Here is a 72,089-nt window from a genome sequence, read left to right as displayed (position 1 = left end):
ACATGTACTGCAATAATAACAAAACCAGATTCTGATTTGTTAATAAAAATGCATGGACAAATATGATTGTTCACATACCCTTCTTTGAGTAAGTAATCGCTAAGACAATTGTACTACATTCGTCCAGATTGCTTCAATCTGTATAAAGATCGTTGTAATTTGATCGAGTATATATTACGTGATTTTGTTTCAGGTATCTTAAATCCTTCTGGGATTTTCATATAAATATCACTATTTAGTAATCTATATAAATATGTTGTAACCACGTCTATTAGATGCATATGCAATCTTTTAGTGACTGCCAAATGTATTATTAATCTAAATGTGGGTGCATCGATCACAGGGGAGTATGTTTCCTCATAATCAATACCAGGTCTCTGTGAGAAACCTTGAGCCACCAGTCGGGCTTTGTATCTCACGATTTCATTTTTCTCATTACACTTTCGTACAAATACCCATTTGTACCCGACAGGATTAACACCCTCAGGTGTCTGGACTACATGTCTAAATACTTCACGTTTAGCTAATGAATTTAGCTTTGTTTATATTGCTTCTTTCCATTTTGGCCAATCATTTATTCGTCAACATTCTTCAACGTTTTGAGGTTCCGGATTCTCATTATTAATATCAAGAGCAATGACATATGAGAATATGTTGTCGACAACAATTTCATTTCCATTCCATCTCGTTTCATAATTTAGTGAGATCTCATCATTTTCAGGTACATTTGCCTCATCAAGAGCATGTGTCTCATCAAGGACCATATCATCATCTGTTGCATTTGCCTCATCAATATTTATTATTTCATCATTTTTAGGTACCTGAGATTCATCAAGAGTCTCTGCCTTATCAAAGGCTATTATTTCAGATTGATCAATAGTATCTATTGCTCTTTTTGTGGCCTTTTCAGGAGTGCCGGCTTTTCTTTGTGATTTCCTCTTACGAGTAATAAAATCTTTTGCACCGACTGGTCTACCACATTTCAGGCGTGTTTTAGATGCATTTGCTGCATTACTGACAGAAGATCCCTCGGGGACAGCAATTCGTGCTAGAACATTTGCAGCTGGTATATGTGATTTTATTACTTTCTTTATATCAGTAAATGCATCAGGTAATTGATTTGCAATGTTTTGCAAGTGAATGATCCTATAAACTTCTCGTTCACATTGATTTGTGCGAGGATCAAAATAAGACAATTTCAGGGCATTCTAAGTAATATCATGTTGCTGCTGTGCCTTTTCTCCCCCTAATGGTGGGAAAACAGCCTCATCAAAATGACAGTCAGCAAATCGTGCTTTAAAGACATCATCTGTCAAAGGCTCAAAATATCTAATAATAGATGGAGAATCAAAACCAACATAAATTTCAAGTCTATGTTGAGAACCCATTTTAGTGCGTTGGGGTGGTGCAATTGGAACATATACCGTACAACCAAAAACTCGTATGTGAGAGATATTTGGTTATTGACCAAAAACAAGTTGCAATGGTGAGTACTTATGATAAGCAGTTGGTCGTATACGAACTAATGATGCAGCATGTAATATTGCATATCCCCAGGCAGAAACAGGTAATTTTGTTTGCATAAGCAAATGACGACCAATTCACTGAAGTCTTTTAATAAAATATTTGGCCATACCATTTTGAGTATGAGTGTGTGTAATAGGATGTTCAACATTAATTTCAACTGACATGCAATAATCATCAAAAACTTGAAAAAAAAAATTCAGCGGCATTATCAAGATGGATTGTCTTAATTGGGTAATCAGGAAAGTGTGCCCGTAATTTGATGATTTGAGCAAGAAGTCTAGTAAATGCAACATTACGAGTAGAAAACAGACAAACATGTGACCATCGTGTTGAGGCATCAATTAAGACCATAAAATAGCGAAATGGTCCCCAGGGTGGATGAATTGGTCCACATATATCCCCGTGAATTCGTTGTAAAAATAAGGGGAGATTCAACAATGACTTTTGAAGGGGATGGTCTAATAATCAACTTACCTTGTGAGCAGGCGGTGCATAGATGATTATTTGATAAGATGATTTTTTGATCCTTTAGTGGGTGTCCATGTGAATTTTTAATAATTTGTCGCATCATTGTACTCCACGGGTGACCAAGTCGATCAAGCCAAAGCATAAAAAGTTTTAGGTCACAAGATTTTTTTATGTATCACTAGATTTGACTCAATTGTCCTAATGGTTGTATGGTATAGCCCGAAAGAGAAAATAGTGAATTTTTCTAGTATCAACTTCTTACATAAGGTAATGAAAGTAATGTAGAGATATTCCACATTTCTTTCATTTGCGTTCTCAATATGATACCCATTACGACGCAAGTCTTTAAAACTCAACAGATTTCTCCGAGATCTTATAGAATATAAGGCATTATTGATTTGCAATCTTATTCCATGTGGTAAAATGAGGTTGGCTCGTTCGGAGCCTTTAATCAAATCGGTGGGACTTGATATTGTACTGACACTAGCGTCTGTCAGAGTTAGCTGAGAAAAATATTTTTGATCTCGGAGGATTGTGTGTATCGTTCCACTATCTACAAGACATATATTTTCACCATTTATTTTGGAACTAGTCAGATCCATTCCTATTCATGTAAATTTCTTTATCAGAAAAGAAACTTTTATAACAAAATAAATTTTAATATAAACTAGAAAATAAAAACTTTATATAAGGAAAATAAAAACTTATTGAAGATAACACAATAGACAGAACATAAAATGAAAATAGGATTAATTGGTATGGACATTTCCATCACCAATCAGGAAGTCTATCTTTCCATCACGGTCCTCAAAAAAATCTGATACATCTAGATTTATGATGTCAACTGGCTCATCATGATCAATGAAATTCATTTCTTTTTGTTTCCTCTTTTCTTTCATTGAGTCTTGGTAAAGTTCAGCCAGATGCTTAGGTGTACGACAAATGCTTTGCCAATGCCCTGTCATTCCACATCGATAACAAGTATTATCATGCGCCTTAGGAGGTTGAGCTACATCCTTCCCTTTTACTTGTTTCATTTCATTATAATCTCGTCTTTGGGGATATGGTGTGGATTTCTGATTGCGAAAATTTGAGGATTGATATCCTTCACGGTAATAGGAGTGATTTCTACCACGACCATATTTATTATTATAACCATTTCTATAACCACGACCACGTCTATGACCACGGGATGAGGCAACATATGTTTCATGGATCGGTGTCGATCCAGTTGGACGAGACTGGTGATTTCTTAACAAAAGCTCGTTATTTTGCTCTGCCACAGGTAAACATGATATCAGCTCTGAATATTTTTCAAATCTACGCTCTCGATATTGTTGTTGTAAGAATACATTCGAGGCGTGAAATGTGGTGAATATTTTTTCCAACAAAAGTTCATTAGTGATGGTATCACCACACAATTTCAATATAGAGCTGATTTTAAATAAGATAGAATTATATTCAGCCACAGTTTTAAAATTTTGCAACTACAGTTGCTGCCAATCAACCCGAACCTTTGGGAGGATAACAATTTTTTGATGATCATATCTTTCTTTCAAATTTTTCCACAAACACAATAGATCTCTTTCAGTGAGGTATTCAGTTTTTAGCTCCTCACTAATATGGCGCCGAAGGAAAATCATGGTTTTCGCTTTATCTTGTAATGATGCATCATTCTTTTCTTTAATTGTGTTTCCGAGGCCCATCGCATCTAATTGGATCTGAGCATCTAGAATCCAAGATAAATAATTTTTACCAGAAATGTCCAAGGTCACGAATTCCAGCTTTGTCAAGTTTGACATTTTCATAATAACTAGATGTGACAACAATAAAAATATAATTTAGCATATAAATAAATAAAACGGCATTAAGTGAAACAGTAACATAATATGAATTATTTAAATAACAAAGGTGGTAAAGCCTGAATAAATTATTAAACAATAAAAGCAATAAAACCAGTCATAAATTATTAAATAATAAAGGTGGTAAAACCGACAATAATTAGTAGATCATTAAATAATAAAGGTGATAGAACCGACCATAGTGTGAGCACATATATCATTTAAGTGAACAAATTTATTTTATGAAAAATAATCAATAATTAAAATTTTCTTACATTTTGGAGTCAGAAATACAATGTTCTTTGATAAAGCAAACAAACCCAACAATCTATCAAAATTAATATTACAAAATCGATGTATAGTTGAGATAAAAAGAGAAAGAGATAGTTTTTTCTTCAAATCTGAGATAGATAAAGCTTGTGCTAATAACGCATAATAAATATATGTGTGTATGTGTGTGTATATATATATATAGTAATATTAAATGAGAGAAATAAAAATAACTTTCAGATAGAGAGAGAGAGTGTGAAAGAGAGATGAAAATGGCTTTTTATTCAAGTGTGTCCCAAAATAGTACATATACATGGCCTTATATAGACTCATATTTTAGCTTCCCTTATAAGCCACAAATGTGGCCTTGTTCTCCACGCAAAAAGGTGACATCATGGATTATCTAATTCATTTGGGGACTCCACACAATTTTATATATATAACAAAGTTCTCCAATTTTTTTATTTTTTTTTTCTTGGGTTAGTCAATAAATTCAACCAAAAAACTAGAACAGAAAAGCCGAAGCCCAAATAGCACAAGGCCCAGCAGCACATTCCGTGTAAGAGCTTACTCTTGTTTTAGTATAATGTCTATGAACAACTTTGTTGACTCTTATACTTGTATACTTATATTTGTATACTTATAGTTGTTTTCACAACACGTCACTGAACATACTTCTACTAATCCGAAATAAATAAATAAATAAATTTATTAAAAGATAAAAAATCTTTATCCTTCCGTTAATAATAAATTAATAACCGTTATCATTAAATGTATATTGTTTAACTAAAGGAGTCACCTCACAACTTACTTCCTTTTTTAAAAAAATCATTCTTTTTTAATTTTTGTGATCAGTCATTTTATTTATGTGCTTGCTAATGGAGATCACATCATTGCGACTTCCGTTTGATATAAGAAGACTAATTAAAACATGTAGTTTATAGTGTATTCCTATTACAATGAAAGAAGAGTAACAATTAATGAAGAGTAAAAATACTATGTGAATTGTTATTTATTTTCTTCATCCACTCCAGAGTTCATTTGACGATTAAGATTTTGGAGGAAACTAAATTGGTATGAATATATAGGGGATGTTGATGTCCAAACCTGTCAATTGATAATAGAATTTTTTTTGTAGGAAATCAATGGTATTTGTGGTGTAAGTTCCTTTGTATTCAAAATGTAAAAAATAAGAAATTTGTGTACCTACAAAAGAAAAATTCCAAATACACTACCAACTAAGTTATTATACACTTGTGAAATAACATAGTTTTAAAATAAATATACCCTTTCCGAGCTCGGGCTGGGCTTCGAACTTTATATAATATCAATCCAAGCCCAGCATGAATTTAATTCATGCTCAAAATATTTAGCCCAAGTCCAGACCTAGAGCAGAAAAACACTGCCCAAGCCCTGAAAATTTTGGGCTGGGCTCGGGTAAATTCGGGTTGGCCAGCCTGAGTTGCAGCCCTAGGTGTAACAGACTTGATAGGAGGGGCCAAACGGTAGATATGTTAAATTTTTTTATTTATTGCTAATTATTTTAAGTAAACATAAATTGTAATTCAAAATTTTATTTAAAAAATAAATTAGGCCAATTTTTTTTTTTGAAACACTTATTTGCATGTCAATAGTTTGGAAAATAAATTTAACTTGCATCCCCAACTGAAAAAAAATATATAAAACTAATTTTTTCAGCTATACTTTTTAAAAACTCAAATCTTATGAAACAAAAATGTATATTCATTATTATTGTAGTTCTTATAGCAATGAATCGATAATTTATTTACATATCCATTAAAATTCAAGAGAGAAAAATAAGAAAAATATACATCCCTCAAATCAGAATCTCTCTTTTAATTATCGAAGAAAAGAAAAGAAAAATATACTAATGTCTTCTCATATTTTCTAAATAAATGAACAATTTTTTTTCGAAGATGCAAGAACCTTTCTTTTAAGACATTTTAAAAAGACGATGTTTACTATAAAAATGTTTGAAAATATTAAAGTATGTAAATTTTATTTGTTGCCCATTAAATGTAAATCTTAAAGTTGATTTAATCGATTATATGAACTCAAATTTTAAAACAGTATTAGAACTTTTTATTGACATCAAAATATAAATAAATGATGTTTATTTTGAGAGGAATTCTTGTGATACGTTTAAAATCTACAAGTTCAGTCAGTAGTCTCTCCCAATTACAGAATGAAGGTGCTTACATATTACATTTGTCTTTGTGATAACCATTAAGATAAATGGAAAGATGGAAATTGTCTCAGAAGTTGGTTCTCTCTATTTGTTATCTCGTCATTCTCACTTATATTTTTGTTAGCCCTTGCTTGATTTGGCTTGATTCCTTACGTGGATTTTGTTGATTTGGTACCATGATCATCATCTTCTGCTTACCATTATTTAGAGACTAATTTTGGCCATTTTGTTTGTTGGTACATATCTTTTATAATATATGTCTTTTTCCTTCATTTTAAATAAAGTTATAAAAATCTAAATCGTTCTCGTACTACCTATTTTCGCTATCAGAAAATTTATAGAACCCCGTCTATTAACTGTTGGATCATTTATCAAGTAGATTCCACCATTATATATATTAACAGTTGGAAACTTCGGGAGTATCGTATCCCAGATGTTGTAGACTTTTACCTTTGTCACCTTTGTTTGATTCTATCGTATAGTCTTTTCTATTAACAAATCATTATAACCTAATGTTTAAATAAATTAACTCTCATCTTTCAACTTACCTAATGTTTATTGATTGAGAGAATTTATATAGTTTCAAGTTGGGATTTTGAACGTTGTTAGAATAAAATGATTTTACTTCAATTTTACATATATATGCAAAGGGAATTCATTTTTATCAACGAGATTACATAAGATGTTGCTCCTGTTGTGAGTTGTCAGTTTAGAGAAGAGGGGCAATGACCTTATAAAACAAAACTTTTGTGAGGGTTTCCTTATGGAAAATTTTCATTCTTCTAATATTTATCTTTAGCAGCTCGGTCAGACATCATCCTTAAGTAGAAGAGCATGAACATTGTGATCCGTCATGCTGTTCGTGCGTTTGGCAGATCACATAAATGTGATTTTCCATTCATATATATATATAAATTAAAAAAAAAAAAAATTGCAGTGTAACCTATACAAGAAAAAAATCAATTTTCACCTGAGCGAGTGCATATGATATTAAAAGATTTTGGAGGAAATCAATTATGAAAATTCTAAATCTATTCTCTATAATTGTTATCCCAATTAACTGAGGACAGTGCAGGATGATATGGATTCAATTTGGTTTTGTAAAATCGTGTAAAATGAAAGCATGGTGTTACATATTTTAGAAATAATAATAATAATTCACTACCTTTTACCTACAAAATATTTTTTTATCAATTTATTAAATACTACATGTAATCTGCATCACTAACAAATATATACATTATTTTATAATATAACCTCAAAACAAGTGAAAAATATTAAAAATGCATTTTTAGATTCATGAACCTCCTTCCTCCTTCTTCCTTCTCCTTCCTGCAGCCCGCCCCCTCCACTTTCGACAACTGATGCCACCTCTGATAACCCAATATATATCTCTCACACAGTCACCCATGTTGTCAACGTTTCATCCACCTCCAAACCACCCCTCAATTTCAACCCCATACAAATCCACCGAACAAGGTCACCAAGCTAATGATGAATATATATATATATATATATATATATATATATATATATTTTGAAATGTTAATGATGAACTTCTTGAAGAAGAAGGAAATCAAGAAGATGAATATATAATGCAATCATTCATTTGTGACCCAAAAAATAAGGTTCTCCAAATTTTATTTTTTATTTTATTTTTTTATTATTATTATTTTTTTTTCTCTTGGGTAAGTCAATATAATCTACTAAAAACCAATTGTAGAACAGAAAGGCCGAAGCCCAAATAGCGCAAGGCTCAGCAGCACATTCCGTGTAAGAGCTTACTCTTGTTTTAGTATAATGTCGAACAACTTTGTTGACTCTTATATTTGTATACTTATAGTTGTATTCACAACACTTCACTGAACATAATTCTACTAATCCAAAATAAATAAATAAATAAATTTGAAAAAAAAAACTTTATCCTTCCGTTCATAATAAGTTAATAACTGTTATCATTAAATATATATTGTTTAACTAAAGGAGTCACCTCACAACTTGCTTCCCCTTTGAAAAGAAATCATTCTTTTTTTTTTTTAATTTTTATATTTAGTAGCTCGGTCATACAATCTTCGAACCAAAAAGGCATAAACGTATTGTGATCAGTCATTTTATTTATGTGCTTGCTAATGGAGATCATGTCATTGTGATTTCCGTTTGATTTAAGAAAACTAATTAAAACATGTAATTTATAGTGTATTCCTATTATAATGAAAGAAGAGCAGTAATTAAAGAAGAGTAACAATACTATGTTGAATTGTTACTTATTTTCTTCATCCACTCCAGAGTTCTTAAGATCTTGGAGGAAATCAAATTGTTATGATTGGTGTATATTGATACCACACTCTCTCAATTGGTAATAAAATTTTTGGAGGAAATCAAGTTCCCGTAGATTGTGTATAGGGATGACACACTCCTGTTAAACCTCTTTACACGACGCATTTATTAACTTTAAAACATGATATTTGTAGGTGAAACGATGGATATTCAAAAATGTTAATTTTTGTATTTATCGCTAATTATTTTAGTAAACATAAATTGTAATCCAAAAATTTATTAAAAATTAAATTGCACCAATTTCTTTTTGAAACACTTATTTGTATGTCAATAATTTGGAAAATAAATTTAACTTATTCACTACTAAAAAAATATCAAACTTGAAATTTTTTAGTTATACTTTTTGAAAACTTAAATATTGTGAAACAAAAATGTATACTTATTATTATTGTAGTTCTTATAGCAATGAATCGATAATTTATTTACATATTCATTATTTGAATTCAAGATAGAAAAATAAGAAAAATATACATCCCTCAAATCAGTATCTCTCTTTTAATTACCCAAAAAAAACACAAGAAAAGTGTACTAATGTCCTCTCATATTTAATAAATGAATGAACAATTTTTTTTCCAAGATGCAAGAACCTTTCTTTTAAGACATTTTCAAAAGACGATGTTTACTATAAAAATGTTTTAAAATATTCTTAGATGCATGTAAAGTACGTAAATTTTATTTGTTATCCATTAAATGTAAATCCTAAAGTTTATTTAATTGATTATATGAACTCAATTTTAAAACAGTGTTGAACTTTATATTGACATCGATCAAAATCTAAATAAATGATGTTTATTTTGAGAGGAATTCTTGTGATAAATTTAAAATCTAGAAGTTCAGTCAGTAGTCTCTCTCTCCATTACAGAATGAAGGTGCTTACATATTACATTTGTCTTCTTCCTGATAACCATTAAGACGAATGGAGAGATGGAAATTGTCTCAGAAGTTGGTTCTCTGTGCTTATTATCTCGTCATTCTCACTTGTATTTTTGTTAACCCTTGCTTAATTTGGCTTGGTTCCTCACTAGGTGGATTTTGTTGATTTGGTACCATGATCATGATCTTGTGCTTACCATTATTTAGAGACTAATTTTGGCTATTTTGTTTGTTGATGCATATCTTTATAATATCCGTCTTTTTCCTTCATTTTCAATAAGGGTTCGTTTGGTTAGATAGAACTAGTAAGAAAGGAAAAGAATCGAAAAATATTTAAATTTTTTGTGCGTTTGTTTAAGATGAAACGGAAAGTTTTTAGGAAACTGGAATTCCCGAAAGTAACTAATTTTCTCTAAAACGATTCCGGTATAAAACACGCGAAAAATTTTGTTTCTCGGGAAAGTTGTGAAGTTATATTTTAAATTCCTATTATACCCCTAATTATCAATTGGGTTTCCTTTATCTTTTTCTCCTTTTTTAAGAGACTTTTTTTTTTTTTTTTTTTCCAAAAGTAAATGAACTCGTGAAATTGGGGAGATCTTATTTTAGCATTTTTTTTAATCTATTTTTATCCTCTCTTTTTTTTTTCAAATAGGTATATACATATAACATATTATGGTGGGTATTTTTTTTAAGTGCATTATACTAATTTACAATATGTATATATACATATCAACTAGATTTTAGAATTTGGATACTAAAGTTATTATAAGTTTTAGGAAATATATACATTTATTAAAAAGAAAAATACAAAATATTCTATAGTTATATAATTTTAGTTGAATTCAAAAAGAAAACACTCATAATCTTGGTTGTTATATGTAAAATTCTATTGGTATTGGTTATTCTAATATAAACAAACATATAGGGGAACAATTCTAATCTTATTCGATTTCATCAAAGTCCTTACAATTACTATATAAATTGTAATGTCTAAATCATATATATATATATATATATATTTGACTAAAGTAATTCAGATGACTTGGTGTCTCATACAAGTTCAAAATATTATTATCAACAACAAAATTTGATGCATGAATTAATTTTACTCAAATTTATTTATATTTTTAGTATTTAAAATTATAAGGGCAATTTTGTCAAGTACAATCATTTTCTTTTCTCTTTCATTCTATCCAAACTAACAACATAATATTTTCTCACAACTTTCTTAAAAAAATGTCACGCTAACCAAATGCACCATAAAAACTTAATTTTATTTTCCTTCACTTCACTTTCTTTCACTTTCACTTTCCACCATCTATTTCTGTCCAACCAAACAAACCCTAAGGTTATAAAAATCTAAATCGTTCTCATAATACCTATCTTCGCTATCAGAAAATTTACAATACTCAAGGTACAGAACCCCATCTATCAACTGTTGAATCATTTATCAAGTAGGTCCCATCATCATATATATTCAACAGTTGAGAACCTCGGGGGTACCGTCCTTCTCCTTCCTCTGCAACCCGCCCCTCCATTCTCGACAACTAATCCCACCTCTGATAACCCAATATATATCTCTCACACAGTCACCCATGTCACCAACGTTTCATTTGTAAGATATTAATTTATATTTTGACAATTATCGTAGACAAACCGGTCCAAGTTGAGTTGTAATTTAACATACTTGTTTTATAAGTCATCGAGATCGACAGGGACTACAGAATTGGGAAGTGTTTTAAACTTACCATATTTGAAGAGTTTATGAAGAAAATGATAAGAACACCATTATAGGAAGGAATATGAACAAGGTTGGACATTCTACACTTACCATAAGGCTGAAAGAATTCGAATATTCAAGTTTGCCAACCTTGAACCGGTTCAGCTTCCTTGAACCGGTTCAAGATCTCTTGTTTACAATACAACTACAGTTTCCTTATTCTGAAGTATTTCCCAGTTGGTCTAGAATTATACCAAATCCTATACACGAAATTTACCTTATTTTCAGAGGGATTAGGTCATTAGATACTCTATATAAACCATGTCATATACATTGGTTTATTCACGGCTTTTATATTATTATTCAGATATTATTCAAAGCCTTAGGAAGATTATTTTTGCAGAAAATCAGAGTTGATTTTTCTGATATCTTTCTAGAACACATACACATAAACACAAAGTTTAGAGTTGTGGTGTTCGAATCCTGATCGTGATCATACGGTTGTATTAACATCGATCAGGCAAAGCAGATCTTCTACATCATTCAGACGAATTGAAGAACAGAAGTAAACGCAGTCACACTTTGGAAGGGTTAGAGCATTCGCGGAATGCTGTCTGATTTACCTGCTACTCTTCTACAAATATCAAGTGTAAGCTTGAGATCAAGTTACTGTTGGACTGGGAGTCGCAAAGCCAGAGGATCGTTAACGGTTGGTGTGGTGTAGAACGATAGAGTGTGAGCCAAAGTCAAAGTTCGATATACTTTGTTCCAAGCATAGTAGATTTGTTTACTTTGGACTGTACAAGTCTACGAGGTTTTTTCCATTACAGTTGACGTATTTTATTAACTGGGGTTTCCTCGCTAAAATTCTAGTGTCATATCTAACTTTATACTTTGCTTTACTAGACTACATGCAATTAATTATCTAACTGCTAAAATAAGTAAAGTTGGTAATGACACAGATCTGTTTTAAACTTTCCTGTATACATTCCGCTGCGTACGACTCACAAATTAGTTGTAATACCCCTAATTTTAAAATGATAGACTCGGCATTTTAAGTATTATTTAATTGCATTTTTTTTTATTTAATTGTTTATTTGTTTGTTTATTTCAATTAATTGTGAATTATGTTATTTAAATGAATTGTTTTATTTAAGTATTTATTTAATTGTATTTGTTTTTCTTTTGAATTGAATTAATTATATTCTTTATTTTATTTAAATATTTTATTTAATTGTTTGTTTTAATTATTTGTTTTTCTTGTTATATGCTATGTGGATTAGTGAATTAAATGTTTTAATAGTTTTAGGGTTTTATTTTCTTCACGGATGTAGCCAACTTGGTTATGTAAGTGTAATACCCCTAATTTAAAAAGGATAGTCTCGGTATTATTTTAATAGTTTTAATTGCATTTAATTATTTAGTTGTTTTCTTGGCTAATTGTTTACTTGTTTAATTGATTTAATTATTTGTTTAAAGTGAATTGTATGTGATGATGTGTATTTATTTAGGAATTTAATTGTTTTATTTTTATTTTTATTTTATTTATTTTATTTTTATAATTTTATTTTATTTTATTTTTATTTTATTTTAATTTGTCTTGGAATGGGAAAAGGATTAGGGTTATTTTAGTTGCCTACAAATATATAACTACAGAGTTGTGAAAGATGTTAGAAAATATATCACGTACTATATTTTAGAGAGAGAAAGAAGGAAGAGGAATGAAGAGAAAAAGGAAGGAGGCTAGGATTTTTATCAAATCCCTAAAGGCAAGTTTTAATTCTTCTCTTCTCCTTTGATTCATACCCTATACATGCCAGATTAATTCTATGTTCTTTAAATAAATTAATTGGATCTAATTACATGGATTAATTTTATGTGGGTTAATAATGGATTTGTAATGAATTGTCATGTCTTGATAAATAGATGCATATATTTTGGTTATGATGTTTCAAGGTGTGTTGGTATAATGTCCAATTGCTAGTGGGATAATTCTAGAATATAAATTGATTCATAGGATAATTAAAAATATAAAAATATAAAAATAAAAATGGAATTTTTGATACATCAGTTTGTGTACCTTTGTGAGTGAAGTCAAAATTTGTAATTCTTTATAAAATTGGCACGCCGAACGAGGAAGCAACAATCTGATTGATAAGTTTGGTAGCCTAGGATTCTAAGAATTTAATTGGAAATAAGTGAGTTTGTTTCATTTAGGAATGGTGCACGCCGAACGAGGAAAGCAAATTGCTATGCACGCCACACATGCGACTAGTGCATCAGAATGTTGATTTTAATTTGTAATTAAAATTGAATTTATTTTATTGCTTTGTCTTCACAACGCACACGCCACACGAGGAGGGAGAAACAACATGGGACAAGCTGTTATGTGGCTCATGAATGAATATGTTATATAAGAAAATTTGGTTTTTGCTTTAAATAAATTCTTATGTTAATTCGATTGATTGATGGGTCTATATTAAATATTTAATTAATTTAATTAGATTCATTAAGAATTAAAATGCATGATTTAAGTTTACATGCTAAGTATGTAATTTAATTAATTTTAAAGGAGATAAATTAATTAAATACTATTGGATTAAATTATTTTAATCAATTAAATATTATTGGAGTAAATTATTTTAATCAATTGTTAGATTTAAATTAATTTAATTAGAATATGGAGATGTACAATTTAGTTGAGATGCATGTTAGTTTCTTGTGATGTAAATTAAATGCATGCTATTTGGAATTTATATTTTTGCTCAAGTAAATGCAAAGTATGTGCATATAATTTATATCATATTTATTTGGATTATTATATGTAAACATTATTGACATTATCCTTGGATTTGAAACTTTTCTTTGGTTATGATGTGGATTAATGCACCATTATGGGATGGGGGCATATTAGGGACGGATTAACTTAAAAGTTAAGTCCTACCTATTTTTAATAAGGGAACGGATTAACCATAGTATTAAGTCCTACTTATTCGTGTCAGGTCAACGGAATAGTTGGATGACATATTATTAAAATAATAACTGGATAGTTTATTTTTGATGGTTGGATAGGATGGATTTTAAATATATAATTATACACCATGATATGAGTTTGAGTCTCAGGATCAGTGGTTATGGTGCGTATATCGCCAGGGATGTGTAGCTAGATATAGCGTAGTTGTGTACCCTGGTAGGTCTAGGTACTCATGCCCACTATATGTGCGTTTTGCATGTTGCCTACTATTCAGGTTGAGACAATTCTATAGTCTAGTGAGGTTCCTTTAGTGTGTATATATCTACATATAGACTATTTAGTTATTGTTGAATTAATTAGGATGTGTACGTGTATCGGGTCTCTGTTTGGGATGTAGTAGATTAGAACTTGTTTGTGGGCCTGACCCACCATTATTTTTCAGTTGTTCGTCAGTTCCAGTCTTAGAGATTGTTGGTGCCGAGCAGAGACAGTCATTCACTCTTCCGACTCTACGTAGGACTCGTCTTCATTAGTTACTTATTATTTTTATTTCGGTTCTGTTATTTCAGTTAGGATATTATTAGGGGTCCACAGGATGGATTCCCGAGTTGTAGTTTAATTAATTACTAGTATCCGAAGATTGGAGGATTTTATTATTGGATTTTTAATTATTATTTATTTGAGAATTTTAAAATAGGGATTTATTATTTAGTTTCCTTCAGCTTATTATTTATTTATTCTTTATTATTCTTTTTGTATTCAAATGCTTGTTTAAATATTAATTGTTTGATATCCCTTGTATTCTGTGCTCGGACTTGATCATCCGTGACTCTAGAATTGAGGGGTATCATTGTTGGTATCAGAGCACTCCAGGTTCAAGTGTCTCTAGGGATCTATCGTTTTAAGACTTCCGCGTAGCGATTCTTTTATTTAGAGCCTAAGATTAGGATTCGTTGTATTCTTTATGGTTCGGTTAAATCGTACTAATGTCTGTCTTTCTATGTTAACAGAATGGTTAACGCTAGAAGAAGACGGGACAATCAGAGAAACAGGCAACGAAGGGAGGCGGCTCGTAGGCAGCGACAGGAGGATGAGGGTTAGTTCTATGAGGAACATGAGGAAGTTCAGCGGACTCGGGATCAGGGAGGAGATCTAGAGTTTCCTCCTCACATCAATGACCTTATTGCTCGGGCTATAGAAGCAGGGGTAACCGCTGCACTTCGGAATCAGCCTCAAGTACAGCCGGTACCGTTACCGGCACCGGTTGTTCGGATTGATACTTGGGAGAAGGTTAGGAGTTCTTTCACAAAGGGGAGCCCACCTGAGTTCACAGGCTCCACCGATGCGAGAGCAGCTCATCAGTGGAAATAGGACATCGAGCGACATCTTCGCTTGGTTCAGTGCACGGAGGTTCAAAAGCAGATGCTTGCTACCTTCAAGCTAGTTGGGGATGCACTACAGTGGTGGGAGTCAGTTACCACCGCAGCGGAGAGGATGGTATTGACTTACGATCAGTTCAGTGCACGCTTTGATGAAAAGTATTTCCCTTATGTAATCAGGGCAGCCATGAAGACTGAGTTTCTTAATCTGCAACAGGGGAACATGACAGTGGCAGAGTATGAGCAGCAGTTCATGCGCTTATCTCTTTTTGCACTGGAGGAGGTGGATACAGAGGAAAAGAAGCGCAACAGTTTCGTTAAGGGACTGATGTGGTCTATCAAGAGAGCTATTACAGGTAGTCCAGCTTATACTACATATGCTTAGGTGGTAGACGCCGCTCTACAGCAGTATCAGTTGACAGTGGACTTCAGACAGGCTAAGGGTGAGAAGCGGGGTGATCGAGACTCTGCTAATCAGTCAGCTGAGAAAGGGAATGGTAACGGACACCGACAGAATGACAGGGGCAAATTCCAGGGACATCAGCCTTGGAAGAAGCACAAGGGTGGTTCAGATGCTCAGCAGAATGGGGCACCTATTCAGAGGCAGCAGAATGGGGGACCACAGGCAGGACAGGGTCAGCCACAGGCTAACTGACAAAGGAGGCCATTTGGTACTTTTCAGGGTAGTTGCTATACTTGTGGAGAGTATGGTCACACTTCCAGGCAGTGTCCTACAATAAGACAGGGACAACATGTGCAGCAGGGGCAGAGGGCACCAGTGCCTTTACCAGCTCCACAAGTTCCACGGATTCAGGGACAGATATATCCGGCTTTACCAGCGCCGCCGCAGCCTCAGGGACAGGCACCGCAGCAGTTATATTATGGCAGGGTGTACAAACCCATGCCACAGAATATGCAGGCACCTCAGGCTGTTGAGGGTAAGTTTCCTATTCATGATTTACTTGGACGTGTTTTATTTGATATGGGTGCTACACACTCATTTGTAGCTAGGTCATTTGTTACTTTGTCTGGGATGATGACTAGGGTATGCAGTACACCACATGGAATTTCTACACCGTTAGGCAATACAGCCATTCTTCATGAGAGTGATGGGCCTGTGACACTAAATATTGGTAGACTCAGATTTCTAGCCAATCTTTTGGTCCTGGACATGCACACTTATGATGTGATACTTGGGATGGATTGGTTATCGCATTACCATGCCCAAGTTGATTGTTATGATAGGTCCGTAGTTTTCACCATACCTGGTCAGGACGTGTACGTCATTGCTATGCCGCGTTCTAGGGGGGTCACTAGCACCTATTTGTTTCATGTGAAGGAGGAAGCGGAGGAGGGGACTACTGTATTATTGGATAACATACCAATTGTACAGGATTACCCGGATGTATTTCAAGAGATTCCAGGGTTGCCGCCTAGTCGCGAGATCTACTTTGTGATAGACTTAGCTCCAGGCACTACGCCTATTGCTAGGGCACCATATAGGATGGCACCAGTGGAGATGCGCGAGCTGAGGGATCAGATTCAGCAGCTACTCAGCCAGGGTTTCATTCGCAGGAGTACTTCACCCTGGGGAGCACCGGTTTTATTTGTGAAGAAGAAGGATGGTTCGCTCCGCTTGTGTATAGATTACAGGGAGTTGAACAAGGTTATTATTCATAACAAGTATCCTTTGCCCAGGATTGATGACTTGTTTGATCAGTTGAAGGGAGCTACTTATTTCTCTAAGATTGATCTGCGGTCTGGATATCATCAACTTCGGGTTTGGGAGCAGGATGTCCCGAGGACAGCGTTTCTCACTAGATATGGATCTTATGAGTTTCGGGTGATGCCGTTCGGGTTGACTAATGCACCAGCGGTTTTCATGGATTTAATGAATAGAGTCTTCAGAGCTTACTTGGATCAATTTGTCATTGTCTTCATAGATGACATTTTGATTTACTCGAGGTCAAAGGACGATCATGCTAGACATCTTCGGATAGTCTTACAGATGCTTCGTGAGCATCAGTTGTATGCCAAGTTTGAGAAATGTGAATTTTGGCAGCGGGAAGTGAAATTTCTGGGTCACGTGGTGTCAGAAAGGGGAATAGCGTGGATCCAGCCAAGGTTTCAGCGGTGGTTGAGTGGGGACAGCCTACATCACCTACCGAGATTCGGAGTTTTCTCGGTTTCGCAGGATATTACAGGAGGTTCATCCAGGGGTTTTCAAAGATAGCAGGACCACTCACTCATTTAACTAAGAAGGGTGTACGGTTCGTGTGGGATGAATATTGTCAGAAAGCTTTTGATGAGCTGAAGACTAAGTTGACTTCTGCACCAGTTTTGTCTACCCCACAGAGCGGGATAGAGTATCTTGTGTATACAGATGCTTCGTTGCAGGGTCTTGGATGTGTTTTGATGTAGGAGGAGCGACCGATTTCGTATGGATCTCGGAAGCTTAAGCCTCACGAGCTTAATTATCCAACGCATGATTTGGAGTTGGCAGCTGTGGTTTTTGCCTTACGTATTTGGAGGCATTATCTGTTGGGTGAGTCCTTCAGATTATTCAGCGATCACAAGAATCTGCAGTATTTGTTCACTCAGCGGGAGCTGAATATGAGACAGCGCAGGTGGTTGGAGTTTGTGAAAGATTATCATTTTTCTATACAGTATCATCCAGGGAAAGTGAATGTGGTGGCGGATGCACTCAGTCGTCGACCTGTTGGTAGTCTTTCTGCTCTATTCACTATTGAATGGAATGCGTTGAAGAGGGTGGATGAATTGTCGGATGCTTTCCTGGCTTGCATGGTAGTTACACCTTCTATCATTCACAAAGTTTTGAAAGCACAACTCACGGATCAGCAGTGCATTGATAAAGTTGCAGAGATAGCTTCCGGAGAGGTTCCATTTTACTATGTTGGGGCTGATGGAGGTTTGAGGTACAAGGGACGGTTAGTGGTACCTTCTGCTGATGAGTTGAGGAAGGATGTGATGACTGAGACTCACCACTCTGAGTTTTTGGTTCATCCAGGAGGTTACAAAATGTATCAGGATATAAAGCGCAGTTTTGGTGGGCAGGTATGAAGAGGGACATTGCTCTATTTGTCTCACGATGTAGTACTTGTCAGATGGTCAAGATTGATCATCAGAGGCCGCCAAGAGCTCTACAGCCACTGCCGATACCAGAGTGGAAATGGGAGAGCATTTCTATGGATTTTGTGGAAGAATTACCTAATTCGTTCAAGAATTACAATTCCATTTGGGTCATCGTTGATAGGTTGACCAAATCAGCTCATTTTTTACCTATTCGCACTGATTACACTTCGGAACAGTTAGCGAGACTTTACATTACAGAGATTGTGAAGTTGCATGGCATTCCGTTATCTATTATATCGGATAGGGATTCGAGCTTTGTATCAGGGTTTTGGAAGAGTTTTCAGCAGGCTTTGGGTACAGAGTTGCATCCTAGCACTGCTTATCATCCTCAGACTGATGGATAGACCGAGAGGGTTAATCAGATAATGGAGGATATGCTTCGTTCTTGTGTCCTTGACTTTAAGGGCCATTGGGAGGAGTATTTGCCACTTGTGGAGTTCGCATATAACAATAGTTTTCAGAAGACTATTGGTATGGCACCGTTTGAGGCATTATATGGACGACCATGTAGATCTCCTGTTTGTTGGATGGAGGTTGGCGAGAGTCGATTTTTAGGTCCTGAGTTCATTAAGGATACTTCTGAGAAGATTGCTCTTATTAGGGATCGCATGCGCACTGCCCAGAGTAGGCAGGAGAGTTATGCGGATCGTCGTACTCGTGCATTAGAGTTTCAGGTTGGGGATCAGGTTCTACTCAAAGTATCTCCTATGAAAGGTGTAATGCGCTTTGGGAAGAAAGGGAAGTTATCACCACGGTTTGTTGGTCCATTTATGATTACCAATCGCGTTGGAGCTGTAGCTTATCGGTTGGCACTTCCAGATCATTTGGATCGAGTGCACAATGTGTTTCATGTTTCCATGTTACGGAAATTTTTGCGAGATGAAGATCGGTATTAGCATATCGATGTGGGAGAGATTGAGTTGCAGCCGGATGCAACATATGTGAAGCCACCGTGTCGCATTATTGACCGTAAGGATCATGTTCTTCGCAATAAAGTCATATCGTTAGTACGTGTCCAGTGGAATCACCATAATGAGGCTGAGTCTACTTGGGAACAAGAGGATGTCATTCGCTCACAGTTTCCAGATATAATGGAAGAAGGTAAGGGTGAATTCCGAGGACGGAATTCCTTTTATTAGGGGGAAAGAATGTAATACCCCTAATTTAAAAAGGATAGTCTCGGTATTATTTTAATAGTTTTAATTGCATTTAATTATTTAGTTATTTTCTTGGCTAATTGTTTACTTGTTTAATTGATTTAATTATTTGTTTAAAGTGAATTGTATGTGATGATGTATATTTATTTAGGAATTTAATTGTTTTATTTTTATTTTTATTTTATTTATTTTATTTTTATAATTTTATTTTATTTTATTTTAGTTTGTCTTGGAATAGGAAAATGATTAGGGTTATTTTAGTTGCCTATAAATATATAACTATAGAGTTGTGAAAGAGGTTAGAAAATATATCACGTACTATATTTTAGAGAGAGAAAGAAGGAAGAGGAAGGAAGAGAAAAAGGAAGAAGGAGGCTAGGGTTTTTATCAAATCCCTAAAGGCAAGTTTTAATTCTTCTCTTCTCCTTTGATTCATACCCTATACATGCCAGATTAATTCTAGGTTCTTTAAATAAATTAATTGGATCTAATTAAATGGATTAATTTTATGTGGGTTAATAATGGATTTGTAATGAATTTTCATGTCTTGATAAATAGATGCATATATTTTGGTTATGATGTTTCAAGGTGTGTTGGTATAATGTCCAATTGCTAGTGAGATAATTCTAGAATATAAATTGATTCATAGGATAATTAACAATGGTGAAAGGAAAAAAAATATAAAAATAAAAATATAAAAATAAAAATGGAATTTTTGATACATCAGTTTGTGTACCTTTGTGAGTGAAGTCAAAATTTGTAATTCTTTATAAAATTGGCACGCCGAACGAGGAAGCAACAATCTAATTGATAAGTTTGGTAGCCTATGATTCTAAGAATTTAATTGGAAATAAGTGAGTTTGTTTCATTTAGGAATGGTGCACGCCGAACGAGGAAAGCAAATTGCTATGCACGCCACACATGCAACTAGTGCATCAGAATGTTGATTTTAATTTGTAATTAAAATTAAATTTATTTTATTGCTTTGTCTTCACAATGCACACGCCACACGAGGAGGGAGAAACAACATGGGACAAGCTGTTATGTGGCTCATGAATGAATATGTTATATAAGAAAATTTGGTTTTTGCTTTAAATAAATTCTTATGTTAATTCGATTGATTGATGGGTCTATATTAAATATTTAATTAATTTAATTAGATTCATTAAGAATTAAAATGCATGATTTAAGTTAACATGCTAAGTATGTAATTTAATTAATTTTAAAGGAGATAAATTAATTAAATACTCTTGGATTAAATTATTTTAATCAATTAAATATTCTTGGAGTAAATTATTTTAATCAATTGTTAGATTTAAATTAATTTAATTAGAATATGGAGATGTACAATTTAGTTGAGATGCATGTTAGTTTCTTGTGATGTAAATTAAATGCATGCTATTTGGAATTTATATTTTTGCTCAAGTAAATGCAAAGGATGTGCATATAATTTATATCATATTTATTTGGATTGTTATATGTAAACATTATTGACATTATCCTTGGATTTGAAACTTTTCTTTGGTTATGATGTGGATTAATGCACCATTATGGGATGGGGGCATATTAGGGACAGATTAACTTAAAAGTTAAGTCCTACCTATTTTTAATAAGGGAACGGATTAACCATAATGTCAAGTCCTACTTATTCGTGTCAGGTCAACGGAATAGTTGGATGACATATTATTAAAATAATAACTGGATAGTTTATTTTTGATGGTTGTATAGGATGGATTTTAAATATATAATTATACACCATGATATGAGCTTGAGTCTCAGGATCAGTGGTTAGGGTGTGTATATCGCCAGGGATGTGTAGCTAGATATAGCGTAGTTGTGTACCCTGGTAGGTCTAGGTACTCATACCCACTATAAATGCTTTTTGCATGTTGCCTATTATTCAGGTTGAGACAACTCTATAGTCTAGTGAGGTTCCTTTAGTGTGTATATATCTACATATGGATTATTTAGTTATTGTTGAATTAATTAGGATATGTACGTGTATCGGGTCTCTGTTTGGGATGTAGTAGATTAGAACTTATTTGTGGGCCTGACCCACCATTATTTTTCAGGTGTTCGTCAGTTCCAGTCTTAGAGATTGTTCGTGCCGAGCAGAGGCAGTCATTCACTCTTCCGACTCTACGTAGGACTCGTCTTCATTAGTTATTTATTATTTTTATTTCGATTCAGTTATTTCAGTTAGGATATTATTAGGGGTCCACATGATGGATTCCCGAGTTGTAGTTTAATTAATTACTAGTATCCGAAGATTGGAGGATTTTATTATTGGATTTTTAATTATTATTTATTTGAGAATTTTAAAATAGGGATTTATTATTTAGTTTCCTTCAGCTTATTATTTATTTATTCTTTATTATTCTTTTTGTATTCAAATGCTTGTTTAAATATTAATTGTTTGATATCCCTTGTATTCTGTGCTCGGACTTGATCACCCGTAGCCCTAGAATTGAGGGGTATCACAGTAAGTATGCTAGTTTTCTTTTCCTTCTCTCAATGTATTTAGAATTAGGGTTGGTATTTGTATAAGCCTATATATATACCTTTATCCATATGCCAAGGGTTTGTAAACCCTGTTCACGCATATAGAGAGACAGAGAGAAATAGAGAGAGGAAGATTAGGGTTTGGCTTAGACTAAGACTGAGCCAAGGAGGGAAAACTGGCTTGCTCGTGGGTTGAATTAGGAGCACCAGTGGTCGGTGAAAGCAGTAAGGTCGCCAGAATTATTAAAGACGACGGTTTAAGGTTTTGAACGGAAACCTAAAGGCATGTTTCTATTCTAACTATTTCCAATAAACCTGTATTCTGTGCATACCTTGGTAGACTCCAGGGTTTTAATTAATGCTAAAACAAATCTTTTATGTATGTTTAAACTATATTTAAACTCGTTGAATTAAACTGGTTTGTAAATTCTTAAAGTTCTGTTAACTAGTTTTTGTTGTCTTTGAGTTTACGCTTTGTTTAATTGAGATTGTTGATGCATGTCGATATTTTATAATTAATCTGGGACATTGAATGAATACTAGAATAAGTATGTAAAACATTACAGAGGCCCTGAGTAGAGCAGGAGGCGAAGAAGACGAAGCAGAAACACATAACGGCTTCAGAGAGTGAGAGAGCAGGCTCCCAAAAGAAGGGAGCAAGCTCCCTCATTGATGGAGCCGGTTCCAAGGAGTATGGAGCCGGCTCCAAGGAGTATGGAGCCTGCTCCCAACTCCTTAGAGAAGGCTCCCAAGTTGATGGAGCAGGCTTTCAACTTGTGAGAGCCTGCTCTCGCCCGAAACACACAGTTTTGGTCTTTTTAGGGGCTGTTCGGGCTGTCCGGAGTATTTTTAATCCGTTTAAATTGCATTGAAGGATGTAATTAATTGTGATGGACCTATGAAAATATTAGGAAGCATTATCACATTAGCGTATTAAAGAATGAAGCAACATGAAGATAAAGAAAAGTCTACATGTTGAGCACTGTTTTGTTAAGTTGTTTGCTTACTGAAACTTACGAATCTTTCGCATATGATTTAATAATATTTAATCATATTTCAATATTGTTATAAGGGTGATGGAATACCATCAATTAACTAGGCTTAGTTTGGATTAAATTGATATTTAATTTATTAAAAACGGTATTAATTTCTGGGTTGTTTGGAGGATTTGCTTACTATAATTCTAGCATTTTGTGTATGTATGATTAAACAGTATTAATCATGTTTAAGCACTGAAATAAGCATAATTGACTAACAGAAACTGTAATATGCTTATATGGAGTTAATTGATGTTTTAACTGTTTATATTGCATCAATTGTTGGATTTATGGATTGGTATGAAATTTACGTTTAAGAATTTTACTATAATGTGTTTAGTAATGATTTTGATTATTATTATATTGTTCTGGATTATAATTGATAAACTGTTTGTACTATTTTGTCAATTGTTGGATTGGTTGTGCGTGTATGCACTGGTATGGGACGGTGGCACACTAGGGATGGATTAGTTCAAAATACTAAGTCCTACCTATTCTGGAATAAGTTGGATTAACTATAAAAGTTAAGTCCTACTTATATATATGTATATGCATCGATATGGGACGGTGGCATATTAGGGATGGTTTAGTTCAAAACACTAAGATCTACCTATTCTGGAGACGGTTTAGTTCAAAACACTAAGTCCTACTTATTTATGTAAGGTCAATAAACATTTGAATGACATATCTTGAACGGACTTTATATATATATCTTTATGGTTCCGTGATATGAGTTTGAGTCTTAGGATCATGGTTAGGGTGTGTATATCGTCTAAGATGGATAACTGGACATAGTTGTTATTCCCTGGTAGGTCTAGGTATACATGACCACGTTACGTGCAATTTGCATGTTACCTTCTATTCAAACTGAGACTACACTATAGTCTAGTGAACGTCTTATAGTGTGTATATATATATACATATATGGACTAATTTAGTTATTATTAAGCTATCTAGGATGTATCTGCGTATCGGGTTTCTGTATAGATTGTAGTAGGAAAGAATTTGCATGTGGGCCTGACCCACTCTTATTTTTCAGGTGTTCGCAAGTTCCAGGCTTAGAGCTTGATCGTGCCGAGCAGATACAGACACTCACTCCTCCGACTATGTAGGACTGCTTTCCATGTTTAGTTTTGTATTTTTATTTTAGTTGTTTTACTTTTCAGTTTGGGATTTAAATAGAGGTCCACTAGATGGATGCCCGAGTTGTACAGATATTGGGAAGTTGGGAATTTATTATTTAAATTTTAAGGATTTTTAATTTAGAATTCTTTCAACGTATTATTATTTTATTCTTGTTTCATATTAGTATTTTGTGCTTATTTACATATTAATTATTTAGTATCCCTCGAATCTGTGCTCGGACTTGATCACCCGTGGCTCTAGAATCAAGGGGTATCACATTGGTATCAGAGCCTATCTCTATACATTAAGTTGATCCTTGTTGGAAAGTTTAGTTTTGTTTTCAAAAATTGTTTTAATCATGTCTTATGCTTTGAAAGAAGGCGGTTCTAATCAGCGTGGTCCTTTATTTGAAGGAGATAATTACAATTTTTGGAAATCAAAGATGAGAGCCTATTTGCAAAATTTTGGTGGTAAAACATGGGCAATAGTCGAATCGGGCTATACACCTCCTACAATAGATTCAACTGTGGATGGCAAAATAGTTAAAGAGTTAAAAGATACTTTTGCTTTTACTGCTATTGAAACTGAGTGTAATGATGCTAATGGCAAAGCTTTATATTCAATTATTAATTATGTTGTTCCATCTGAATATGTTAGAATTTCTGATTGTAAAACTGCTAAAGAAGCTTAGGATATTTTACAAGTTACTCATGAAGGAACTTAAAAAGTGAAGTTGTCCAAAATTCAGTTGTTCTCTCATAAATTTAGCAACATTGTGATGAAAGAAGATGAATCCTTTTCTGATTTTTATTCTAGTCTTCTTGAAATAATTTCTGAACTGCGTCACTTAGGGAAAAAAAAGTCAGTGATAAAAAAATCTGTGAGAAAATCTTAAGGTCTTTACCTAAAAGATTCCAGATTAGGGTTGAAACCATCTCTAAACATTGGGATTTGACTACCTGTCAAGTTGATGAGATGGTAGGTTCATTAAAAAATTTTGAGATGCAGAACTTTGATTTAAGTCGGAAAGAGAAAAATCTTGCTTTAAAATCCACACAGGTTGAGAATTTTGTGACTGATGACTCTGATGATAATATTGCATTCTTGTCAAGGCAATTCAGTAAGATTTTGCAAAGGCAACAGAGGAGAAGGAATAACAATATGGTTAATCCTCAAAATTTTGACAAGACATCAAAGCTTAGGTTTAATGAAAAGAAAGTAGAAGAATCAAAAGAAACTGAATTCATTTGCTGGAATTGTGATGGTAAAGGTCATATATCCAATATTTGTCCTAGTCCTAGGAAAGAAAAAAAGGATAAGAATAAAGGAAAAACCATGAAAGTTTCTATGTCTAAAAATTCTACTTTAAGCAATAGTGATTCTTTTCAGGATGATACTAATGATTTTTCTTATTCCGTTTTTCTTGATAGGGGTCCTCATGTCGTTCACTTATCTGATTCTGACAGTTCAGATAACGAAGATAATGAAGTCCATGATGAACAGATTAAAGAGGCTGAAAATGACGATGAAAGACTGAAGAATATGGTCAAGGAAACCATTGAGAACAAACAGGCAATCAATAAGCTAGCAAAAGAGCTTATCCAAACAAAAGGAGAGAATGAAGATCTCAAGAAACAAATTGCTGAAAGCAAAAGGAAGGCTGTTGAAAGCAAGTCTGTCATCACTGAGCTTGAGAAACAGATCATTATTCTTGAGGACAAGGTAACTGTTGCTAACTCATTGAAGGAATGTCTTGCTTTGAAAAATGATTATCTTGAAATTGAATTGAAATCTGAAAAAGATAAACTGAAAGGGTTCAATATGAGTCAAAACAGTTTGAATAAGATAATTAACATGGGTAAGAATGTGAATGATAGAACAGGGTTATGATTTGTTAAAGGTTCTTCTAGTAACCAAGGTAAAACAACTTTTGTTAAACCTTCTTTTATGCCTAAACCATGTTTGCGTGATGCAATACATTCTGCTATGTCTTATGTGCCTAAATTGTTGCATTGCACTTTTTGTGGAAAAATGGACATAAGTATAACTCATGCCTTCACAGGAAAAAGAAAAAAATTTCTAAAATTGATTCTCAAACTTCTCATACTAAGAACAAGGTGCATTCTAAAGGGAAAAAGATATTTACACCTAAGGTTCCTAGAACTGGAATTTTGCCTAAGAAAGAGGTAAAGAGGGAAAAAGAATTTCAGAAAGTAAGAGTGAAAACTGTGTGGATCAAAAAGTATGATTTGATCAATTATGTGCCTATTGAGTCCATGGAACAAGTTTCCAAGAGGATTTCACCCTCAAACTAAGTTCTACAAAATTCAGTGATCATAGCTTGTGTTTAAAAGAGAATTTTGTTGCCATTGGATCACTTATTAGAGTTTGATTAGGGTTTGAATTTCTGATCATAATCTTCTTAATATGCATTTGAAAATTCTTTTGAAGAATTTATGATCTATCTTTGAATGCAAATAGAGACACATGATAATTTGAATAACAATATATTCTTGGTCTATAATTTATACAGTGAAAGATGATTTGCATTGTTTAGGAGATTATTAGATTTGAATATCTTAAGTTCATAAACTTTTGTGCACTAGTCCATCTTTGACAAATTTGGTTGAAAATCTTTTGATCTATTGATTAGGGTTTATTGTTCACAAAAGTTATAAAGGTTATTGTTTTAAAAAAAAAATAGGAGCTAAAAATAAAAATATTGAAAAAAAATATTTTTAGCTTGAAAAGAAAAGAAGAAAAACAATGCTGAATAAATTGCTACGGAAACGGCTACCTATTGAGATTTGATTGAAAGCTCCCATTAAACTGTGAATTGAAGCGAAAAGTGGAGATAAGTTGAGTTAGGGAATTGCTGACTACTCTTTAGAGTGAAAACCGCCTTACTTAAAAAAGTGCTCAAAACAATTTTATCTTGATACTTTTCGATCAATAAGGTTTAGACAACGATCTGTTGAAATTCAACTGAAGATGGATGAAATTAGATTTCACTCACACACATGAACTTGCTAGATTAATTTCTAAATCTTTCAGTAAATTTTGCTAGTTTGATTTCATGTTGTGATTACTTTCTGAGAGTTGAAATTATTTGAAAAGTCTGTGGAGTCGAATTTGTTCTTTGAGATATTTTTAAAATTCTTTGGAAGGGTTTTGAATCGTGTGTTGACTGGATGATTTTCATGATTGGTAATTTTGTTTTTAGTCTTATTTTAAATAAATAAATAAAAAACAAGTAAAAAATTTAAAATTTTGAAAAATTCAAAAAGATTTTAGTTTTTAGGTTTATATCGCGGTACCATAAAAATATATTTAAAGTCCTATCATATCCATCCATAAGAAATCTAGTAAGCCGTTCAGCTTGTTCAGCTGCTCTGACTTATATATCCATAGCAAGTAATCGAGTTAGTCATTTAACTTTGTTTCAGCTAATCTGACTTAAATATAAGTATGATTTATTTTATAATCCATTCCCTTATTCTGTATAGGTAGGATTTAGTATTTTGAAACTAATCCGTTCCTAGTATGCCACCGTCCCATACCGGTGCATACAATCCATCCATCCAGTAGTTGATAATAAGTAGGATTGATTTTATAATCCATTCCCTTATTCCGTATAGGTAGGATTTAGTATTTTGAAACTAATCCGTCCCTAGTATGCCACCGTCCCATACCGGTGCATACAATTCATCCATCCAGTAGTTTATAAAACAGATAATGAAAGTAAATATCAACTAATCCATACATCCAACAATTGATAATTAAAATATTAAATATAAACATCAATTGTTCCATACTAAGCATGATAAAATTCTATAATTTAACATGCTTATTTGATACAACTCCGCACAATCCAATAATTGATAATACAGATCCTACATGTAAACATCAATTAATTCTAAGTAAGCAGAATAGATTATATATATTCACATGCTTATTTTATAACACTGGAACATGATTTAACTATAGAACCATTCTTAAAAAGTTTGTTAAAATCATGTTGAACAATTTAAATTCTCCGCATCCGAAACAATATATCAGTCTGTGTAAGAATTGTATATCGTTCAAGCTATAATCCAAGGTGATTTATTATGCATTAACAAGGCCCCTAAAGTTTTAATTTGCACTTAGACATCAATTAAACTTCCCCCGTACAGCCCTAATCCCGTCTGGAATAGCAAAAACCAACCCATAAGTCCAAAATTCGCCAAAAAAGCAAAGAAGAAGGGGGAAGAGCCGCCTCCCCCTTGAGTGGAGCCAGCTCCACACCATGTGGAGCCACCTCCATACACAATAGAGCCGGCTCCCCCTTGTGGGGAGCCGTCTCTTTGCCCAGGTGACTTGTTTCCTTCACCTGTTTCAACTCCGGCGACTTACTTTCCTTCCGTCCTCCATCGTTAAGGTTCCTAGATGTCTGAACTAGGTTCCAGTATGTTCCAGAGATTATAAAATTCATTCTTTGTTAATCAACATCAAATACAACAAGAATTATGCAAGAAAGAGTTAAAACAACCAATTACCGATTCATGAACACATACTGATTTAATCAAATCTAACCTGCAAACCAGATTAATTTTAAGGTTTCCCAATATGTTTCAGAACCAATAAGATTCTTTATCCATCAACTGACATCACTTAAATCATGAATTATGTAAAAAGAAGGTAAAATAAACAATTAACAGTTCATGAACAACTGTTAATTAAAACAGTGCAAGCATGCGAACCAGATTGATTTTAGATCTTTATCTGTTCCTGGAATTGAGTTAGATATGTAAAAAACATGAGTAAAAGGGAGAAAGTTAGGAATAGAACTTGCCTTTAGGTCTTAGTTTGAAACCTTGCACCGTCGTTTTCCTAAATTCTCCGACGATTCCTTCTGTAATCCTCCTCTGTTCTCTCTCTGTCTCCACAGTCGTGAATAGGGTTCTAAAACCCTAAGCAACCTTAATACTTATATTTATAGGTTTAAGGAAACACTAATTCTAATTTATAACACGATACAGAAACCTAAACTAAATAACAACTAGTCGGCTAACCGTGAAACATATCAAACCTTAAACTGACTTACTCGATCAATAAAACAAAAACCTAACTTGTAACTATGTGTGCTACCAATTAACAAAGCCACGTTAAATAATTAAAACATTTAAATTCAATTAAAACAGTGAACCACGTAATGTAATTTAAATACACAATTAAACAGTTCATCACCAATTAAATAAAAAAAACAATTAAAGAATTATTAAATACAATTAAACAGTTAAATCAAACACAATAATAAAACAATTAAATAATTAAGCAAATACGCAATTAATCAAACAAAATAAAATAGAATAATAAATAAAATGCCGAGACTATCCTTTTAAAATTATGGGTATTACAGGCCTCTACCCGTCATCCTAATGGTATTCTAACTATGACTCTAATACCAAATTTGTAACACCCCAAAAGGATACCAAAATAATAATAATAAAATATATAAAATTTTGGCATAACCTCCGCAGAAAAAGTCCCTCTACAATCTGTTGAAATACAAAAAAAAAAATGCAATGGCCGCACCGGGACTTAAAAATAACATATCATGTCCCAACGCACAATACAATTATTATATCACACTCCCAAAATGATTACATATGTATCAAAAATCCCCTTCCACCGTTTCATCCAAACAAGAAACACACCTTAGTTACATCAAGTTACAGTCCATAAAATGTAGCTATAATTTAAAAGTCCATATCTTACGACATTGTACCAATTAAACTAAAGTTTCTCAAAATAGTTAAGATTACATTTACAAAATATTAGAGCTCTAATACAAAAGATAGCAAAATAAAATGAGTCTCCAAGCTCGTCTAAACCTGTAGTGGATCGTCGTCCACCACCTCTTTTCCGTGTCCTGAAAAATGTTAAAAATAATGGGGTGAGCATAAACTCAGTAGGAAATGTTTAAGACGCACTTCTTATAACCCCGTGAATTCACATAAGGAAGAGGTAAAAAGAAACGGGGTCATACTGTGGGGAATACATATTCTTTACCACAACAACAAATATGTAACAAATGTCAACCAATTACAAATTTTTCACAATGTCATGAAGTGTAATGTTATGCAAATGTCGCTCCCTATGTCCGAAACATTTCCATTTCAACTTCCAAACCGTTAGTATAATCCGACCCAAGGTACCTCCAAGGCGTCACGAATGGATGGTTGACTAACTATCCACGACCACAAGGCACCTCCAAGGCGTCGCATCCGGCCTAGTTAGCTCAACCATACTCCATTTTAGACTGCATTAACAACACGGACCACTAGGCGCCTTTTAGGCTTCCGGTTTTCGCAAACACTTTTAAAAATACTTTCCTAAAAATTTATTTCCTTTGTTTTGAAAACATTTTTCCCTTTTCTCTTCCCGATGGATGCATGAATGCTTCATACTTCTAATCATCAATTCAATTATAGGCTTTCACACATTCCATTTACATCATCATCACAATTCAATAAGAATTTCTAAACATTCATTTATTTATAACCATAGCATCAATTTTTCAAGGCAGTAAATAAATAAATAAATAATCATAGAACATACAACATATCAAACACTAAGCATGCTTATTTACCGTAATGAAAATAGACATGTATATGAACTCAAATAACACATGGAACACATTTATCATTTTGATTACATATAATTACAACAACAACAAATTAGGTAATAAAAAATTAGCATGCTTAATTAAGATCAAATTTAAGGGAAAAAATTCACAAAAGACCCAAGAAGTTGTAGATTAGAACATCCCTACCTCAATGGAAGTGAAAACCCCCAAAATTCCCAATTTGAGCCCAAGAACCCTAAAATTTCGAAATCCCTATAGTGCACCAAATAATGAATTGCTTGTACTCACACGTAGACCTCGTCGTGCTCTCCGTTTTGCCGCAAATTGCTCCCAAAAACTCCAAGAAATAAGGAAGTAATCAAAGATTGATTAGTAAAAAATGAGAAAAGAAAAAAAAAGCAAGGAGAGAAACAGGGAGCTCAGTCCCGAAGCTGAAGTGAAAATAGCCACAAAAATGATGTGCGTTGATATAAAATATGTTTAGTGCTTTGTAGGGCCCATTAAAAAAACCAAATATCTCTATTATACTTTTGCATATTTAATAAACATTACAATTCAGATATTATTCAAAGCCTTAGGACGGTTATTTTTGCATAAAATCAGAGTTGATTTTTTGATATCTTTCTAGAACACATACACATAACACAGAGTTTAGAGTTGTGGTGTTTGTATCCTAATCATGATCATACGGTCGTATTAATATCGATCAGGCAAAGTAGATCTTTTACATCATTCAGACGAATTGAAGAACAGAAGTAAACGCAGTCACACTTTAGAAGAGTTGGAGCATTCGCGGAGTGTTGTCTGATCTACCTGCTACTCTTCTACAAATATCAAGTGTAAGTCTAAGATCGAGTTGCTGTTGGATGGGGAGTCGCAAAGCCAGAGGATCGTCAGCGGTTAGTGTGGTGTAGAACGATAGGGTGTGAGCCAGAGTCAAAATTTGATATACTTTGTTCTAAGTATAGTGGATTGATTTACTTTAGACTGCACAAGTCCACGAGATTTTTCCCATTACAATTGACGTATTTTATCAACTGGGGTTTCCTTACTAAAATCCTGGTATCATCTCTAACTTTATACTTTGCTTTACTTTACTGCATGCAATTAATTATCTAACTGCTAAAATAAATAAAGTTGGTAACGACACAGATTTATTTTAAACTTTCCTGTATACATTCCGCTGCATACGACTCATATAATCGACCACCAAACCACCTTTCAATTTCAAACCCCATAAAAATCCACCGAACAAGGTCAACAATCTAATGATGAACATTTTTTTTTTTTGAAATGTTAATGATGAACTTCTTGAAGAAAAAGGAAATCAAGAAGATGAATATATGATGCAATCATTCATTTATGACCCCCAAAAAAAATACAAATCTCCAATTTTTTTATTTTTATTTTTATTTTTATTTTTTTGGGTAAGTCAATGTATTCAACCAAAAAATCAACTGTAAAACAGAAAGGCCGAAGCCCAAAGAGCACAAGGTCCAGCAGCACATTCCGTGTCAGAGCTTACTCTTGTTTTAGTATAATGTCTATGAACAACTTTGTTTACCCTTATATTTGTGTATTATTCACAACACTTCACTGAGCATACTTCTACTAATCCAAAATAAATAAATTTGAAAAAAAAAAAGAAAAAAAAAAAAAGAAGAAACTTTATCCTTCCGTTCATATAATAAGTCAATAACTGTTATCATTATATATATATATATATATATATATATATATATATATATATTGTTTTGCAAAAGGAGTCACCTCACAACTTGCTTCCCTTTGGGAAAAAAAAAAAAAAAAAATTATTCTTTTATTTTTATTTTTATTTTTATCTTTAGTAGCACGGTCATACAATCTTCAAAATAAAAAAGACATGAACGTATTGTGATCACATCATTGTAATTTAGTGACTTTGGTAATTTATGTGCTTGCTAATGGAGATCACATCATTGTGATTTCCGTTTGATATAAGAAGACTAATTAAAACATGTATTTTATAGTATATTCCTATTACAACGAAAGAAGATTAACAATACTATGTTGAATATATTGTTATTTATTTTCTTCATTTACTCCAGAGTTCATTTGATAGTTAAGATTTTGGAGGAAATCAAATTGTTATGAATGTAGGAAATCAAATTCTCATGCATAGTACTGTATATGGACGACACACACCTACTGTTAAATAGAAGACTTGAAGACTTGCGTGATAACGTGCAACACATTCATTAACTTTAAAACATGATAGCTCTGGTGTAAAAGACTTGACATGAGGAGCGAAACGATGGATACTCAAAATATTAAAAAACAAAAATTATTTATTTCTAATTATTTTATTAAACATAAATTGTAATCCAAAAATTTATTAAAAATTTAAATTGCACTAATTTGTTTTAAAACACTTATTTGTATGTCAATAATTTGGAAAATAAATTTAACTTATTCCCTAATAAAAAATATATCAAACTTGAACTTTTTCAGTTATACTTTTTGAAAACTTAAATATTGTGAAACAAAAATGTATATTCATTATTATTGTAGTTCTTATAACAATGAATCGATAATTTATTTACATATCCATTATTTGAATTCAAGAGAGAAAAACAAGACATCCCTCAAATCAGTATCTCTCTTTTAATTACGAAAAAAAACACAAGAAAAGTATACTAATGTCCTCTCATATTTAATAAATGAATGAACAATTTTTTTCTTATTTTTTTTTTCTAAAATGCAAGAACCTTTCTTTTAGGACATTTTCAAAAGACAATGTTTACTATAAAAATGCTTAAAAATATTCTTAGATGTATGTAAAGTTTATTTGTTGTTCATTAAATGAAAATCCTAAAATTAATTTAATCGATTATATGAACTCAATTTTAAAACAGTGTTAGAACTTTATTGACATCAAAATCTAAATAAATGATGTTTATTTTGACAGGAATTCTTGTGATACGATTAAAATATACAAGTTCAGTCAGTAGTCTCTTTATTCGTTAAAGAATGAAGGTGCTTACAATTACATTTGTCTTCCTGAAGAGATAAAAATTGTCTCAGAAGTTGGTTCTCTCTGTTTGTTATCTCGTCATTCTCACTTGTACTTTTGTTAACCCTTGTTTAATTTGGCGTGGTTCCTTACTCACGTGGATTTTGTTGATTTGGTACCATGATCATGACCTTCTGCTTACCATTCTTTAGAGACTAATTTTGGCCATTTGTTTGTTGGTACATATCTTTTATAATCTCTGTCTTTTTCCTTCATTTTCAATAAGGTTATAAAAATTTAAATCGTTCACGTACTACTTACCTTCGCTACGAAAAATCTACAAAGTATAGAATCCCGCCTATCAATTGTTGGATCATTTATCAAGTAAGTTTTATCATCATATTCAACAGTTAAAAATCTCGAGAGTATCATATTATCCTGAAATATTATAAACTTTTCCCTTTGCTATTTTTGTTTGATTCTTTCTTATGATTTTTTTTATTAACAAATGATTATAATCTAACCTAACGATCATATCCATTTTTATAACTTTTGTCTTTTATAAAAATAGTAAAAATAAAAGTAAAATCGATATTAGAAACTTCTCATTTTTTAAAGATAACAAAACTCGTCCTTCACTAATATTTCTCCAAACTCCTCAGTTTTCTTTAATCATTTATATCAAACACAATATAGCATTCCTCTCAATGAAGCTTTTTTTTTTTTTTTTCCTTTCATTTCTTCCAACCAAACTGGCCTAATAATTTTTGCCCATCACAAATGATTAAAATATAACCTAAGAATATGTCATGAAGCCATTAATGATTGATTGTGCAAGAACAAGCATAGTATTGTAAAGTTATTTAACACGGTTAAATATATTTTCAAGTTAAATTTATCTATTTCAACTAAATTGAATTTGTTAAAAATTAGAATTAAATATTGAAAAATTATTAAATATGTGTTGAAAAACAAAATTAGTGCGCAAACCCATGTGAATAGCTACACGTGTTTAATGTCGGTTGGGTCTCTTACAATAAATGAAAATTTGGGTCCCACTTACATCTACCTACCTTATAATATTGTTCTGTCAGTGTCGATCACGGAAAAGATTAGAGAGAGCAGTATATAGATGAACAAATACAAGTGAAGCTCTTATCAGAATCATTTTATTTAGATCAATTTCTGTTGTTAGAAGAAGAAGCTGAAAATGGAAGACGTGAATTGCATCTACAAAAACTACAACGAACCGATCGAATCAAGAATCAAAGACCTCCTCTCTCGAATGACTATCAAAGAGAAACTCGGTCAGATGACTCAGATCGATAGAAGCGTCGCGACTCCTTCCGCCATCAAAGACCTCTCCATTGGTACTAAATTAATTCTCTCTTTCTCTCTCTATTTCTAAATGCATATATGTATATATATATATACATGTACACACATACGTGTTGTGCAGGGAGTATACTCAGCGGTGGTGGTAGTGTACCGTTCGAGAAAGCTAAGCCGTCCGATTGGGCGGACATGGTCGACGGCTTTCAGAAGTCAGCGCTCGAATCGCGGCTTGGAATTCCACTGTTCTATGGGATTGACGCTGTTCATGGTAACAACAATGTCTATGGTGCCACTATATTTCCTCACAACGTTGGTCTTGGAGCCACCAGGTAAATTATTCATTCTCTCTACATGCATATATACGTCTGTTATCTATATCTCCATCTTAATCTATATATACTATTATTTAAGTGTAAGAGTTTTTCTTAATTTTCAAATATTTTAAATATATATATATTATATCTATATCTATGTAGTATTATAAAAGTATAAGGTTTTTTTTTCCTAATTTCTAAATTTTTTTTAAAAATAAATAAATAACTTTTCATTAAAAGAGTTGACATTAAATGTGTTTTTTTTTTTTTTTTTTTTCATTAAAGAGTTTCAGTTTACATTAAATATTTTTATTTTTTTTATATACATTAAATTTGATTTTTTTTTTTTTTTTTTAATTATCTCTTCAGTGTAAAAATGGTAAGTCATTAAAAAACATCTTGGTGTAGATGTTATGTGTGGTTTGGCGGTAATTGAATCCGTCTCCGTTTAGCCGAGCTACCCCATCCCATGCCAAAACCCTTTATTAAACGGGACACGGGAACAGATTTAGGAGAATATTTTTGTACGAAGTAATTGTATTACAAAACTAATGAATATAAATAATAAACAAATTTTCAATCATGGTTATAATTTTCTTTCCCTTATGCAAATAAGAACAAGGTTCAAATTCTAAATCTAAAGTAATTAAAACTTGAAATTTAATATTACTGTAAGAAAATTAGAATAAAATTCATAGAGATTCTCAAATAAAAATAATACAAAAGATATCTAATGATTGAAATAGAATCATATTTGCTTATATATACTTATTATTTCTTAATATAAAATAAATTATAAAGGCAAAATTATAATTTAACAATTTAAATACCACGCAACGGGTCATTCCAATTCCAAAACCATTTAACCACCTCCATAAGAACGGGCTGGTGTTTTACCATCCCTATACCAGGTTTATCTTGCAGCCTCCTGTAACAAAGGTCATCATGTTGAAGGTTCCCGTTTCAGAAAATCAAACAAAAAAAATGGCCATTGCTTATTAGTTGAAACACCTCTCAGTGTTCTTTATTATATGAAATGTGTTGCAGAGATGCAGACTTGGCTCACAGGATTGGGGCTGCAATTGCTCTTGAAGTTAGGGCGACTGGGATTCACTACAATTTTGCTCCCTGTGTGGCTGTAAGTCGTCATTAATTCAATTCATCAATCCATCATTGTCTGAATTCGTGTTCAATATGTCTCAATTGGTTACATTGGTTGAAAATGATCCTAAATTTTTAAAATATAAGTCATATATATAAGTGCAACAAGCTGTATGGTTCACCACCACTCAAAAGGAAGAGAAGAGAAGAGAAAGGAAGGGAAAACCAGAAATTCTCATTGGTTCGCTGGTAGGGAAAACCATTTATCTGTTTGGGGAGAAAGAAGGGGAGGGAAAAGGATGGAGCTTAGTCAAACACTTTTGTGTACTTTACCTTTGTGCTTACCTATTGTTTTTCTCTTTAACATAACCAGGAGAGAAACAAAAGGAAAGGGAAGGTTAACATTAGTTAAGAGAACACAACTTGGGGAAAAAAGGGATGGTTGTAATTCCTCCTCTTATTTAATGTGTTGAGGTCTGTCTGAACATGTGTGGAACAGAGTCCCATCTGTTCAAAATCTGCAAACCGCCATAATTCATTCCTGTTTTGACCAAAAATTCTGATTTATATTGATGTGAAATAACTCTTTTACCTCGCTATTATTTGTTTTTGCTTTTCATCCTTCACTCTAAGCAATTATTCTTGAGGAGGCCCGATAGGACATGGGCCGGATATGACTTGCAAACGCGGCATTGAGTCCGTACAGGTGGGTCAGGCCCATAAAAAGGCACTACCATATGGGCCGAACGCGCATAGGCCCATCAAAGAGGACCGGGACTCATGAAGGAACGGGCCTAGATCCAGCAGTCCATCGACATTTGTAAATCTCTATAAATAGGAGGAGTAAGGTAAAGAAAGGGGGATCTTTTTGGTTGAGATATAGGAATTCTAGAGAGAGAGTGGAAGAAGGAATTTCTTGTATCTTCAATTGGCGCCGTCTGTGGGAATCGCATGGAAGTTTGGTTGATCAATAAGGAATATCGAGTGGATTCAGACCAATTCGGTTGATCGAGACTCGATCTTTGGGAGTTGGATCCAGATCTGAGCGATTGTGACCTACTCTGGAGGAATTTCAGTTCTTGAAGCTTTGGCAGAAGTGGCTTCAGATCTACGCAACAACGAGTTATTCGATTGTGGCAGGATCTGACGGATTTAGAATTCAGACAATTCAGATCTCGTCAACGGTGAGCATAATTCGGAGAATTCGAAACCAGATATGAAAAATTCCCACTCACGAAGCTCGGATCTACTCGCGAACTTGAGATTAATGCCTTTACTCCGTTCAGGAATAATGATAGGTGAAAGCTCCAATCCGATGGAGGCTGTCCAGCAAACAAAGCTTGAGGAGTTGATGAACTTGATCGAAGCTCTCAAAAAAGAGAATGCAAAATTGAAAGCTGGAATGCAATATCAGCAAATACCTGCGGTTTTGCATCCACTTCCGGTCGGTGAAGGAGGTGTTCAATCTAATATCGTGCGTCAAGGCGAGCAGGACGAGAACAATCAGTCAGCTCACCACCGTGATGAAAGGATGATGGACAATTTGCCTCCAAATGTTCGTCGAGTTGAGGATCACGAAGGATCGACTCACCTTGATCCGCGACATGAGCAGATTAGACAGAATGAAGCCATAACCTTCGATCCGCATCGGGAAAGGTTCGACCGAGAGGAAGCGATAGAGGTTGATCGCCGTCGAGTAGCGTCGCCTTGGCAAAGAGATTCATAGAGGAACGGTCGTTCGATCCGTCTTACCGGCCCTCCATAGCTACAATCACTCATCGCGGTTCGGAGGGCAGAACCGTAACTCACAGAGCTACCGCTGGACTCCAGAGAGAGAATGAAGCTCTCCGATCCGCAGCTCGGACGATTGATTCACCATTCACCGACGAGATCCTGAATGCCCCGCATCCAAGGAAGTTTGCTATGCCAGTCTTTATTCTATTTGACGGAACAACCGATCCGATCGATCATGTGTACCATATCCAGTTGAAAATGGCCCTGAATACGGAAAACGACTCTTTAATGTGCAAATGTTTCCCTACAAGCCTAGCCGGACCGGCGCTCAGCTGGTTCAAAAACTTGCCTAGGAGCTCCATTGGTAGCTTCAGAAACCTGTGCGATCAGTTCATAAGCCAGTACTATGGGAACAAGCGTCCGCCGAAGGACATCTCGAGCCTATTCACAATGAGACAGCACAAAGATGAACGTCTCCAGGCTTTTCTCACCAGGTTTAATCTCACTAAGAGTATGGTGATCGAATGCCACCCCTCTATAGCAGTTCAAGCCTTCAAGTTAGCCATGACACGTGGAACTCCGTTTCACACCAGTCTGGTAGTGAACACGCCGACGACTATGGATGAACTCAATGAAAGAGCCGATGGCTTTGTGCGCCTAGAAGAAGAGGAGGCAGCTAATGCTCGGACAGCGTCGCTCGTGTCGACCGAGGAAAAGTCCAAGGCAAAGATCAGGCAGAAGCAGGCTCAGCCGCAACGTCAGACCTCCTGGAAGGCAGAAAAAAGGTCCAGGGAGGAAGAGCTGATTACTCCGCTGAAGGTCACTCTGGCGAGGCTATATCAGGAGAACAAAGATAAGTTTCATCCACCACTGCCAATTAGGCAACCCCTCGAACAGAGGGATCAGACTAAACATTGTGCTTTCCATTCCGATTTCGGTCATCAGACTAACGAATGCAGGAATTTGAGGAGGCAAGTGGAGATGTTGATAGCTAGAGGGGAGTTCGCGAGTTATGTTCAAGGCTCGGCGATAGAGCAGAATCGACCGGTGGAACAAATAAAAAGGAGTCATAAACAAAGCTCCCACAATTCACAACTAGTTCGTATAATCAATGCTATCCATGGTCGACCCGAGCCTAGCGAAGAGTCAGATGAGCTACTTCGAGCGCGCCTACGGCAGGCGCAGATGAAGAAAAGGGTCAGCAGTGTGAATACTCTACACCGGCAGATCTCGTCGATGCAGATAAAGTTCGACTGGACAGACCTGCAGCGTGTTCAACTCCCCCATGAAGACCCGTTGGTAGTCAGTTTGACAGTGGCGGACTGCTTGGTACGCAGAGTTCTGATCGATCCCGGGAGCAGTGCGAATGTCATGCCGAGGGACACATTTGATCGGCTCGAGATTAAACCAGAGAGGCTCAAGCCCACTGGAAATCCCCTGTTAGGGTTCGATGGCAAGAGGGTGGAGCCCGTCGGAATGGTGGAAGTAGAAGTTCAAGCTGCAGAACGGGCTCTTATGGAAACTTTTGTAGTTGTAGAAATTCACCCCTCGTATAATCTCCTGATGGGAAGAGGATGGATTCACAGAATCCAAGGTGTACCCTCAACTCTGCATCAGGTCATGAGGTGCCTCGGACCCGATGGAAATAAAGTGATAGACATTCGGGGGGATCAGGTTGCAGCCAAAGAGTGTTATTCCGTCACACTAAAGTATGCTGGGAAAGGGAAGGCGTCCGTCCGACCGGCAAGCCCCAGATAGCAATTACAGGAACCTCCGCCCGAGCAAAACAGGGTGGAGGAGTCAGTTGACTTGACCGAAGAGCCCCTTCTGGATGTGCAGATCGATCAGTCCAGGCCAGAACGAACTACCAGAGTAGGAATAAGACTGACCAGAGAAGAGCAGCAAGAGCTAGTGGACTTCTTGTCCCGCAATGCCGACGTATTTGCATGGAGTCACCTAGACATGCCTGGAATTAATCCCTCCGTATCCTGTCATTCCCTGAATGTCATTCCCAATTTCAAACCAGTGAAACAGAAGCAACGAAGATTTGCTCCAGAACGCAATCAAATCATAGCGGAAGAAGTTGATAGGCTGCTTGATGCGGGATTTATCAGAGAAGTACACTACCCTGATTGGTTGTCCAACGTTGTTGTTGTGCAGAAGAAGAATGGGAAATGGCGAGTATGCATTGATTTCACCAATTTGAACAAAGCCTGTCCGAAGGATAGCTTCCCGCTGCCTAAGATTGATCAAATGGTGGATGCCACCACCGGGTATGAGCGTTTAACCTTTCTGGACGCTTATTCAGGTTATAATCAGATCCCTATGGACCCCGCAGATGAAGAAAAAACTTCTTTTGTAACCGAGCGAGGAACATACTGCTACAAAGTTATGCCTTTCGGACTAAAGAATGCGGGAGCAACTTATCAAAGACTTGTTAGCAAAATTTTCAAGAATCAAATAGGAAAGATTGTGGAAGCCTATATTGATGATATGGTGGTAAAGAGTAGGAAGAAGGATGATCATCTGAAACATCTGCAAGATGTATTTGATGTACTAAAGCGATATGGGATGAGGCTCAACCCAACCAAGTGCTCGTTCGGTGTGAGTTCCGGTCAGTTTTTGGGACACGTGGTCAACCGCAGAGGCATCGAAGTTAGCCCCGCTCAAGCAGAGGCTTTGATTAAGAATGCCGAGCCAAAGACGATCAGAGAAGTGCAAGCCCTCACAGGACGAATAGCTGCATTAAGTCGATTCATTTCAAAATTGTCAGATCGCTGCAAGCCGTTCTTTGACACGATTCGGAGCCATGGAAGACAGGTCTAGGGGGATGAGCAACGACAAGCATTGACCCATTTGAAGGAATATATGCAGAATCCACCAGTCCTGTCAGCCCCGGATCCAGAAGAAAAGTTATTTCTGTACCTTGCAGTATCTGGTGTCGCGACAAGTGCCGTTCTGATTCGTTGCAAGGAAGGGGTGCAATACCCGGTATTTTATGTAAGCAAAACAATGACAGAGGCAGAACAAAGATACTCAAAGGCTGAACGGGTGATACTTGCACTTGTAAATGCAAAAAGAAAGTTGAGGCATTATTTCGAATCCCACCCTATAGCTGTTCTAACAACTTTTCCAATCAGAACGCTTATGCACAAGCCAGAGCTATCGGGCAGAATGACAAAGTGGGCCATAGAGTTAAGTTCATTTGACATAACGTATGAGCCGAGAACAGCTGTCAAAGGGCAAGCGGTAGCCGATTTCCTGCTAGAATGTGATTCCAAGGATACGGAAGAAGACCTTAGATGCGGCTCTTGGAAACTTTTTGTGGATGGCTCCTCTAACCAGATGGGGGCGGGAATTGGGGTCAAACTGCAAACCCCAGAGGGTACTTCTTTGAGTCAAGCACTCAGACTTGAGTTCCGAGCCACCAATAATGAAGCGGAATACGAGGCGTTGCTGAATGGGTTAAAGTTGGCCAGAGAGCTACAGGTCAAAAGTTTGACTGTTTATAGTGACTCGCAGTTGATTGTTCGGCAGGTAAATGGTGAGTATGCGACCAAGGATGACACGATGGGGGCATATCATTCTACCGTTCTGCATAAAGCCAAGGACTTTGCAAAAATTGAATTCATACAGTTACCGAGGGAACAGAATGCAGATGCGGACCGGTTAGCATGTAGTGCTTCGAGTTCCGGTGAAACATTGGCGAGGGTGATTCCAGTAGGAATATTGACCCAGCCATCTATTTTCGAAGAACCCTTGGACTCTGACCCTTGGCAAGTCAACGTCATACCGTATGAACCGAGTTGGATTGACCCCATCATTACTTATATTCGAGATGGCGTTTTGCCTATGCAAAGGGATGAAGCTAGGAAACTCAAAAAGAATGCTGCAAAGTACGCCATCGTGCATAACCAGCTGTACATAAGATCCTACTCTGGCCCATACTTGAAGTGTGTCACCCCGGCGGAGTCGCAGCAGGTATTGCGAGCTATTCATGAGGGTGTGTGTGGCAATCATTCTGGGGGAAGATCGTTAGCGCATAAAGCAATGACACAAGGGTATTTCTGGCCAAACATATCAAGAGATGCGGAGGAGTTCTCTCGAAGGTGCGATAAATGCCAACGATATGGACCATTGATCCACCAACCACCTGAGGAATTGCACGTAATGGCCTCGCCATGGCCTTTCGCGCAATGGGGGATGGATGTGGTCGGTCCTCTGCCAATTGCAAGAGCTCAGAACAAGTATGTGTTACTGGCCACGGATTACTTCACTAAGTGGGTGGAAGCAGAACCATATCCTAGCGTGACTCAGACTCATGTGAGACGATTTATTTGGAACAATATTATCTGCCGTTTCGGCGTTCCAAGATCAATAGTCATGGATAATGGCACGAACCTCGACAGCAGGCAAGTAAGAGAGCTGCTGGAGGAGTATGGAATCAACCAGAAGTTGGCTGCAGTAAGCCATCCTCAGGCCAACGGACAAGCAGAAATCACAAACAGAACCATTTTCGCCTGCATTAAGAAGAAGCTGGAAGACCATAAAGGGAAGTGGTTGGATGAGCTCCCGAACGTCCTATGGGCTTACAGAACCACCCCAAGGCGGCCGACTGGGGAGAGCCCGTTTGCAATGGCATATGGTACCGAGGCAGTTATACCGGTTGAGCACTTGGTCCCCACTATCAGAAGCTTAGCATGGAGTCGAGATCAGAACGACAAGATGTTAAGATTGAACCTCGATATGATAGACGAAAGGAGGGACGCTGCAGCTATAAGGTTAGCATCATATCAACAAGTATTGGCGAATAGTCACAACAAAAGAGTGAAACACAGGGATTTTGCCCCTGGTGATCTGGTTCTGAAAAGAAAGGTGGGGATAGTCAAAAAAATGATGCCACCCTGGGAAGGCCCATACAGAATTGCAGAAGTCATAGGCAAGGGAGCATATACGTTGGAAACCATGGCGGGAAGGTTGGTCAGCAAGCCCTGGAACGCCACGTCTCTGAAGAGGTACTACCAATAAAAGCTAAGTTTCGGCTTTAATTGGATGTTGTTTGTTGTCAATCAAGTACGTATGAATGTGCAAATTACTGAAGTTTACAAAAATAACTTTCCTCTTCAATGGGTTGCTAAAAATTTAAAGCCAAGTGGCAAGTGGCATTCTAGCCGAGCGCCAGGCACTTAAGCAAGATAAGTGGCAGCTGGCACCATAAGCCGAACGCCAGACACTTGCTAAAAATTTAAAGCCAAGTGGCAAGTGGCATTCTAGCCGAGCGCCAGGCACTTAAGCAAGATAAGTGGCAGCTGGCACCATTAGCCGAACGCCAGACACTTGCTAAAAATTTAAAGCCAAGTGGCAAGTGGCTTTCTAGCCGAGCGCCAGGCACTTAAGCAAGATAAGTGGCAGCTGGCACCATAAGCCGAACGCCAGACACTTGCTAAAAATTTAAAGCCAAGTGGCAAGTGGCATTCTAACCGAGCGCCAGGCACTTAAGCAAGATAAGTGGCAGCTGGCACCACAAGCCGAACGCCAGACACTTGCTAAAAATTTAAAGCCAAGTGGCAAGTGGCATTCTAGCCGAGCGCCAGGCACTTAAGCAAGATAAGTGGCAGCTGGCACCATAAGCCGAACGCCAGACACTTGCTAAAAATTTAAAGCCAAGTGGCAAGTGGCATTCTAGCCGAGCGCCAGGCACTTAAGCAAGATAAGTGGAAGCTGGCACCACAAGCCGAACGCCAGACACTTGCTAAAAATTTAAAGCGAAGTGGCAAGTGGCATTCTAGCCGAGCGCCAGGCACTTAAGCAAGACAAGTGGCAGCTGGCACCATAAGCCGAACGCCAAGCATTTGCCATAAACAAGCACACGACAAAGTTAATATAAAAGAAAAGAGAGAAAAGGTATATATGTATTGAAAATAGGTTGAACAGAGCACAACACAAAGGAAAAAGGGAAAAAGAGTTCTGTCATTTCATTCCTAATAGGCATTGAGTTTACAAAAAATGAGATATTCAAGTCACATTGTTACAAAAAAGTATGGAATCGAAGAGTCCGGAGGAGTCCTAGCTAGCTGCCTCAGTACCGACAGCATCCTGGTTGTGCCGACCCGCCTCCTCGGTCCCATCAGCCGTCTCACCCTCACGAGGTGGGGAATCAAGATGAATGACAGAATCGTTCTGCTGGGGGTCAACGTCAGCAGTGGCTATGGGAGGTACCACAGTTGACGATTGAGGAGCGGTTAGAGGCAGAGCGGTAGGAGGAGCTGTAATGATCCTTGAGGAAGCAATGTCCTGGCACTCATCAAATATGCGCTCCGCTTCGGTGGGTTCTGGGTCAACATAGACCCCCAGAGGGTCGATCCCTAAATCCTTGTCGACCTCATCTGGAGTGGAGCTGGTCTGTCCCTCATCCGGAACTCGGTCGGAGAAACCTTCTCGGAATCCTTGAGCATATCTAAGAGCACCGACCCTTGAGAACCGAGCATGAAGAGCCAGCATCCCACCGTTCACTCTGCTGATTGCATCAATCAGAGCGGTACGCTCGTCTAGAGCTCTCTTCTCAAAAGCCATCCGAGCAGACTGTTCATCAGCCAGAAGGCGCTGGAGCTCTGCCTTTTCGTCTCTGATTGAATCACGCTCAGTCTGCCAGACGCTCTTTTCAAGCTGGAGGGCATCCTTCTCATCCTGAAGAGAGTCGTTCTCCTTCTTCAGGACATCTCTCTCTTGTTCAGTTTTTTCAAGCCGAGCCAGTACCTCGGTATTCTTGCTGGCGAGAAGGTCGTTTTCTTTATTGGCCACCTCCAGGCTATCAGAAAACTTACGAGCCCTGGCGTTCCCCATCTCTACCTGCTTCTGCATAGCCATCATTCCGAACAAAGTCTGCATAGATGTACATTAATAACGGTTAAGCCAATAGTCAGGTCGGGCGAAGGCAAGACCAAATAATATGAGAGAATTCATGAATTGAAAAATAAAAGTCACCTCCATGGCAGATTGGGGAAAGCGGCTGAACACATCCTTCTGGGATAGGCCTTTCGCCGCCTCAAGGTCTTTCGGAGTCCACATGCTCCTATAGTACGCCATGGCGGTCTGGCCATCCCTCAGCATGGTCTCGTTCGGTTTCACGAACGTCCCATCCGTTCGGGTGTACCGAGGGGCCCATGGTGGTAAGGTGGGAAGAGAAGGGGAGCCTGAAGCAGAAGCAGAGGCACCAGCTGCAATAGGCCCGGAGGGGGCAGGAGCTCTGACCGGGCGATGCAAGAGAGCACCCGGCCTGAAGACCCGGGTCCTTCTTATGAGAGGTTCCCCCTCAGGATCGACTCCACTGTCAGGATGAGGCCTTTTGCCTCGTTCTTTGTCCCGAGAGCCCCCCGCGGCAGCAGGGGCTGTGGTAATTTGGGGGGACGCGCTCGGGTTGGCAGCAGGGGTGCTGACAACAGAGTCAATAGCCACCGTGCTCGGGATAGTGTTAGAGATGGTGGCTGAGGAAGAGGCTGATGCTGGAGAGGAGGTTGCCCCAGCAGCAGGAGTGGCTGGGGGAGTATTTTTCTTCCTGCCAAAAGAAGGAATTTGAAGCCTGCTCATGTTGTAGCCGAGGGATGAGAGTGCTAGGAGGTTGTCTGAAGTGAGGAGGTCTGAGCAGGAAGGAATATCGTTCAGAACGTATTTCTTCAAGTAATTACTCCTATCCCTGCAAACACTGTAGCTCAAGTCATCACAAGGTATTCCTAAGGAACGGCATAAGAAAGTACAAAAGCGGGGAACGCATGTTTCGCAGGGGCAATCATGTTTGTGAGATTTGAATTTCTTATATGAGGAAACAGAACAGACGCCAAAGGCGCTCGGGATTGGGTAACCCTCTGCAGCCGGCGAAGACCAAGCCCCACTAATGCCCACGATGTTATCCCTCCAACCCTTTTCAGATTTTATTGTGTCCGTACATATGGACATCTTCTCGAACGGGTAGAGGTGGTAGAAGGGCTCGTTAGTTCGGATCTTACTGACCTTATAACACAGAAGAAGATCTATGAGGTCAAGGTCCAGATTTCTGTCACAAATCAACAGAAGCATAACGGATATGATTCTAAAGAAATTGGGGTTTACCTGCAGGGGGGATATCCCCAGTCTATTGAAGACATAACTAAAGAAGGGGTGCAGAGGGAACCTAACGACATTCAATTGAAAGTTCGTGAATAAAACTTCGCCGGGCAGGAGGCCGGCACCGGTCATAATATTAACATCCTTAGGGCAAACCCTAACTTCGATGTTGTCAGGAAGTCTAAGTCTCATACAAAGAACATCTAGATCTACAACCATGGTGGAAGTGTTTGAAGGATCTAAAAGGGGTAAAAAGAAGCCTGCCGAAAGTAAAAAGGAACAAAACTAACCTCTGAGGTAGAAAGCAACAAAGAGCACTGCAAGACCTCTGGAAGAACGACTCTTGAAGGATTTCACCGGAAAAAGCTTAGCGCTGTTCTAAAAAGAGAAAGATTTGACTGATGATGGAGACGGTAAAAAGGCATGGAGTGGCATTCTAGAGCCTTATAAAGGCGAGGGGGACCCGAGGGCCGAAGCGTCAGGAAGGTGAGAACTTCATCGAGCCCCGGAACATTGATTCTGGATCTGACCGTCCGTTCCCCCATGTGGGTTTCTCGAGCCGTCAGCGTCATGATGAGACGCCTTCAATAATTACCCCCTTATTAAACAAGGGGTAATTATGGGGGCAGTTGAGGAGGCCCGATAGGACATGGGCCGGATATGACTTGCAAACGCGGCATTGAGTCCGTACAGGTGGGTCAGGCCCATAAAAAGGTACTACCATATGGGCCGAACGCGCATAGGCCCATCAAAGAGGACCGGGACTCATGAAGGAACGGGCCTAGATCCAGCAGTCCATCGACATTTGTAAATCTCTATAAATAGGAGGAGTAAGGTAAAGAAAGGGGGATCTTTTTGGTTGAGATATAGGAATTCTAGAGAGAGAGTGGAAGAAGGAATTTCTTGTATCTTCAATTCTTGATCAATAGTTGTCTTACTAATAATATGATTGGATTCTGACAGGTATTGAGAGATCCCAGATGGGGAAGATGTTATGAGAGTTACAGTGAAGACACTGAAATTGTTAGAAAGATGACTTCCATGGTTACAGGCTTGCAGGGACAGCCACCCCATGGATACCCAAAAGACTACCCTTTTCTAGCTGGAAGGTAGAGAGAATCCATCCTTCTATATATTTCTATTTGTGCTGCTACCATGATTCAATTTATTGCATCTGTATTGTTTAAATAATTTAAAATTTTCATTATTAACTGTCTTTTCAAATCTAGTTATAACAGCAAACTAAACTAAGAAAGGCATACTGATTGGGGGAGAGAGAGGAAAAAAACTGATATCTAGATTTTAAAATTTTCAGCACTGTAGAATCGGGCTCCAACTACTACTTGCTGGAGCTTGCTTTTAGGCTGAAAATTAATTATGTGGCACTTTCTTTTATACATTGTTTGATGTTATCAGTATGAAATTTCATTTTCTATCTACCAGCTTTATATCCACTCCGTTTTACACTTATTCTCATGATCTGGCTCAGCATTTCTTCCCGATTTCTCTATTGGCAGTTAATGTTCTTATTTCAATTCATTATTTGCTCTGATTCACCTCTTTCATTCCAGAAACAATGTATTGGCATGTGCCAAGCATTTCGTTGGAGATGGGGGTACTGACAAAGGTACAAATGAGGGGGATACCATATCATCATACGATGATTTAGAGAGAGTCCATATGGCACCTTATCTAGACTGTATTGCTCAGGGAGTTTGCACTATTATGGCATCCTACTCTAGCTGGAATGGAAGCAAACTACACACCGACCATTTCCTTCTTACAGAAATTTTGAAAGGAAAGCTGGGATTTAAGGTAATCAGGATAAATTAGTATATTTTCAAAAAACTCTGAAATGATACTCTCTCTTTTTCTGGATTATGTTTGCTATTTATTTGGGCATAAATTTCAAATATAGAAATTAATTTGTCACAGTTAAGTTTTTTCCATTTTTCATTCTCTATTTATTTCTTTATTTTGTTAATATTATTTTTAGTGCATCTTAGATACAACTACACAGTCACCACACCATAGGCTGTAGCCTAGTGGTACTTCCTCACCTTCTAAAGTAGATGGTCAAGGGTTCAAGTCCCCAAAGGGGGAAGTGGGTGTGTGAGTTTCAACTATGAAAAAAGAGAGATATGACTACGAAGTCTACTATTGAACTTAGAACAAGATGGCTGAATTCCGGTTTTGTTTTGTCCTTATTTGTTTTTGATTGATCTACTAAGGCATTGTACTGCTGGTAAAAAACTATTTAGCTTATGGTTCGCTTATGATAATGTAATTGTTGTAACCCTAAAGTGCATTACAAATAGAAAAATCTCAGGCAACTTTCTGCTTCAGGGTTTTGTAATTTCTGATTCAGAAGCACTCGACCGACTTTCCCAGCCTCGTGGATCTAACTACCAGAACTGCATCCTGTCTGCTGTCAATGCTGGAATTGACATGGTAGAGACTAAACTCTTCGTTTAAAGCCCAAACTAGAAAGGTTCTTTCACATAATTCATGTCTCCTATTTTTCTTACTAAGAAAATTTGCAGGTGATGATACCTTATCGATATGAATTGTTTTTGGAGGATTTGTTGCATCTTGTGGAATCAGGGGAGATATCAATGGCCAGAATTGATGATGCTGTCGAACGAATCCTGAGAGTAAAATTTGTTGCTGGACTTTTTGAACATCCCCTGAGTGATAGATCTTTGCTAGATATGGTTGGCTGCAAGGTAACTTCCCATATTCAATATATTTCCTACCAGCTCCCCTCCATTTAAATTTTGCTCCATTCATTTTCGATTCCTTTAAATTGTCGTAACATCATCTTCAGTAGAAAAGATCAGAAATGTGCTACATGATGGACCATATTCATTTGGTTGACTGTGCAAAAGAACAGATTGATCACATGAGTTTCAAATGTGAATTTTAATTAAAATTTTAGAGTCATTTGAAATCCATTAAAAATAAGGAGCATCTAATTAGATGGCCAAAAATGGATTGTTACTTGGATTTTTGGTATAGCCGTTTGGCTCAATTGTATCCATCGAGTGGTAGATTCCGATAGTCTTTAGATACTGGAGTGGTAAAATTTGAAAGGAATCGATGAATTAAAGAAGTGAAATGTAATAGAGGAGAGCTGAACCCCTATGGATCTCATTTATACATTTTGGATCTGTTGTAATTAAAAGAAGGCTTCCAATTTAGGAATTTAAGAGTTGTAATTAAATTTTTACTTTTTCTCAAGACATTGAAATTTTATGTTAGCATCGTATGGTTTTTAAATTTGAATATAAAGTCCTTGTAGTTGTTAGAATGTTTTGTGTATAAGCAGATTAATTGATTTTTTTGTTTTGAATTTAAATTGTTCAGTTTTTTTGATATTTCTCATAATGCACGTTTCTGTTCCATATTTCCATCCATGTCAGCTTTAGTTTTTCCAGATTTAATTGCTGTTTATAATTTGTCATCACAGCAATGATTACTTTGTGTGTAACATTTTTCTTAGTAATCAAGATTCCCCTTTCTTCCTCGAATAGTAGAAGGTTTAAGAGAATTATGGGCAATTGTTATTCGGTGTTTGTGTATGCATTTGGTTGTGAGATCGATAACATTCCAAATTACGCTGGGGTAGCCACTTTCCTTCTTTTTGTCTATGTCCGTGCATGCTCAGTTTGTATCATCCTGACTTTACATGGAAAGTAGCAGCTTGCCTCTGTAGGCTTATTAGGACTACAAACTATTCTTCAAGTATCAGGAGGATATCTCTATGTATGTAAATGGAATTATCTTGGTCATTCCAATTCTTTTTTCATTTTTCCATTTCCTACTACAACATTACGAGCTGTGGTGGCCAGATCAGTGGCTGAAAATGTTAGTAGCAACAGCAGTAGGTCTCTGTTAATGCTTCCGTTGCATTAGCTTCGAATAAAAATGAAAAGATAGTCTATACATCACCATCAACTGCAATCTTATCTTCATCAAGAGCGGTGTTTGATCCTCTAACTGCATTTGGATTAATTTCTTTTCTTTTCTTTTTTTTTTTCCTTTTAAAAAGGAACCATTTAGTTAGGGCAATGGTTTGTTGACAACTATACTGGTGTATTGGCCTAATGGTAACTTGGGGACATGGAGGCATTTATGGAGTGACTGCCAGGAGTCAAATCCCAATGCCTATGAATAAATAAGTCAATGAAAATGTATTTTGGAAACTACTGGTAAGACCGTTGATTTTGGGGGTGTTTTGGTCATTGAAGCATACTTGAATACCACAAGAACAATCCCCCTGCGAATGCTAAAAACACATTAAACTATAGGCAGAAGGAATCCCAATATATATTGGGTTGTAGAATTAGTTCTTGTACTTGTTGTTTCCTTTATAAACTAGTAGTATATACTTGTCTGCTGAGTCATGTAGCATCCTTATATAATTGGTTAGTGCCTTTTTGGGAGATACTGTTATTAATTAATACCCAACTGGGGTTATGACTCTGAGATAAGTATTTTACTATCTGTATACTTCCTCAGCTGCATAGAGAACTAGCACGTGAGGCTGTTCGCAAGTCCTTAGTGCTGCTGAAGAATGGAAAGGATTCAAAGAAACCATTTCTTCCATTAGACAGGAATGCTAAAAGAATTCTCCTTACTGGAAGTCATGCTGATGATCTTGGATATCAGTGTGGAGGATGGACAGCTACTTGGCAGGGAACCAGTGGCAGAATTACGATTGGTATGTAATTATGTGACAATAGTGGCCGACATAGAATTAATATTGGAAATTTGTTAATTCTAAAAATAAAGTTACGATTCACCTGACATGGTTTCATTTGATGATGATGATGGTGATAAGGGTGTATACTGTCTTCATGCCCCCCAAACACACAAACACACGTTCCTATGTGCTGTGTAGTATAAGATTAGGGCTTGCATAATATTTTTCTGGTTTTGTGTAGTAGTGTACAAGCATATGACATGATTTATCTATGGAAATATGCATGCTTTTTGTCAAAGGATCTAAAACTGTCACTTGAGTATCTTAATTTCTTTCCACATCTGGAGAAACAGGCAGCAGGCAACATCATGCCTGCCCCCACTCTCTCTCTCTCCCTGCTCTCTCTGTTCCAGGATTGACTATTAGGCCCCTGCCAAACTCTCTTACTCGGGATCATTGTGATTCAGAGTTTTAACACAATAGTCATACTTGAACTCTGTTGGAACTTTGAAAATTTATTGGGGACAAACTTGTGTATTTGTATAGTTAGTTCATTATTGATGCTTGTTAACATATGACTCATGAGATCATTGACATTTTAGGAACCACCATTTTGGATGCTATTAAAGAAGCAGTTGGAGACAAAACAGAAGTTATATACGAGAAAAATCCATCACCAGACACCTTTGCAGGTCAAGATTTCACTTTTGCTATTGTAGCTGTGGGTGAAGCTCCATATGCTGAAACAGAGGGTGACAATTCGGAGCTTAAAATTCCCTTTAATGGAACTGAACTGATTAGCTCAGTTGCTGACAGAGTTCCCACATTGGTGATTTTGATCTCTGGAAGGCCCTTAGTTTTAGAGCCATGGCTCTTGGAAAAGATAGATGCTCTTGTTGCTGCTTGGTTGCCTGGCACCGAGGGAGGGGGAATTGCAGATGTTGTGTTTGGTGATTACGAGTTTAAAGGACTACTCCCAATGACATGGTTTAAAAGGGTCGAACAATTGCCAATGCATGCTGGGGAGAATACATATGACCCTCTATTTCCCCTTGGCTTTGGGTTGACAACCAACAAGAAGGTGTAGACAGAAGGTGCTACTAAACTGTTGAGTGTACTACAACCAAATTTGTTGTTATTTTCTTATGCCAAGTTGCCAACTAAGCTATGGTATGTTTCATGTAGTGTATATTGGGAGATATTTGCACATTGTATTTGGGATCTAAAAACATTATGCTATATAAATTCTCGGAATTTATTGTTACATTGTTGATGTTATTGTGCTTGCTTGGCGTTATCTTTGGGGGCCGTTGGCTTGTTAGGTTGCTGGTGAAATATACCCATTAAAGCCCCATTTTTTCATTGCTGTGAGCATGAATTTCAGGAAAGTTTTTCATCTTGAAGAACATTGAGTTCTTACCGCACTCGAGTCTCCAAGCCAGTTTGGCTAGAAGAGCTAGATTAAAGCTTGCCACATCTATTATACCCAGACATCCATTCACCCTAAAGTCACAAATCTTTTCCCAGCCAATCCATTTTGCCTTCCCACTGTCCTTTTGCAGCCCACAAGAATTGATCTGAGCAATACTTCCCTGCCAGCCACGGATAGGAAGAGCTCACCTTCTAAGGCTTGAATGTTGGCAGATAGATTATCCCCTGGGAACTTGAAAGAGGCCAGTTTGGATTTTCCCAGAATAGATGGTGAACCGAGATAACGGTTCTGCCAACCCTCTTCTGAGAAGTTGAGGATTCATTGAGGACCTGTGTTTGCACTGAAGAATAGGCTTGTTTTATCAGAGTTGAGCAGCTGATCTGTAATCTTTTCATATTCCTCTAAAATGAACTTAAATTGAGACACGTGGGAAGGAATAACCGTGCAAAATATATTGCATCATCAGCAAATAATAATGAGTAACTTGAGTTACTCTTCCACCAATTTTCACCCCATCTGTCAAATTTCTATGCATGGATTGTTGGAGGAGGAGAGAAAGCCCTTCAGTACACGAGGAATAGATAAGGAGAGAGAGGATCTCCCAGTCGAATGATGAGCCCGCCAGATTCCCAAACCAGAGTATGAAACTGTGCTTATACAGCTCATCAGTAAGATCATGCAGACCAAAGTGGGATATCATAGGTAATGGCCGGTTTTTGTAAATCAATTCACGTCTTCTCCAGCTCCCGGAGGTAGGGTGAATCAGATTCACTATGTCTTCGCTCCCCCAGTGGTTTTAAGTCTTAGCTATGTTCATCAGTCACTCTTTATATCTTTTCATGCTTGTTTATTTATTTATATTTTTTCTTCAATTTGGTTACACTCTTGAATTATTGACCTTCACTTATTACAATGCAATTCGAACAAAGAGAGTAAATGTCAGCTTGAAGCTGGTGGAAAAATTATTCAAACTCCAGGTTTTACTAAAAAGTTTTCATTTATGGAAGTAGATGAGTTTGTGGAGGATAATGAAATTAGGTTTTAGCCTCTTGCTGCTGACTTTGGTTGGCTTAACCTTATTCAAGATGTTTTAAAGTTGAACTATAATTTCTTACCCAAAAGTCCAAAACTAGTATGAGTTTGGGAAGAGACTTGAAAAGGGACTAGATGGCCTTTAACAGTTATAAATCATCAAAGCTCAAAATTAAACATACTAATTGTTAACTAAAAATATCTTTTGGAACTTCAATTATCAATATATGTATAAATACAATCAAACATATATCCCAAGAATAACCAAAACAAAGAATTTGGCTGCTTTTGTACAACTCTGAGCATCACATTTTGCTTGCCCAAAAGAACTCTGTTTATTAGCTGACTCCTTTTTATATTACCTTTTCATTTGCTTGCTTTCTTCCTGTCCTCGTTCTTTCTTCAACACAAAATACTATAGAGAAGTGTTGGTATGGAACCCTAATAATCTCTATCAACACTTGGGAAGGTCTATAGGAGGTGGTAGAATTGATTCGCCAGGGCCTTTGCCATTGTCCACGACGAATGCCATTTTCAGTCCCCATGTTGTGTGCACCTCTAAATGGCAATGCATGAACCAAACCCCTACAAACACACACAGAATTCCACAGATGTTACTATAACTTTTAAGTTTTTTCAAGCAACTCCAAATGCATAAGAAAGCTTGGTTTACCTGGATTATCTGCTCTGAATCTGATAGCAGTCCACCCACCAGAGGGGACTCCAACCGTGTTCCTCTCAACAGGGTCTACCAGATTGAACTTCTTCGGATCCTTCTTGGGATTGAAATTTCCTATTCCTTTTCCAACAACAAAGAAGTTGAAGCCGTGAAGATGGATAGGGTGGTTTTCGGGGGCTATCATTCCAGTGTCTTGTAAGACTAGTTGCACAGTAGAGTTGTAGGCAAGTCTATAAAGCCTTGTACCATTCATGGTTGCCATGTTTGTTGGCTGTGTGCCAGTGAAGTTAAATGTTATCGGTGGCTTTCCTGGGAAATCATCAGTGAAAACCCCGGGCATATTGAAGAAATGTGCTTGAAGAAGAGCGATTTTTGGCATTACAAAAGTGATATTATTAATATCAGCCACCACCCGGACACCACTAGCACAAGCAGCGCAAGGATTAACGCCAAGACTAATGGTGAAAAAAAGGGAATGGTCAATAGTTAATGGGACTTTGGCAGGGTACTTCTTCGAGTTTAGGCTTCTGAGGGAGTTTGTAAAGGTTGTTGCCACTGGAGTGGCATTTTTAGGAGGTGGGGCAGTGAGAGTGGTGGCAGTGGTAGTGAGGGTACCGGAATAATGTAATGTCGCGGTAGCAGTCATATTATCAACTGCAATTGGTGCATCCATGAAAGGCGATGCTGCAACCAAGTACTTCCCGCTTCCAAGATCAGCTGTCAGAAGGACATTTGTGGTCTGGCCGGGTGCTATAACAATGGTGTCAGTCTTGAAGGGTTTAACATAAGTGGCGTCAACCTCAACAACGGTGAGTTTATGGCCTGCAATCTTAAAGAAGAGCTCTTCATTGAGTGCAGCACTGATGATTCGCAACATGTATGTCTTGCTAGGATCCACTGGCAGATTGACCCCCCCTGTGCATGATAGAAGTTAAAAAGTCAATGAAATCTGTTACCAATTTTCATTTTTGTTCTAAGTTTTAGGAAATAAAACAAGGTGTCATAGTCAACTTGCATATTCAATGAGATTAACTATATTTTCCTTGGCTTTAAAGAAGTGCTTTCTACTTTGGAAAATAAAGAGGCCTAAATCTTCTTTTATTTTGCTTAAAGTTTTGGCCATGTAGGTCCTTACTCTGTGACAAGCAATTTGGGACTGGCCCTGGATGGCCATTGATGGTGTGAGCATCAGAAACATTTGGAGCCAACCCTGATTTCGTCGCCTCATTGATCACAGCTTCAACATCTGATTTCCACCATTCACCTACCAGTTGAACAACCAAATTAGAAAACGAGATTCCAATGATTCTTCTAGACAAGTTCAACTAAAACGATTCACTATGCTGTGCAGATATTATCCACTTTGCACACTATTCGTATTCAGGATTTTCAAAACTCGTCTACATAGTTAGGAGACATCCACACACACATATATATATAACAGTCTTGTGCTCACCTAGTATGATAACCACTTCTTTATGGGGTCTGGGAAAAGGGTATGGGACACCAAGCTTGGGCAAGATGACAAGAGCACCATGGACGGTAGCCCTGAGCCAAAGGATGTGAGCATGCCACCAGAGAGTGCCCCTTTGGCCGGTAATGGTGAAGTTATACACAAAGTTTTGGCCAGGCTGAATCGGGCACTGTGTAATATATGCCGGTCCATCTGCCCAACCCGTTCGCAGCTGTCTAATTCCATGCCTGCTCATTTTAGGAGGAAAAAAAAAAATTCAAAATCAACGAAAATAAGAAGCTAAATGTGTATTAGAACAAAAAGGTCACAGACATATCGACTCGACAATCAAATTGAGGGATTGTAGAGTAAAATTTCATTTTGCCTTTTTCGGAGAATTGGTGATCAAGCTCCGAAAAGTGTGTGATATACTTGATTCTAGGTGTTTTCTATGTAATGGTGAAGTCTGATCAAATGGTCCGGTTCTTTTTGTTTCACTAAGTTTATCGACACAGGATAAGGAGATTGTTTTTGTGACATCTCTGTTTGTAGTCTGGTAAAATTATACTATTATGATATGGAGGTTACGAGTTTAAAATCGAAAACAGTCTTTCTATACAGAAGTAACACTGTGTACATATTACCCTACCCTAATGAGACAGGAGCATTTTTTTTTTTTTTTCCTAATTGGTACTCACGCACACTTGCCTCCATTGTGGCTCAAACTCCTAACCTCCCTTTGAAAAGTAGGAGCCTGGTACCACTAGGCCACTGACCCGTTTAACGGAAGCATCTTAAAGTGTAAATTATAATAGCCCTTTAACCCCTCTTTCAAAGGATATATGTATACTGACCAGTGAACGCTGACGTTGTATTTGACATGGTTAACGACCTTCACAAGCACTGTATCATCTTCCCTGGCATAGATGGTTGGACCTGGGAAACGCCCATTCACTGTAACTATGGGCTTCCTTGAACATAACTTTGTAGCGTTTGCCATCACCACCTGTAAGTATGTTGGTCAGCAAATGTCACAACTCGTCAAATTTAATACTAAATATTTCTTCTTTTTTTCTGGAATTCTTAGTTTAGTTTAACTCCATTAATCAAGATTCAAGAGTTTAGGAGGGTTAGACCGGCTGAGTAGACCATAGATTAATTTCATTGGATTTTTATTTTTTATTTTTTATTTTTTTAGTAAGGTTTTTTTTGTTTGGATGTAAAATATTTTTAAAAAAATATATTTTTTAATTTTTTGATGTTTGGTTGTCTTAAAATATATACGAAGATAAAAATATAAAAACTTAATAAAAATAATTTACTCATTAATTTTTGACAAATTATTTTATCTTGATGGATTCAATCTTAACCCCGATTTAGACTTTTGCAAAATAAAGAAAATAAAAAATTAAAATAATATTTTACCATAAAAAGAAAAATCTTTTCCAAAGAAAAACAAACTGAGCCTAATGATATAGGGTTCTATTAATTTTTACATGAATAATGCTAATGTCATTATGATGGTATGAATATGAATGATATCATAATAACATCAACTCTAAATCATATAAATAAATCCGAATTGTTGGACTTTTAAATTTTTATTTTCATTTTTCATTTTTATGGAATGAAAAGAATCACAAAAAAGACGCAACCCAACTTGAAATTGGGCCGTCTCTGCAAAGACCAATTGATCGGTTTCCTTTGATTTCTTAATTTAATAAGAAAACTAAATTAATTGAAAAATAATGAACACTAACCACATGTACTTTTTTTATTCCGTAATGAGCAGTCGTCCGGAAAAAGACTTTCAGTTGATATGTCTATTCGAGAAACATTTCAATATTATATGGCTACACTTTTTTCTTTTTCTTTTTGGCAAAAATCAATGGGTTATCTTGCATCCAACGTAAAAGAAATAGTACAAAAATCCCAAATACAAGAATAATATTGTAAGTATAACAACAACAACAAATGTTTAAACGTGTGCATGAGCGTGCAAATATGAACAAGGAACTCCTCACAAGAGGAGAAAAAGACGTCCACCCCTTCAATGAAAGGCCAACTGTGGTGTTGTGTATGGAAGGGGCAAGGTAGTTTTTTACTTGTCATACATACATATATATATATATATATATATATTTCTATGTTCTTAATAGAACTTTAATTAATAGTGATTTGGTACATGCCAACAGCTTCAAGAAATTGCAATGGCGTAAGTTAGGTATGTTTGTTCAGGAAACATTTCTCAAAACTCTAAAAAACAAAAATTGTTTTCAAATAATTAATAAAAAATAATTTTTTGAAAACATGTTTTCATTTCAATTTAGTTTTTAGAAAAGTGTTTTTGAAAAATTGTCAATCCAACAAATTTTTATTGGTTGTTCTAAAAAAAAAAAAAAAAATGAGCTAAATAAGTTCTTACTTTTTAGTGTACCCGGGACGGGTATCGGTTTCAGAACATGACATCTTAAACTATGTTTAAATAATTAAATAAGAAATCAAAATGAAATGAAAGCAAAAAAACAGAAAGAGATGGAGTCGTTAATTCTAGAGGGAAAGAAAAGTAAAAGCAAGGATACGAAAGAATAATTTAATTTCTAAATATTGTTTTCTCTATCCTTTCAAAGGAAAAAAAAATATATGGACAGGAGAACTCGTTTTACTCTATATATATATTTTTTTAGAAAACGATTTTCAAATATACTTTGTTTTCTGAAAATTGATTTTTAAAGTCACGTTCTAACAAAATCACTTGTAACCTTTAGATGCATTAAAGTATATCTTTAACAAACTATATACTATTTAAAAAGAAAATTCAAACCGAAATGCATGAGAAAAGAAACGCTTGAATCTGCGTTCTAACTTCTAAATAGCATTGTATTGAACTTCTTACAAGGTGTTTATTGAACATTGCATGCCACTTACATTGAACTTGTAATGACGAACCCTACACTCCACCACCAATGGAAGCAGACAAGCCACCAGGACCAAGACGCGAATCCATGCCGCCATCTCTCTAAACTCTCTCTCTCTCTCTCTCTCTCTCTCTCTACAATATTCTTTGAACTTTCAGTACTCTGTACTTAGATGCAAGTGACAGACACAAGATGACCTTGTATATATAAGTAGTGAAGTGGTGGTCTCTGCTGCAATGTCGTTTTAATTTGTTAGGTGGGTGTGAACAATGGTAGAGAGGTAAGATCTACGTATAAATAAATTAAATTAAGAAACTGTTGGTTTCTTTCTTGTGAATTACATAAAGTAGTTATATATATGAAACTAATGTGGATCGTATATAATTTTTAAAGCTAAGTTATATATATGAACTATAGCTAGCTTTTGGTACCACGTACCTTAAACTGACTAGGTCGTTGGTCAGGAATTGGGTTGGTCCAACCACAATGGTTTGGTTACAAATAAAACCCCAGCTAACATGACCAAACAAACCCCAACTTTTCCAGACAAATAGTGAAACAGGACCAACTAATTTTCACTTCGCTTTGCTTTTATATATGTGTGTGTGTGTGTGTGTAATGTGAGTGGTTAATGAGTTCAATTGATACATTCTAATTAAAACTTAAAGAAGCAGTTGGATGTAACAGAAAGCTCCACTTAAGTAGTGTAGATACTTTAGTCCCTCATAGCAAAGTTGGTAAGCAAATCCAACTTTGCAAATGAAAAAGTTCTTACTTAACTTTAACCAGAGGTAGTAGTAGATAAACTGTTTTATAACTTTTACACCATTTATTTTTTTTTCATAAACTTGGAATTTTTGAAGAGGTTGCTTAACTTATTTCACGTAGTATGCTGCTCTAAAAGTACTTAAAGCTATGTTTGACGGTGCTGAAACAATGCATGCATTGGATTTGGAATTGGAGTTTGATCAAAATTTCCATTTGGTTAGAGCATTGGAAAAATGAATGAAATGGAGATAAGGAGGAAGAAATGAGATATCCTAAGGAAAGGAATGTACGTGCATGTTTACTATCTTTTTGTTTGGTTAAATATAAAATGATAGATGTGATGACACAAAATTTTCTTTTATTTGGTTGAAAAGATAAAATGACGAGTTTGTATATATAATTTTACCAATATACCCTTATTATAAGTGTATGAACGAGCTCCGGACAGTAGGGGCTTTGTCCTGACTAATTCACGGGACCCATGCAAGGCTCCTCACACACGAATCGGGTAAAGCTCGGAAAATATCCACCGACGTGACCTTAAGGAATTGTTTGTACATAGGACGAATCAATCCTAAGACTTGATATTTTGTGAGGTATCAAAGTCCAAGTCTTTTCCAACTAGACCAACTCCCTTGAGGTTATAAAGATTAAAATTGGTATTACATATTTGTAGAGTATTTTTTCTTTCATTCTCTCTCTCTTCCATTCAATTTTGAAGGGATAAAAAATCTTTAAAAAAACATGAGCCAGGAGAGATGCGTAGCTTCCTCCCGCTCTTCCCTTTCTCGAACCAAACAAGAAAAGTTTCTTCTATATATATTTCTTTCCTCGATCCTTCCCTTCTAACCAAACGTAATATAAGTGTAGCAAAAATTTTCATCGTCAATGAATCAAGTCAACACATGCAACAATTAAATTTGATAATTATGGTAAAAGATTTGAACTATATACCTTACCCTTTTAAAATATCCACAACTATGTAGTTAAAATACATAATGATTACGACTATTTAAGGCCGGCCCAATCATTTCAAGGGTCATCAATGATTATCATAAAAGTACTCGATTAAGAAGGTTTAGACAAGTAATTAAGTAAGCCATTTTAATCTGTTGAATAAGTAATTACATGCTAATATAAATATGATGCGTAATTAATTTAAACGGGACAATTGTTGCTTTGCTTAATTTATTGATGTAAGCTGTATTTAGCATGGTAATGACCACACATGTTCTTTTCCATCGAGAAGAGTATAAGTTGATGATGTGGGGTACATGACATGGTTGAGATGTTAACCCAACAAAGATTTGCAGTTGAGGAATGCCTTTCACTGATTCAACAAGTTTCATGTCTAAAAGCACAAGGTGGTCACCAACTCATCATCAAACCCCTCATTAGCTAATCCTATATATATACGGACAATCACGGAATCTGAGTTAATTAATCCATAATTAAGTTGGTGATACAAGATCTAAAAGTGGGGGACATTCAATTGAATTTAGGAGTGGCAATTTCCTCCCCCGTGTCCTTAATGGGACAAATTTAATAAGCTCCTAATAAAAACCGTCTTGGGTTCAGGATTGGTGGATTTAATGTTTAACCCGCCCGCTCGCCCTGAAACCGATTATATATATGTATATATAATTTTTAATTTTATTATTTTATTATTTTTATATTAGAGGTGTTTATTTGTTCATTGTTTCATATTTTTGCATGTAGAGGTATTGATTTTTATTTTCTGTTGCAAATTTTACTTTTAATTGTATTAATAACTTACTCATCTCTATTTATTTACCATAACTTAATTTATTGTATTAAATTAAACTGAGAAAGTGAGGGCGAAGTCAATAATCCGTTTGTCGCGAGATGGGTATATGAATAAAAAAACTGTCTAGAAGTAAGGTTTAACTAACTCCATTCCAAATCCATCATATATCATCCCTACCCAACTGATTTTATAAGAATAAAAAATAATATAATTGTGACATTATTATAATAAATGATACGTTATTTTTACTTACGTAAAAACGGTCGAATGTATTCAATTACGCCATGTTTTTTTCCTTTCATCTATTAGTTAGAAAATCTATTCATTTGAATGCATCTTCTCCAAATTTCTGACTACAACATGAAACCAAGTCGTTGAAACATAGTATTCACGTGCCCTATTAAAGTGCATTAGGACATTCATTACACAATACTTATATTAATATCTATAAACGTAATTTGCACAAGTCGACCGTTTTCAATATTTTAACGTGTGACCTACAGACCTAGTGCTTGTAAACTGATGCACCATTTCAAAAAACAAAAATCAACATAAAAATCAATCATGGAACAAACTCTCCAACCAAACATAGTTGAAAATTTGTGTTTAGTTGTGATACCATAAAATATAAAATATAGAACACCATCTCAGGCTCATTGTGGATACCACAAAATATAAAATATAAAATCAAGATCCTATATATATAAAACTCTCAATCTAAGTTCAAACCCAACCGACAAACCCGGACTAGTCAAGTTGTGTTCGGATGATCAAATTAAGCTTTGAGTTATTAGTATTTTAATGTTAGTATGATAATTTAAATAGGATTCTGGTTGAGTTCACGTTTTAGTTAATGTGGATTTTAATATTATTATTATTATTATTTTTTGGTAAATACACTAGTTTCACCAACAAAGTCAGCCGGGGAAGGCTTATCCGATTTTAATATTATTTTATAACACTTTAAAAAGAAAAATGTACAAACTTGTTTAATAAATGGATGGTATGACATCTAACCCAATATATACAATCCATTTAATAATACAAAATACCAAAAAAAAAAAAAATAAGAGTATTAAATTAAAAATGATGAAATTGAATAAATTTTTTTATTTTATATCAACAAATCACACAATTAATTTAGAATTTTTAATATGATATCATGTTATTTTTAATATTTTACTATAGTCATGACTGATTCAAGTTAATATGATATAATTAATTAAAGGGATCAAATCAGATCAAATTTATTAAGCATTGTTTATACGAGTGAGTGAGATTGACACGAATACCATACCAATTTGAGTAATATAATTCCAATTTTTTTTTATTATTATTAAAGTAGTAGGAATATATAGACTAATGGTAGTGAGGATTTTTTTTTAAAGAAATTTAAGCAACTGATATATATAAAAAAGAGATACAGGGAGGGCCTTAGGCCAAAACAAGCCCAAAGAGGCAGCAAAACAAGCCCAAGAAGGGACAGCCCAAAAAAGGAAATAAAGCCCAAACAATAATAACCGCCATTAGCGGTAGAGTGGCCATTAATGGAAAAACAAATCCGGTGGATGACAGTAGAGATCCCGCGCCATGACCGGTGAGAATCAACAATTGAAGAACAAATATTCATGAGATTCTGGTTGAGCACGAGCACACAGATGTTCTCATGTTGCACCAAGCAATGAATCACCTGCAACCAACAACCAAGTACTGATGATGTTCTTTGTAGTCCAAATTCAATCAAAACTATATTTATTGGTAATGATTTTTCTTCATACATATAACATATTGAATTCTTATGCTTCATTTTGCTTCACTGGATAGTTTTGATTATTTGCGCCAAAAAAAAAAAAAAAAAAAAAAAAAAAAAAAAAAAGTTTTAATTGGCCCATACATATTAGGGTAGCAGATGCCTCGATATCTTAGTGGATTAGTATCTCCGGTAGACTTTAGAGTGTCAGGTTTCGACTCTATATATAATATAACTTCTAACAATTCTTGCCTTGTTAATATATTTATACTATTATTAAATGTGTTTCAGTATTTGAGTATTTATTTATTATTTATCAATTGATATAAAAAGAATAGTTATTTTTTATGGATAATTATCACAATATAAACGGCCCTATTATGTCATTATAAGGAGAGAACACATGTCATCATCCTATTAATCCAAGAAGCCTATAAATAGAGGCATGGAAAATGAGGAAGGGATACAGTAATTGAGAATTCTAGAAATCCAGAATTACAGAGTAAAATACAGAAGTTTTGCCAAAGAGTTTTAGTATTTATTTATTTATATAAAAATATATTTATTAATTGAGATAAAAAATGTTTTTATCACAATATAATCAGCCCGGCCCAGTTAGAGGCATGGAATGGGTACAGAAATTGAGAATTTTAGAAATTCAGAATTTCAGAGTAAAATACAGAAGCTCTACCAAAAAGTTTTAGTATTTATTTATTTATATATATAAAATATTTATTAATTGATGATATGAAAAGAGATTTTATAAAAAACAAAAACAAAAACAAAAAAAAAACTCAATAAAACTAAAATCTAACTAATAAAATTTAAATTAAACTATTTATATATTTATTATTATGAATTTTTTAATAAAAGAAAATCTAATAGACAAGAATTATTCAAATAAAAAATATTTATTAATTGATATAAAAATTAAAAATAATTTTTCTAAAACTCTTCCACAAATTAGTTTTTATTATGAGTTTCTCAATAAAATTAAATCTAATTAGACAAGGATATATTTAGAGAAAATAAAATAATTTTTATAAAACTCTATAAAAAATTACCTATTTTATTTTCAATAAAACTCTATCACACTAGACAAACATATATTTAAAAAGTTTCTATAAAACTCTAACACAAATTACCTATTTATTTATTTATTATGAGTTTTTTAATAAAAGAAAATCTACTTATACCAGTATTATTAATATAAAATATTATTTATTAATTGATATAAAAAGAGGTTTTAAAAGAATTTCTATAAAATTCTAACACAAATTACCTATTTATCTATTTATTATGAGTTTTTTAATAAAATGAAATCTATTTATCTATTTGTCATGAGTTTTTTTAATAAAAAATATTTATTAACTAATACGGATATAATTTGATGTTTTATTTAATAAAAAATTATTTATGAATTGATATAAAAAAGAGGTTTTAAAATAGTTTTTATAAAACTCTAACACAAATTACCTATTTATCTATTTATCATGAATTTTTTAATAAAAGAAAATCTATTTATCTATTTATTATGAGTTTTTTTAATAAAAAATATTTATTAACTAATACGGATATAATTCGATATTTTATTTAATAAATTGTTGAAAATTTTAAAAAAAAAAAAAAATGAAAAAGAAAAGTTACAAATATAGATACATTAGGATATGATATGTTATTTTTGTTAAAAATTCGGCACTAAATATGAATGTATATGTATCATTTCTCATTTTATCAATGAAAATGGATTTGGAAGGTGATGAAATCAATTTTGTCATATTAATAGTTTTTATAAAAATAGTTTCTATAAAACTCTAAAATTACCTAATAAAATCAATCACAATAAAATATGTATTAATTGATATAAAAAGATTAGTTATTTTTTATGGATAATTATCACAATATAATCGGTCGACCCAGTTATAATTATGTCATTATCGGGAGGACACATGTCATTATTCTATTAATCCAAGAAGCTTATAAATAGAGGCATGGAGGAAGGAGTAAGGGGTACAAAAATTCAGAATTCTAAAGTAAAATACAAAAGCTCTGCCAAAGAGTTTCAGAATAAATATTTATTAATTGATATAAAAAGAGTTATTATCTATACAATTATTTAATGTGCAAAGAGTTTCAGTATTTATTTATTTATTTATATATAAAAATATTTATTAATTGATGATATGAAAAGAATAAAAAAAAAAACTCTATAAAACTCTAAAATCTAACTAATAAAATTTAAATTAACCTATTTATCTATTTATTATTATGAATTTTGTAATAAAAAAAAATCTAATTAGACAAGAATTATTAATATGAAAATATTTATTAATTGATATATAAATTAAAATAATTTTTTTAAAACTCTACCTCAAATTAGCTTTTATTTTGTGTTTCTTAATAAAATTAAAACTAATTAGACAACGATATATTTAAAGAAAATAAAATAATTTATATAAAACTTTATCACAAATTACCTATTTTATTTTTAATAAAACTCTATCACACTAAATAAAGATATATTTAAAGAGTTTCTATAAAACTCTAACACAAATTACTTATTTATCTATTTATTATGAGTTTTTTTAATAAAAGGAAATCTAATTAGACAAGTATTATTAATATAAAAAATTATTTATGAATTGAAATAAAAAGAGGTTTAAAAGAGTTTCTATAAAACTCTAACACAAATTACCTATTTATCTATTTATTTTGAGTTTTTTTAATAAAAGAATATTTATTAATTGATACCGATATAATTTGATGTTTTATTTAATAAATTGTTGAAAAATTAGGGGAAAAAAAAGCAAAAAAGAAAAATTACAAATATAGATACATTAGGAAATGATATGTTCTTTTTGCTAAAATTCGGCACTAAATATGAATGTATATGTATCATTTATCATTTTATCAATGAAAAGGGATTAGGAAGATGATGAAATAAATTGTCATATTAATAGTTTTTATTAAAATAGTTTCTATAAAACTCAAAAAATTATCTAATAAAATCAATCACAATAAAATCAATCACAATAAAATATTTATTAATCGATATAAAAAGAATAGTTATTTTTTATGAATAATTATCACAATATAACCGGCCCGGCCCAGCTATGATTATGTCATTATCAGGAGAACACATGTCATCATCCTATTAATCTAAGAAGTCTCAAAATAGCGGCATGGAGGAAAGAGAAAGGAGTACAGATGAGAATTCTAGAAATCTAGAATTCCAGAGTAAATTACAGAAGTTTTGTCAAAAAGTTTCAATATTTATTTATTTATATATAAAAAATTGATATAAAAAGAGTTTTTATCAATACAATTATTAAATGTTCCATCTTATGAATTACGATATTGAAACTATAAATGGATACAAGAAATATGTAAAGATATGAGAGAGCGAGAGAAAAAAAAAGAGAGAAAGGGCTGTTTTTCTTTCTATTTCTACATACTTCATTTGTACACAGGTAAGCCTATTTATAGGCATGATTTCGTGGGCACCAAGCAGGCTTATACCATAAGCTTCCTCAAAACACTTCAATTTATAATCTACACAATCATTACATATGGACCCCACACCAATATATATATATATATATATATAACACTTCTCCTTGGGGTCCACTGCATTACACTAAAAATATGTCTCGTTAAAACTTTGCTAAAGAAATCCCAGTGAGACAAAACCCTAGCGAAGGAAAAAGAGTACAGTATTCTTGTGTATCTAAAAATGGTATTGCATAGATTTAAACTGTCTTATTAAAACCTTGCGGGAAAACCTAGTGGGACAAAATCTGGATGAAGGAAAAAGAGTACAGTATGCCAATACCTCTTTGATAAATTTCTTCCCCTCATTGTTGCATTAGTTCAACTCTGAAGATCCTTTAGTTGACGCATTATAAAGTTATGCACTAGCTTCTTGAATATTGTAGTTGGAAACGTTTTAGTGAATAAATCTGTTAAATTTTCACATGAGCGTATCTTTTGAATATCAATATCACCCTTTTTCTAGCATTCATGCGCATAAAAGAATTTTGGTGAGATGTGTTTGGTCCTGTCACTTTTAATATACCCTTCTTTCATCTGTGCAATGCATGCCGCATTATCTTCATATAATACTATTGGGCTTTCTTTTATTGATGAGAGACCACATGTTGTTCGAATATGTTGGATCATTGATCTCAACCAAAAGCATTCCCTGTTTGCCTCATGAATTGCGAGTATCTCAGAATGATTTGAAGAAGTTGCAATAATTGTCTGTTTCATAGATCGCCATGATATAGCAGTGCCGCCACAGGTAAATACATATCATGTTTGTAAATAAGCTTTATGTGGGTCAGAGAGATAGCCGGCATCTGCATATCCAATTAATTGAGAATTTGGCGTCTTTGAATAAAACAATCCCATATCAGTTGTGCCACGAAGATATCGCAATATGTGTTTGATTCAATTCCAATGTCTGCGAGTTGCTGCAGAACTGTACCTTGCTAATAAATTGACTAAAAAAATTATGTCAGGTCCTTTCGAGGACGAAAATGATCTTTCTTGATGTCAAGTGATTGGACAACCATTGGAGAGCTCAATGGATAGGCTTTATCCATACGAAAACGTTTCAGAATCTTTTCTGTATATGTTGATTGATGGATGAGAATACCGCTCGAAAAATGTTCAACCTACAGCCCAAGGCAGAATTTTGTCTTTCCGAGATCTTTCATTTCGAATTCTTTCTTTAAATAAATGACTGTCTTTTCGATCTCATCCAATGTTTCCACAAGATTCAGATTATCAACATATACTGCAACAATAACAAAACCAGATTCTGATTTGTTAATAAAAATGCATTGACAAATATGATTGTTCACATACCCTTGTTTGGGTAAGTAATCGCTAAGGTGATTGTACTACATTCATCCAGATTGCTTCAATCCATATAAGGATTGTTGTAATTTTATCGAGTACATAATACGTGGTTTTGTTTCAGGCATTTTAAATCATTCTGGGATTTTCATATAAATATCACTATCTAGTGATCCATATAAATATGTTGTAATCACGTCCATTAGATGCATATGCAATCTTTCTGTGACTGCCAAATGTATTATGAATTTAAATGTGGGTGCATCAATCATAGGGGAGTATGTTTCCTCATAATCAATACCAGATTTCTGTAAGAAACCTTGAGCTACTAGTCGGGCTTTGTATCCTACGATTTCATTTTTCTTGTTACGCTTTCGTACAAATACCCATTTGTACCCAACAGGATTAACACCCTTAGGTATCTAGACTACTGGTCAAAATACTTCACGTTTAGCTAATGAATTTAGTTTTACTTGTATCGCTTTTTTCCATTTTGGCCAATCATTTCTTCGTCGACATTCTTCGACGTTTTAAGATTCCAGATCCTCATTACCAATATCAAGAGTAACAACATATGAGAATATGTTGTCGACAACAATTTCATTTCTATTCCATCTCGTTTTATAATTTAGTGAGATCTCATCATTTTCAAGTACCTGTGTCTCATCAAGGGCCACATCATCATTGGTTGCCTTTGCCTCATCAATATTTATTATTTCATTATTTTTTAGGTATCTGGGGTTCATCAAGAGCCTCTACCTTATTAAAGGCTATTATCTCAGATTGATCAATAATATATGTTACTCCTTTGGTGGCCTCTTCAAGAGCGCCAATTTTTCTTTGTGATTTCCTCTTACGAGGAACAGTATCTTTTGCACCGACTGGTCTGCCACGCTTCAGGCGTGTTTTAGACGCATTTGCTGCATTACTGACAGAAGGTCCCTCAGGGACATCAATTCGTGCTGGAACATTTGCAGCTGGTATATGTGATTTTATTACTTTCTTTGTATCAGTAAATGCATCAGGTAATTGATTTGCAACATTTTGCAAGTGAATGATCCTCTGAGCTTCTCGTTCACATTGATTTATGCGAGGATCAAAATGAGACAATTTCAGGGCATTCCAAGTAAGATCACGTTGCTGCTGTGCCTTTTCTCCCCCTAATGGTGGGAAAACAGCCTCATTAAAATGACAGTCATCAAATCGTCCTTTAAAGACATCACCTGTCAAGGGTTTAAGATATCTAATAATAGATGGAGAATCAAAACCAACATAAATTCCAAGTCTACGTTGAGAATCCATTTTAGTGCGTTATGGTGGTGTAATTGGAACATATACAGTATAACTTAAAACTCGTATGTGAGAGATATTTGGTTTTGACCAAAAACAAGTTGCAATAGTTAATACTTATGATAAGCAGTTGGTCGTATATGAACTAATGATGCAGCATGCAATATGGCATGTCCCCAAGCAGAAACAAGTAATTTTGTTCACATAAGCAAAGGACGACCAATTAACTGAAGTTTTTTAATAAAAGATTCAGTCATACCATTTTGAGTATGAGTGTGTGCAACAGGATGTTCAACATTAATTCCAACTGACATGCAATAATTATCAAAAGTTTGAGAAGAAAATTTAGCGGCATTATCAAGACGGATTGTCTTAATTGGATAATCAGGAAAGTGTGCTCGTAATTTGATGATTTGAGCAAGAAGTCTAGCAAATGCAACATTATGAGTAGAAAGCAGACAAACATGTGACCATCGTGTTGAGGCATCAATTAAGACCATAAAATAGCGAAATGGTCCACAAGGTGGATGAATTGGCCCACATATATTCCCGTGAATTCGTTGTAAAAATCGGGGAGACTCAACAATGACTTTTGAAGGAGATGGTCTGATGATTAACTTAACTTGTGAGCAGGCGGTGCATAGATAATTATTTGGTAAGATGATTTTTTGATCCTTTAGTGGGTGTCTATGTGAATTTTCTATAATTCGACGCATCATTGTACTCCCCGGGTGACCAAGTCGATCATGCCAAAGCATAAAAAGTTTAGGGTCACAAATTTTTTTATGTATCACAGCATTTGACTCAATTGTTCTAATGATTGTATAGTATAACCTAGAAGAGAAAATAGGGAGTTTTTCTAATATCAGCTTCTTGCATGAGTTAATGAAAATAATGTAGAGATATTCCACATTTCTTTCATTTACGGTCTCAATATGATACCCATTACGACGCAAGTCTGTAAAACTCAACAGATTTCTTTAAGATCTTGTAGAATATAAGGCATCATTGATTTGTAATCTTATTCCATGTGGTAAAATGATGTTGGTTCGTCCGAAGCCTTCAATTAAGTCGATGGGGGCCTGATATTGTACTAACACGAGCGTTTGACAAAGTTAGGTGAGAAAAATATTTTTGATCTCGAAGGATTGTATGTGTTGTTCTACTATCTGCAAGACATATATCTTCTCCATTTTTTTTAGAACTAGTCAGATCCATTCCTATGCATGCAAATTTCTTTATCAGAAAAGAATCTTTAATAGAAACTAGAAAAAAAAAAAAAAAAAACTTTAATATAAGGAAAATAAAAACATAGTTGGCAGAACATGAAAAGAAAATAGGATTAATTGGTATGGACATTTCCATCACCAATCAGGAAGTCTTTATTTCCATCACGGTCCTCAAAAAAACCTGACACATCTAGATTTGTGATGTCAATTGGCTCATCATGATTAATGAAATTCATTTCCAGATTTGTGATGTCAACTGGTTCATCATGATCAATGAAATTCATTTCCTTTTGTTTCCCTTTTTCTTTCATTGAGGCTTGGTAAAGTTTAGCTAGATGCTTAGGTGTACGATAAATGTTTTGCCAATGCCTTGTCATGCCACACCGATAACAAGTATTATCATGTGCCTTGGGAGGTTGAGCCACATCCTTCCCTTTTACTTGTTTCATTTCATTATAATCTCTCATTTGGGGATATGGTGTGAATCTCTGATTGCGAATATGTGAGGATTGATATCTTTCACGATAATAAGAATGATTTCTAGCACAACTATATTCATTATTGTGGTAGTTATTTTTACCACGATCATATTCATTTTTATAGCCATTTCTACCACCACGACCACGTCCGCATCTGCGTCCACGACTACGGGAGAGGCAACATATGTTTCAGGGATCGGTGTCGATCCAGTTGAACGAGACTCGTGGTTTCTTAACAAAAGCTCGTTATTTTGCTTTGCCACAAATAAACATGATATCAGCTCTGAATATTTTTCAAATCTAAGCTCTCGATATTGTTGTTGTAAGAGAACATTCGAGGCGTGAAATGTGGTGAATGTTTTTTCCAACAAAAGTTCATCAGTAATGGTATCACCACACAATTTCAATGTAGAGCTGATTTTAAATAGGTCAGAGTTATATTTAGCCACGGTTTAAAATCTTATAACCGCAGTTGCTGCCAATCAGCCCGGGGCTTTGGGAGGATAACTGTTTTTTGATGATTATATTTTTCTTTCAAATTTTTCCACAAACACAGTAGATCTCTTTCAGTGAGGTATTCAGTTTTTAGCTCCTCACTAATATGACGCCAAAAGAAAATCATGGCCTTCACTTTATCTTGTAATGATGCATCATTCTTTTCTTTAATTGTGTTTCCGAGGCCCATGGCATTTAAATGGATCTAAGCATACAGAATCCAAGATAAATAATTTTTGCCAGAAATGTCCAAGGCCACGAATTCCAGTTTTGTCAAATTTGACATTTTCAGAATAACTAGATGTGATAACAATATAAAAACACAATTTAGCATAGTATATAAATAAATAAAATGGCATTAATTGAAATAATAACATAATATGAATTATTTAAATAATAAAGGTGGTAAAACCAGCCATAGTGAATAAATTATTAAACAATAAATGTGG

General features: G+C 35.1%; 2 protein-coding genes across 2 annotated transcripts; one reads left to right on the top strand and one right to left on the bottom strand.

Moving 5' to 3' along the window:
- Positions 1 to 35,320: 35,320 nt before the first annotated feature.
- LOC132307171 (uncharacterized) lies at positions 35,321 to 52,751 on the top strand. The gene is made up of 9 exons (XM_059804860.1): positions 35,321 to 35,568; positions 35,658 to 35,862; positions 36,895 to 36,985; positions 47,746 to 47,891; positions 48,354 to 48,597; positions 49,129 to 49,233; positions 49,326 to 49,508; positions 51,304 to 51,505; positions 52,090 to 52,751. Exons 1-9 carry the CDS (start codon positions 35,409 to 35,411, stop codon positions 52,572 to 52,574), a joined length of 1,821 nt encoding a protein of 606 aa, XP_059660843.1. The 5' UTR covers positions 35,321 to 35,408; the 3' UTR covers positions 52,575 to 52,751.
- A 1,385-nt stretch (positions 52,752 to 54,136) lies between these two features.
- On the bottom strand, positions 54,137 to 59,159 carry LOC132307170 (laccase-4-like). The gene is made up of 6 exons (XM_059804858.1): positions 59,012 to 59,159; positions 56,938 to 57,089; positions 56,087 to 56,331; positions 55,766 to 55,894; positions 54,625 to 55,545; positions 54,137 to 54,536 (listed from the first exon to the last, which is right to left on the bottom strand). Exons 1-6 carry the CDS (start codon positions 59,096 to 59,098, stop codon positions 54,406 to 54,408), a joined length of 1,665 nt encoding a protein of 554 aa, XP_059660841.1. The 5' UTR covers positions 59,099 to 59,159; the 3' UTR covers positions 54,137 to 54,405.
- Positions 59,160 to 72,089: the final 12,930 nt, after the last annotated feature.

The sequence above is a fragment of the Cornus florida genome, unplaced genomic scaffold (genome assembly GCF_030987335.1).
Source record: "Cornus florida cultivar Cherokee Brave unplaced genomic scaffold, ASM3098733v1 CherokeeBrave_3.0.0_Hap2_Chr05, whole genome shotgun sequence".
In the NCBI taxonomy this organism is placed as follows: domain Eukaryota; kingdom Viridiplantae; phylum Streptophyta; class Magnoliopsida; order Cornales; family Cornaceae; genus Cornus; species Cornus florida.
Note: the sequence above shows the minus strand (reverse complement) of the source record. Positions and strands in the feature narration are given on the sequence as shown.

Excerpts from the sequence above, each read along its gene's own strand:
- LOC132307170 (XM_059804858.1), bottom strand. The coding sequence starts at position 59,098 with ATGGCGGCATGGATTCGCGTCTTGGTCCTGGTGGCTTGTCTGCTTCCA. Across the intron at positions 57,090-59,011 it reads TTCGTCATTACAAGTTCAAT|GTGGTGATGGCAAACGCTAC; the intron begins GTAAGTGGCATG and ends ACATACTTACAG. Across the intron at positions 55,546-55,765 it reads CCCAAATTGCTTGTCACAGA|GGGGGGTCAATCTGCCAGTG; the intron begins GTAAGGACCTAC and ends TATCATGCACAG.
- LOC132307171 (XM_059804860.1), top strand. The coding sequence starts at position 35,409 with ATGGAAGACGTGAATTGCATCTACAAAAACTACAACGAACCGATCGAA. Across the intron at positions 35,863-36,894 it reads GTTGGTCTTGGAGCCACCAG|AGATGCAGACTTGGCTCACA; the intron begins GTAAATTATTCA and ends AATGTGTTGCAG. Across the intron at positions 51,506-52,089 it reads CAGTGGCAGAATTACGATTG|GAACCACCATTTTGGATGCT; the intron begins GTATGTAATTAT and ends TTGACATTTTAG.